The sequence below is a fragment of the Cetorhinus maximus genome, unplaced genomic scaffold (assembly GCF_964194155.1).
Source record: "Cetorhinus maximus unplaced genomic scaffold, sCetMax3.hap1.1 HAP1_SCAFFOLD_1146, whole genome shotgun sequence".
In the NCBI taxonomy this organism is placed as follows: Eukaryota; Metazoa; Chordata; class Chondrichthyes; order Lamniformes; family Cetorhinidae; genus Cetorhinus; species Cetorhinus maximus.
The window spans coordinates 6,093-77,618 of record NW_027597088.1 but is presented as its reverse complement, the minus strand read 5'-3'; the positions used below and the strand labels follow the sequence as shown (position 1 = coordinate 77,618).

Below are 71,526 nucleotides of genomic sequence, written 5' to 3'. Positions count from 1 at the left end.
AGAATTTACAATTGATAGGAAGGTGGTGTTGGAAAGGCTATCTTTACTTAAAACAGATAAGGTACCAGGACCGGATGAGATGCATCCGAGTCTTCCAGTCTTCCTTAGACACCGGCGAGGTGCCAGAGGACTGGAGAATTGTGAATGTTACACCCTTGTTCAAAAAGGGTTGCAAGGATAAAGCTGGCAACTACAGACCAGTCAGTTTGACCTCAGTGGTAGGGAAACTTCTGGAAACTATAGTACCGGATAAAATCAATAATCACCTAGACAAGTGCAGGATAATTAAGGAAAGTCAGCATGGCTTCATCAAGGGAAAATCATGTTGAACTAACTTGGAGTTTTGCGGAGGTAACAGAGAAGGCTGATGAAGGAAATGCTGTTGATGTGGTGTATATGGATTTTCAAAAGGCATTTGAGACAGTGCCACACAACAGACTTGTGAGCAAAATTCTAGCTCCTGGAATAAAAGGGAAAGTAGGCACTTGGATAAGAAATTGGTTGAGTGACAGGAAACAGTAGTGATAAATGGTTGTTTTCCAGATTGGAGGAAGGTTTGTAGTGGGGTTCCTCAGGGGTCAGTTGTGGGGCCCTTGCTCTTTCTGATATATATTAATGCTCTAGACTGTGGTTTGCAGGGCACGACTTCAACATTTGCAGTTGATACAAAGATTCAAAATGTTGTCAACTGTGATGAGCATAGTCTTGAACTTCAAAAGGACATCGACGTTGAAGATGCAGAAAATTTGGATTTATTTTAAAGTACTAGCCAGGACCAGCAGCTAAGGCACCAAAGCATACACAAACAGTCGCAGCCTTACATGAAAGCTATAAACTTGTACAAAGGGCTCAGCTGTAAATTTGCAGTTAGGAAATGGGAGACACACGGGCGGGGACACGGGATAACTCAATCAAGAGATGGGGAAGCCCATTTCGCACCGTCTGATAGCAATCTTCAAAAGGACAATGCCCAGTCCCTGCACTGCAATTACTGTACAAGAACACAATTATCAGCCCACCGGGGGGGGTCATTGTGCTGTGGCCTTTGTCTAACGAATACCATTAAGTTGTAACTGATAGTAAAAGATATATAAACTGTGCTCATTTCAACCTCGGTGGAGAAGCGCCCGAATTTCCCAGCATTTTCTCCCTGCATGTGTAATAAAGGAACCACTTGAATATTGCATCTGGACTCCGAGTGTTGAAATTTTGTCCCAGAGTATTCCTCGGACCTTTCAATTGGTGCTGCGAGCAGGGCCCGAAGGATGCAGGACACCGACGGGGAAATGGGATGAGTCAGTGTGAATTCATTTTTATTCATACTAAATCCGACTCCGTCCCGATCCAGGAACCGTCAGGCGCCCCACGTATCAGAAACCTGGGCTCCAGGCAATAGTTCAAGGGGTGGTAAGGGTGGGGTACTTCGCTTGTCTTATAGATTGTTATAATTACATCCGGTATTAGCCGCAAGTAACGAGTTCGGTCAGAAAGGACCCAGGGTAAGAACCGTACCGCTGACAACAACTATACCCCGACCGTCTTACCCAGAGATGGCCAGTGGTGACAAACTCGAGTGGGGACCAGAGGGATCCTTGACACAGCATTGAGCTGACAAAAATAAGAAATCGATAGGCAAAATGATAAAGAACAATTGGAACCCATTTGACTCACCCGCTGATCAGAGAAAATGGTGGGATAATCAGAAAAAAGACAAAGATGATGAAGCCTGGATCCTAATGTTAAGACAACACGTAGAGTTAAGTAAGAAAGTAAATCGAATGTTGGCCAACAAATCCCAAAATGAAGAGCTGGTCCAGGCAAAAAATCTCATGTCAGTTTCGGCAGCTTTACCACAGCCACCAGTAGCTGCACAATACGCAGATAATGTAGATTGGAACGGGCTGGTGGAACAAGCAGCAGGATATGAGGAACAACGGGAAGCGGGTTGGGAATCACCACCCCCGTAACCCGTGGCCCCAATTAAGATAGAGCATGTGCCCCTGGTGCCCGGACAACCAGGCAGACCAGGCACAGCAGCAAGCTGATTTCCGAGCCTTTAGAGCAGAAATGGCACAAGACTTAGGGCAAGCCCCAGTTAATTGGAATACAGTGACTGGAGTAAAACAAGAAAAGGGCGAGAGTGCCCATGAATATGGCAATCGGAGGTTTGAGGCATATTGTAACTACAGGGTTGTAGGTGCTGCGCTGAACCGAGACGATGTACAGATTATGCAATTGTACAAGGATGGCCTTAGCCTGGCCCACCAGGCAATCCTAAACACCAGGCCTGGGCCCACCAGGCGATCCTAAACACCGGGCCCACCAGGCGATCCTAGACACCGGGCCCACCAGGCGATCCTAGACACCGGGCCCGGGCTAGTAGACAAGAACACATATGATCGAGGAAGATGGGCCACCGGGGTAGATAACCACATAGGGAAAACTAAGATAAAGGTGTCGGCAGTGAGGTTACAGACCCCACTGAAATGGTGGCCACTGCAGCAGCCGTTCCTAAACCCGAGGTGTGCTTTAATTGTAAAAACCCGAACATAAAATATTTACAGTGTTAGATGTAGCCAATGGATTTTGGTCGATACCACTGGACCAGGAATCCCAAGATAAATTCGCTTTCACAGTGGGAGGGAGACGGTGAACATGGGCGAGGCTCCCACAGGGATTCCACAACAGCCCCAACATCTTCCATCGGGTCACGAGTGAGAAGCTGAGTCCGTGCGACGTAGAGTCTAACAACAGTACAATCTTATAATATGCAGATGATATCCTAATAGCGTCAGAATCGGAAAGGGGCCACATCGGAGCTCTCCTCTGATAGTCATAAGGACACTGAAAAATGCTGGATTTAAGATAAACCCCTTTATGAGTTGCTGACCGGGAGGGCGATGCGCTTGCCAGAGGGCAGAGCCACCGGAAGTGAGGATATGGGACCCATCAGAGATAAAATTAAAAACGATATTAAGCAATTGGATGGACAGCTAAAGGAATTACAACAGGAAGTGAAGGACCAACAGGCTATCAGGGATTTAGAAGAGAGGACAAAAGGGGGACCCCCGTCACCACCGGCTGAGGTCGGAGACATGGTGTTTGTTCAAATCACCCCTAGCCAACCAGGTTTTGCCCCAAAATGGACTGGACCGTACGGAATTATTCACGTGCCTGCGCCGATATGAAGGGAAAAGCTAGGTGGAAACACTGGTCGCAACTGAAAAGGTATGATGTAAGTAAGAAAGACTAAATTACCAGGCAGCGGGGGGAAAACGGGCAACGAGCAGTCCGTACTGTGTAGGCCAAGTGGTTTAGGATTCATTCCCGATCTGGAGGACCGGCCATCTGAAAGACAAAAGGGGGAATCCTCAACTACGGGGAGGGTCACCGTGGGCTGTGCACAAGGAGGGACGTAAAGGAGAAAGCTACAGTGTGTGAGAGATTTTTCGCAATTTACCTTCACACCCCAGGAGAACAACAACTGGGGTCACTGTCCCGGGGAGGAAGACTTGGGAATGACAGATACCTGGCATTGGATCTTGAGGGCCAAACACGGAGAGTTGACTGCAACGGCGGACCCCCGGACCGACACCACCCTGCTATCACAGGACACGACGACACCACAGAGACTATCTTGCCCAGACATGACCCCTGGGCCACAGAATGGACTGGTACTGTATACGGACGGTGAACTCTTGTATGATAATGTTAAACATGAAATTGTACAGGTAATTGTGAACCTGGCAGGTATGCGACTGCCAGAGTATTGCAGAAACCAAGCGCCCCTACGAAAACTGTACAAATTACTGAGTAAGGCTGTGATTAATCAGGCGGCCGACGCCACGGGAGCCACTAGATTCAGGGCACCACCAGAAGAGAGAGTTAGTTAACAATGTACTGACAAGGGTGAACACAGGGACTTCCCTGGTAAACTCTCTCGACATTCAAGGAATCAACTCCGAGGTCACGAATCTTAAAGGGATCATGAGGCAGCTTGCTCATAAGAGTAGCGAGGGGTGGTGAAACGGCAGCGGCCCTAGGGGGCAAGAGTGTGGCATCTGTATTGGAAAGCGTACACGTTATAGAGACCCATGCTAAAGCCACCAGCCAATTAACAGAAAGGGAGGAACGACAAGAGGACAGCACCCAAAAAAGCCAGCTTACGGCCGGTGGATGATCGGGCAATTAAGACACAATCTGGGCCAGATCCAAAGTGGGGAGGTACCGGGCTGGATCAACAGTGCCCGGTTGTGGGGGATGGACAAGAACCCAGGCGTCATCGACGCATGTACATTGAAAGGAGTGACCAGGGTGTATGCGGTGATTCAGAAGTGCACCTCAAACCAAATGAACGTGATAGGTATGGGCAATCCCCTCAGTCACAGCAGACACGGGCCCACACCCTCAGTACCAAGTGGAGAACATTGGGTTAATCTGAGACAATGACTCCCTCCGGTACTACCCCATAGATATGCATGCCATATGCAAGAATGAGGGCATACACGGGGAATCACTGAGCGGGTGCAGGAGGAAAGGTAGCCTCACAATTAGCTCCCATCCAGTTGGAACGGGGGGGGGTGCTGGACAAATGCGGGTACAACCGAACGGAGGGTTGTATATTAGAAATTACCCACAGAGAAAACCATCACACCCGCTCAGGATACAAGGGAACCCCGGCTCCCAGTTACTATCAGACACGCGTGAATGATGTACGTCCAACAAAGGGGTCAGGTCTCAGTCAACCCCTCCGACACACTCCACCATGCCCTGGAACACTATGACGAACCTAAGCAGGCCCCAATTCCCAACCTTCCCGAAAGTCTGACAAAGTTGAAAGGTGTCTTACGAAAGGTGAGGAATCAGCATTACGTGTTACAGGCGGTGTTTAAAAGGCTAATCAATGATATGGAAGAGCACTTGAGAGATCCGACATGGTGGGAGCAAGTGTGGGAATGGGGGCTGAATGCGGACATACACCCCTGGATAAGAATAAGCTCTCATATACTCGTCGCAGTGCAGCTAGTGTTAGCATTGTTTAACTCTAATTCTTTCAATGTCTTCTCCAGACAATCCAAAAAGTACCAGGAGACCATGAGTGGCGTACTGAGAGGCTGCGAGGAGACATTTGCGTTACATTATGGGACCAGCAACACTCACACACACACAGATTACACAATCCACACTGACATCACTAAAAATCACAGACGGAATCTCAGTAACAATCCACATGCTTTGCACAGTCTTGTGTTGGGGGTTTAGTGTTTGATATTTCGAACTGCAGTGACATTCCCGACAAGATGAGTTAAAGTTTTAACCTTAACCAGAAAATGGCTGAAACATTGTTTTCCTGGGATGAACACGTCAAAGGACAGGAAGAATCAGAAAGTTGTCCTGCCCTGGGATTAACATATCAATGGACAGGCCTCCTGGGGAGCAGATTGAGAGACATCCCAACATGCCAGGGGTGGAGTCTGCAAACTGCTCATTCAGGATATACCTGGCTAGGAACCCAATCCGAAAACCGCCTCCAGAGTGCGGAGCTAGTCCCCACTCTGGTTTAATGTGCGTGTGTGTTCCCTCTGTCTCAATCTGCTTTATAACTCTTTGACTTGTTTGTATTTGGATGTTGCTGAGTTGTAACTGAGAGTGAATCATTGGCTCTTGCGTTATTTTGTTTGAAAATGTTCTTTGCTCTCTGTTTTAATGGAATTAATTTTCTCCCCCACCCCTCAAAGAATTTTTATTTTGAAACCTGCAATCTGAAGATCCAGACTGGGACAAGGACTCTTCTTCTTCAGGAGTTTCCTGAGACCTTCTCCAAGGCCGTGCCCCATGGGCCCACGTGAGTTTGTGTCCGTTTCTTACCCTGAGATTTAATTTCCTCTCCGGGACCCTGGTTTTCGGTGGCTCCGGTTAACCAGTTCCTGTTGGACTGCGGGCCTGGAGTTTCAAAAAGAAAATCCTGGGGTTAAAGTAGCCCAGCCTTGCAATCCAAAACTTACATGTTAGCCTCCAGTGTGTGAGGAACAGGAGCCCCACAAGAGGAAATGAAAAGTCCTAAAGTGAAGCTGCCTAAAATCTTGTTATAATTCAGGGACAATGCGTGTATTTTGGGCTGTGCGATCATTCTGACGGTTAAACGGGATTCCCGGTGGTCATTTTACTGAGGGTTTAGATTTCTATCTGCCTTTCTCCAGTTTTCTTTCTGTTTATTTCTTCGCTTTGCGCTATTTAAGCCTTCAAGGAATAATCACAGGTGAATTGATGGGCCTACAGCAGGGCAAGTGAGCTGCAGAAGGGGCAGGGAAAGACTTTTACACATGAGGAGAGGGGGCAGGAGTTTCAGAAGGTAGGAGTCACACAGGGGGCTGATTAAGGGGGAGATTATACAGAGGGGGTGGGAGGCTGCTGTTCGTTTCGGAGGGGGATAATTAGAATGAACATGGGGACAGGGTGCTTGTTCATGTTTGAAATAGTGAGGGGTCGCTGCTACATGTTTAAAATGGTGAATGCATATGAGTTAATAGCTGATATGAGTTTGTATTTATACAGACGTCCAGATAGATAGGGGGTGGGGCGGTGCTGGGAGTGCAGGGACTGTTGTGATGGTGGGTTGGGTGTTAGATGGGGGTTGTTTGAGAGAGATTTTTGAGTGGGCAAACGCGGGGTTAAAAATGGCGCGAGTAATTTGGCGGCCACGAAACAAACGGTCTGGCGAAAATGATGCATAGATGGAATAATTGTCGGCTGATAATGACAGGGAGGAAAAGAATGGGGGTTGGATAATATTTGCGAGGAGGAAAGAAAAAGCTAAATAACCAGTCCAGTATAGATTTTGAAGAGCACACATTGGGGGTTATATATTTCTTTTTTCAGAAAAGGTTGCTGACAGGAAATAGAAGAGAAAATGAAAGATATGATGAAATCTATTTTTTGAATTGTGAATCGGGGAGAGCGCAAACGCAGTCCCCCACTACCACAAATTTTACAGTCGAGTATCCCGCATTTGGGGACATCGCAGGCGTCAGCACACCCGAAGTGCAATGGGCTAGCATCGTCCTGGGAGAACCTTTTTTTTTTGCAAAAATATACTTTATTCATAAAATATCTTCAACCACATTCCAAACCATTTCAAAAACACCATTACAAGGGTACAATCCGGTTCAACTTTAACAAAATGTATCACCAGGTGCATCAGTACAAACAATATTACAATCATTTACAGGCTTTCACTTTGAGCTGTACAGCCCGAGGGGCTCTAAACAGTTCCCAGTCTCTCGGTGCGCTGTGGCAGAAAGGTCTTAGACAGCGGCCCTTCCCCATTGCGCTTTTGCAGCAGCTGCCCCAAGCTTTAGTGCGTCCCTCAGCACGTAGTCCTCGGCCTTGGAATGTGCCAGTCCGCAACACTCGGTCGGGGACAACTCTTTGCGCTGGAAGACCAACAAGTTTCGGGCAGACCAAAGCGCGTCTTTCACCGAGTTGATGATCCTCCAGCTGCAGTTGATGTTTGTCTCGGTGTGTGTCGCTGGGAACAGCCCGTAGAGCACAGAGTCCTGTGTCACAGAACTGCTCGGGATGAACCTCGACAGCAACCACTGCATCTCTCTCCAGATCTTCTTTGCAAAGGCACCAACTACAAGGATGTGAACAACGGTCTCATACCGACCACAGCCACCTCGAGGGCAACATGCCAAGGGGGTGAGACTCCTGACTTTGACAGTCTGCTCGGGGAACCATCCCACAGGGTCCACCCTCTCCTTTTCCCTCAGGGCCTCTAAGACGTTACGTGCTGACCACTGCCTGATGGACTTGTGGTCAAAGGTGTTTTTCTGCATAAATTTTTCCACCAGGGTCAGGTGGTAGGGCACGGTCCAACTACTTGGAGCGTTCCGCGGCAGCGTGGCCAGACCCATCCTTCGCAACACCGGGGACAGGTAGAACCTCAGCACGTAGTGACACTTGGTGTTTGCGTACTGAGGGTCTACGCACCGCTTGATGCAGCCACACACAAAGGTGGCCATCAGTATGAGGGCGATGTTGGGCACGTTTTTTTCCCCTTTATCTAGAGGCTTGTACATCGCGTCTCTGCGGACACGATCCATTTTTGACCTCCAGATAAAGCGGAAGATGGCTCGAGTGATCGCCACCACGCAGGAGTGTGGAATGGGCCAGACCTGCGCCACGTACAGCAACAGCGAGAGTGCCTCACACCTGATGACCAGGTTCTTACCCGCAATGGAGAGGGAGCGTCGCTCCCACATGCCCAGTTTCCTTTTCACCATAGACACTCGCTCCTTCCAGTTTCTAACGCATGCCCTGGTCCCTCCGAACCATATCCCCAGCACCTTCAGGCCGTCAGCCCTGACAGTGAAGGGGACAAAGGATCGGTCAGCCCAGTTCCCAAAGAACATGGCCTCGCTCTTCCCACGATTTACCTTGGCTCCCGAGGCCAGTTCGAACTGGTCGCAAATGTGGATCAGTCTGCGCACCGACAGCGGATCCGAGCAGAAGACGACGACATCGTCCATGTACAGGGAGGCTTTTACCTGAGTGCCTCCACTGCCTGGGATCGTCACTCCTCTTATGCCCGGATCCTTCCTGATGGACTCGGCCAAGGGTTCTATGCAACACACGAAAAGAACAGGCGAGAGAGGTCAGCCCTGCCTGACTCCAGATTTAATCGGAAAGCTATCTGTTTCCCACCCATTGATTGAGACTGCGCTACTGATGTTAGTGTAGAGCAGTTGGATCCAATATCGAATTCCCTCCCCAAACCCCATTTTGGAAAGCACATCCACCACGTAGGTGTGCGATATTCTGTCAAAGGCCTTCTCCTGATCCAGGCTGATGAGGCAAATGTCCACACCCCTATCCTGCACATAGGCAATCGTATCCCTGAGCAGCGCCAGGCTGTCAGAGATCTTCCTGCCCGGCACAGTGCAGGTCTGGTCATGGTGTATCACCAATTCCAGAGCGGATTCGACCCGATTGGCGATGACCTTGGACAGAATCTTATAGTCCACATTCAACAGTGAAATGGGTCGCCAAATTCTAATTTCCTCCCTTTCTTCCTTGTGCTTGTAGATGAGGGTGATGATGCCTTTCCTCATGGATTCTGACATGCTGCCGGCCAGGAGCATACTCTCGTACACTTCTAGTAGGTCTGGGCCCTTCCAGTCCCACAGAGCCGAATACAACTCCACCGGCAAGCCGTCGCTTCTGGGGAGATTTACTCTTCTCGAAGGACTCAAGGGCCTAAGTCAGTTCGTCAGGAGTTCGCGGTTTGTCAAGCCTCTCCCGTGTACTGTCGACTAAGACCTCCGTGATAGAGGACAAGGAGGACTGGGAGGCCGTGCTGCCCGTGGGCTTCACGTCATACAATCCGGCATAAAACGATTTGCTGATCCTCAAAATGTCGGACTGCGCTGACTTTACTGAGCCGTCTTCTTCCTTCAGGCTGCTGATCACAGAGCTCTCTCTCTGTACCTTTTCGAAGAAGAAACGTGAGCACGTCTCATCCTGCTCCACGGAGCGCGCTCCGGAATGGAAGATGTTCTTGGAGGCAAAGGGCTAGGCTTGCTGGCTCTTCACCTCTTAGAGTTCCTCCTTGACATCGACCCCCACCGACTGCAGCCGGAGCAGATTCTGCATGTATTTCAGGAGTCGGGACATTTCCCTCTGTTCCTTTCTAGCTTTCTGGGTGCCTTTGACGATGAAAAACCTCTTGATGTTTCCCTTGATCGCTTCCCACCAATGTGTCAGGGACTCAAAGAGGGGTTTCATGGTTCTCCAACCTTTGTAATCCCTCTTGAGCTCCTCAATGTTCTCTGGGGTCAGCAGTTGCACGTTTAGCTTCCATGCCCCCCTGCCCACCCTCTGGTCTTCCTCTAAGTGACAGTCAACCAGTAGGAGGCAGTGGTCAGAGAACACCGGCTTGACATCGGTGGATCTGACTGCGAATGCGCGGGACACAAACAGTTAGTCTATCCTGAAACGGATGGACCCGTCTGGTCGCGACCGGGTGTATCTATGCTGTGCTCAGTCTGCAGGGTTGCTGAAGACGTCGTGCAGCTTGGCATCCTTAACTGTTTCCATCGGGGATCTGGACGTAGCGTCCAACCTTCTGTCGGCCCTGCCGGATCGTCCAGCCGCATCGATGTTGCAGTTGAAGTCACCGCCCACAATGACCGGCCTGGACGTCACCAACAGCAGTGGGAGCTGCTGAAAAACCGCCAGCCGGGCGGTCTTTTGTGCCGGGGCATACACGTTAATTAACCGGAGTGGAGCATTCTTGTACATTACTTTTGCTACGAGGAGGCACCCACCCATGACCTCCTTAACCTCGGAGACAGTGAAGTTGCCTCCCCGCAGCAGAATACCAAGGCCGGAGGAACGAGAGTCGTATCCGTCCGATCAGATCGATGGCCCGTATGACCACCACCGTGACCATTGTCTGTAGTAGCTGAGGTGCGGTATCGCACACTCCTGCAGAAACAACAGGTCAGCTTTGACCTTGGCAAGGTAATCCAAGGTCGCCACACATCGCGTAGTTGATTTAATGCTATGCACATTTATGGATACCATCTTTACACCCATTTTAAAGCATTTAGTCTCTTACCAAACCTGTTGCCTCTGAGAGTCCCAGGCCTTTGGTCTGCTCCTGCATACCCATAGTGTTTACAAATTGCCTCACTTTGGATGGGCTGAGGAAACTGTCCTGAACATCCCCATTGGCAATGTTCTGCTCAGGTGGCATCTGGGGTTCGTGCAGAGAATGGGATTTGAAATGTCCTCTGTTGGAGAAGCTTCTCCAATCCTCTCCCTCTCTGGGGCGTTGCTACTCCCGGCTTCCCGGAGCTGGGGTGCGCTGAGCGCCTCACTGCTCCCAGATTCCTGGGGCTGGGATGCGCTGGCCTCTTCGGGTTGTGGGCAAAGTTGGGGTGCGCTGGTCTCCTCATTGTCTCCAATGTTCTGGAGCTCAGGTGTCTCGTCCTCCAACTCCCTAGAGCTTTGCCGCTTCTTCTGCAGGTGTCGCCCAGGCACTTCTTCGTCCGAAGAGCAGCTGCCCTTGTTATCCGTGTCGGATGGGAGACGCCTCTTGCCTCTTGTCTGGGAAGTGGCTTGGTCCCTTCTTCCTTTTGGCTCTCTTCACCAGCTGCCACTCCCCCTGCTGATTTTCCGCTGCTTCCTCCTCCTCCATTGATTCGCTCTCCTGAGGAGTGGGAGGTTCAGGGGGCAGTGCTGTTGATCGGTTGTCTGCTGCCTCAATCTTTTCCTCCACCTTGTCTCTCCCTGTGTCCTCCTTTGTCCCCTTGTTTTCACTGGGGGCCATGGTGGTTGGAGTGTTGCAAGTGTCCTTGGTAGTGGTGACTCGAAGCATTTCTGCTGCTTCCCCCTCTTTGGCTTTGGCTGCCTGTGCATAATTGAGGCAGCGTTTGGGGCAGGTCCTGTAGAGGTGAGCTGCCTCGCCACACAGGTTGCAGCTCTTAGTCTGTTTGCAATCCTTTGTCTGGTGCCCTTCCTGTTTGCAGTTCTTGCAGAGGGCGCCGATGCAGTTGGCCGCCACATGACCAGACTTGCCGCATGAGCAACAAAGTTTGGGTTGCCCAGCGTAAACAAAGTAGCCATGGCTTCTCCCGATAGCGAAGCTGGAAGGAGGGTGGAAGATGGTTCCCTTACCGTCGGGGTCTTGAGCGTGACCTTAACCTGGCGTTTGCATGTCCAAATCCTGAAGGCGTCTCTATCCTCGCTGGAGCTCCCAACTTTGTTGACGTACCTGGCGAGGAAGGTGAACACGTCGGCGACAGGGTCGTAGGGGTTACAGAGACGCACCGTCACCACATGGTCCCGTTGCAACGGCGGAGCAAAGAGCGGCTCCACCGTCAGGATCTTCATCTCCGGCTGGTCTCTGTTCTCCTCGAACACCTTCAGGAACGTGACGCAAGCTGCCACTCGCTTGAAAGTCACATCGAAATGTCCAGCGCTTGGGAAGTCTTGCAGGGAGTAGATCTCCTCCGCTTCAAATCCACATGCCTTCAACAGGATCCGCTTGATGAAGAAGGCCCGATCCATGGGTGCTCCTCCTTCGCTGCCCTTCACCGTCACCCGAACAGTGTTACGTACCCCATCATATGGGGCTCGACTGGTTATAGCCATCGCTTCACGACTACACTTGATCTTAGCCAAAAGGCCGAGTCAATCGAATGTTGGCCAACAAATCCCAAAATGAAGAGCTGGTACCGGCAAAAAATCTCATGTCAGTTTCGGCAGCTTTACCACAGCCACCAGTAGCTGCACAATACGCAGATAATATAGATTGGAACGGGCTGGTGCAACAGGCAGCAGGATATGAGGAACAACGGGAAGCAGGTTGGGAATCACCACCCCCATAACCCGTGGCCCCAATTAAGATAGAGCATGTGCCCCCGGTGTCCGGACAACCAGGCAGACCAGCTCAAGCGGCCGTACCGGCACAAAATGGGCAGCCGGCCCAGGCGCCAATACACGGACAGAGAGCTATAACGGGGGGTTCCTGGCGCAACTGAGAACCACGTATGTGTCCCTGTCACCTAGCGACACTATGAAGCTATTGGAAATAAATTACCCCAACTAAAACCTAGACACGGAATGAGTCGTTTTGGCAAAAATTGAGGGAAATAAGGCAATGCCACCGTCTCCATAACAGGGACGTTCGCGGGTTAGTCCGGATAAAACTACCTGAGGCGTTTTGGGGACGGCTGCGGCGAGCGTATCAGGACGGAACCTGGTGTAATGATATCGCTGCAGACCAGGCACAGCAGCAAGCTGATTTCCGAGCCTTTAGAGCAGAAATGGCACAAGTCTTAGGGCAAGCCCCAGTTAATTGGAATACAGTGACTGGAGTAAAACAAGAAAAGGGCGAGAGTGCCCATGAATATGGCAATTGGAAGTTTGAGGCATATTGTAACTACGGGGGTGTAGGTGCACTGGAGGTTCACTAGAGCTTTCCCCACCAGGGACTGCAACGCCACCACGGCCACAAAGATCCTCGCTTTTGAAGTAGTACCAAGGTGGGGAATCCCTTTACAGATAGATTCGGATCAAGGAGCGCATTTTACGGACAGTATTATGAAAAGGACGTGTGAGCTGCTCGGAGTAAAACAGAAATTTCACGTACCTTACCATCCACAAAGCTCAGGAATGGAAGAATGTATGAACCGCACGTTAAAAAATGCTATTGCAATGGCAAACACAGCAACTAGTAGGGGATGGGTGGATGTGCTCCCCTGAATATTGATGCGACTGAGGGCTACCCCCAACAGGACAACTGGTTTAACCCCTTATGAGTGGATGACCGGGAGGGCAATGCGCTTGCCAGAGGGCAGAGCCACCGGAAGTGAGGATATGGGACCCATCAGAGATAAAATTAAAAACGATATTAAGCAATTGGATGGACAGCTAAAGGAATTACAACAGGAAGTGAAGGACCAACAGGCTATCAGGGATTTAGAAGAGAGGACAAAAGGGGGACCCCCGTCACCACCGGCTGAGGTCGGAGACATGGTGTTTGTTCAAATCACCCCTAGCCAACCAGTTTTTGCCCCAAAATGGACTGGACCGTACGGAATTATTCACGTGCCTGCGTCGATATGAAGGGAAAAGCTAGGTGGAAACACTGGTCGCAACTGAAAAGGTATGATGTAAGTAAGAAAGACTAAATTACCAGGCAGCGGGGGGAAAACGGGCAACGAGCAGTCCGTACTGTGTTAGCCAAGTGGTTTAGGATTCATTCCCGATCTGGAGGACTGGCCATCTGAAAGACAAAAGGGGGAATCCTCAACTACGGGGAGGGTCACCGTGGGCTGTGCACAAGGAGGGACGTAAAGGAGAAAGCTGCCTCTTATATCCAACCTAAACCCTGGTGATCACCAGCAGTGTGCTTCATTACAGAAATAACAATAACCGGGTAACCTCCACGCCAAGATGGAAAAAAGCTGGGTGTCCATGATCATTACCAGGGTCCTGGCTATCGCAGCCACCGGCATACAGAATGTAAACCGTGAAGCAGTGGCCGGTATGGGCTTATACTACAAGAATGTCAGCGACGGATATTGCGTGCAAGGTGTGAATGTCACAACGGAAAGGTCAATGCTCTTCAAGTGTGGCACCGGGCTTACGCAACTATCCATTGGAACGAGCGATGGTGAGAGCCTAGGGCAGAGCTCGCATTCGGGAACGGAACTCCGATGGAAAAATGAGGGTCCACTATGCTTCCAGATCAGCGATGGTTGGGACGGACCCTGGACATGTGCGAAGGGGGCACAGGTCCAGATACAGTGTGTGAGAGATTTTTCGCAATTTACCTTCACAAGGAGGACTTGGGAATGACAGATACCTGGCATTGGATCTTGAGGGCCAAACACGGAGAGTTGACTGCAACGGCGGATCCCCGGACCGACACCACCCCGCTATCACAGGACGCGACGACACCAAAGAGACTATCTTGCCCAGACATGACCCCTGGGCCACAGAATGGACTGCTACTGTATACGGACGGTGAACTCTTGTATGATAATTTTAAACATGAAATTGTACAAGTAATTGTGAACCTGGCAGGTATGCGACTGCCTGAGTATTGCAGTAACCAAGCACCTCTACGAAAACTATACAAATTACTGAGTAAGGCTGTGATTAATCAGGCGGCCGACGCCACGGGTGCCACTAGATTCAGGGGACATCCTGCTTTCCACCGCCAGAAGAGAGAGTTAGTGTGGAAGAATAAAATACATCTACAGGTCAACTAAGGGTTAAACAGTTAGCACCATCGTGGAATACTACAGCACTGTTCCCTCTCTCGTTAGCACCATCGTGGAATACTACAGCACTGTTCCCTCTCTCGTTAGCACCATCGTGGAATACTACAGCACTGTTCCCTCTCTCGTTAGCACCATCGTGGAATACTACAGCACTGTTCCCTCTCTCGTTAGCACCATCGTGGAATACTACAGCACTGTTCCCTCTTTTGTTCTAGCAGGTACACCTGCAGCTGCCAGCTAATTGAGCAGGAGGGGAGAAAGGGAGTGTCATGGGCAGGCTTCCTGGAGTCATTAAGACGGGGCTGGGATGTCTGCCCCCAACACAAGGAGACAGGATCAAGCAACGGTCATCTGTTCTCTAGAGTGTACACCGCCTAGCACTAAAGATAAGGTCAAGCATGGTTATCTATTCTCTGTCTCACTTTTTATTAGTACGTGAGCTTCCCCTAATATCCTGTATAGTCATAAACTTAGAATAGACTAATTGTGTGACAATGATTCTCAATGTAATTGATCATTGAAAGTTAGACAGTCTTATCACCTTCAAGCTCTTTGATATGTACAACCTCTACTATAAATATGTGTGTGCTCTGATGCTTCCTCAGAGTGTGCTTGTATGCTACTGGGCTCTCCGTGATATCACGATTAATAAAGGCTTCCGAGACAAACCTCCTGGGTCTGAGTGTTCACTCCGATTTCCGCGACAGTTAGTTAACAATGTACTGACAGGGGTGAACACAGGGACTTCCCTGGTAAACTCTCTCGACATTCAAGGAATCAACTCCGAGGTCACGAATCTTAAAGGGATCATGAGGCAGCTTGCTCATAAGAGTAGCGAGGGGTGGTGAAACGGCAGCGGCCCTAGGGGGCAAGAGTGTGGCATCTGTATTGGAAAGCGTACACGTTATAGAGACCCATGCTAAAGCCACCAGCCAATTAACAGAAAGGGAGGAACGACAAGAGGGCAGCACCTAAAAAAGCCAGCTTACGGCCAGTGGCTGATCGGGCAATTAAGACACAATCTGGGCCAGATCCAAAGGGGGGAGGTACCGGGCTGGATCAACAGTGCCCGGTTGTGGGGGATGGCCAAGAACCCAGGCGTCATCGACGCATGTACATTGAAAGGAGTGACCAGGGTGTATGCGGTGATTCAGAAGTGCACCTCAAACCAAATGAACGTGATAGGTATGGGCAATCCCCTCAGTCACAGCAGACACGGGCCCACACCCTCAGTACCAAGTGGAGAACATTGGGTTAATCCAAGACAATGACTCCCTCCGGTACTACCCCATAGATATGCATGCCATACGCAAGAATGAGGGCATACACAGGGTATCACTGAGCGGGTGCAGGAGGAAAGGTAGCCTCAATTTGCTCCCATCCAGTTGGAACGGGGGTGGTGCTGGACAAATGTGGGTACAACCGAACGGAGGGTTGTATATTAGAAATTACCCACAGAGGAAACCATCACACCCGCTCAGGATACAAGGGAACCCCGGCTCCCAGTTACTATCAGACACAGCGTGAATAATGTACGTCCAACAAAGGGGTCAGGTCTCAGTCAACGCCTCCGACACACTCCACCATACCCTGGAACACTATGACGAACCTAAGCAGGCCCCAATTCCCCACCTTCCCAAAAGTCTGACAAAGTTTAAAGGTGACTTACGAAAGGTGAGGAATCAGCATTACGTGTTACAGGCGGTGTTTAAAAGGCTAATCAATGATACGGAAGAGCACTTGAGAGATCAAGGGGAATGTCCCCCCACCCACTCAGGGAATGGCTCAGGGAATCCCCCCCCCCACCACACAGGTAGCTCTCAGCGATTGCGAGCGAGCATCACGCTGCCCGGGCCTTAATTGGCCCACCCACATAAAATGGCAACTCGCCCTCGATTGGGGGCGTCAATTGGGTTCACGCCGGCCCCTGCACAACTCCCCCCCCTGATGGGGGGAAGATTCAACCCATGAATATATTTCAATCTGCGTCACTCGGCAGTGAGAGAAAAGCTGAAAGGATCAATGATATCCTCAGGCTCGGTGTTCATACTTGAATTGTTGGCCTTTGTGTCATCGCATATCACATTTGGACAAAATGCTTTATAGTAAGGTTGATATAAATTGGAACTATTTCTTCCCTTCTATCACTTTACAGATAAACTGCTTTATGCAATGTGCTGCTGACAGTGGAGAATGGCCTTGGCTGACCTCTTTCTCCGGACATGCTTATTCGTACTGTCCACTTTAACAGGCTTCTCGTGGAACCCGCTCAACAGCTACCACCCAGCAAAATAGATGTGGCTGACTTCTTACCTTCCCACTAACTTCCTCATTTTTAAATTAATCCACTGGCCGTCGACATTTTGTTCAAATCGATGGGATTTTACTTTGTCCGAAAGCCTTGCAGATCCGACTAATAATAATGGATCTTTCTGATGGTGATCAGAGAAACAATGAGCGGGACATCCATCGATGTTTGTCCCCCTGTTGGAGCCACTGTCCTGGGTCATGGGAGAAACTCCGTTTCCTGACCACTGTTTCCATCCCTGGCATCTGTCGAAATCTGAGCTCCTTTATTGACAAGAAATCTTGACCCCAAGATGAGCTTCTGAACACTGAGCTGGACCCGGATTTTCCTCCACTCGTTTCTTTCCGCCCACCCAGCCTTTTTCCAGCTCCCACAAACTCTAATTTTCCTAATGACGGTTTTCCTTTCATTCCCCAATAGCTTGTGACTCCAGCCCCCTCCCCGCCGCCGCCGCCCACCAACTTGCTCCCCCCCCTCCCCCACCCCCCAGTCTCCCGCCCCAGAGTTCTCTCTCCCCCCCCACCACACCCCCGTCTTCCCCTCCGAGCTCTCTTCCCCCAACCCCGAGCTCCCCTTCCCAGCCCCCTGCGCTCCCTCTCTCCCTCCACCCCCCAGAGTTCTCCTCCCCCCCCGCGCCGAGCTCTCTCTCCCCCCCGCCAACCACACCCCCCCCGAGCTCCCCTTCCCCCCGCCCCACCCAAGATCCCCTCCCCTCCACCCGAGCTCCCCTCCTCCCACACCCCCCAACAAGCTCCCCTCTTCCCACAACCCCCCGAGCTCTCCACCCCCCCGCCCCCTTCCCCCCGAGCTCACTCTCTCTCCTCCCCCCGCAGAGCTCTCTCTCCCCCTCCGAGCTCCCCTTCCCCCCCCAGCTCTCCTCCTCCCCCTACCCCCTGAGCTCCCCCTCCTCCCCTCCCCCTCTCCCCCGAGCTCTCCCCTCCCCCGCTCCCTCCTCCCCCCCAGCACTTCGCCACGCCCCCCCGAGCTCCCCTCCTCCCTCCCAGCTCCCCTCCTCCCCCTCCAGCTGTACCCCCCACCCGAGCTCCCCTTCTCCCCCACCAGCTCTCCCCACCCCCAGCTCCCCTCCTCTCCAGCTTTCTCCCTCCCCCCCAGCTCTCTCTCCCTCCCAGCTCTCTCTCTCTCCGCTCCCCCCAGCCCTCTCTCACCCCCCCAGCTCTCTTCCCCCCCCCAGCTCTCTTCCCCCCCCACCCCGAGTTCTCTCTCTCTTCCCCCCCTCCCCGAGTTCTCTCTCTCTTCCCCCCCTCCCCCCGAGTTCTCTCACTCTTCCCCCCCCTCCCCCCCGAGTTCTCTCTCTCTTCCCCCCCCTCCCCCCGAGTTCTCTCTCTCTTCCCCCCCCCTCCCCGAGTTCTCTCTCTCTCCCCCCCAACCCCCGAGTTCTCTCTCTCCACCACCCATCCCGAGTTCTCTCTCCCCCCCCCGCCGAGTTCTATCTCCCCCCCCCGCCGAGTTCTATCTCTCTCCCCCACCCCTCCCCCAAGTTCTCTCTCTCTCCCCCTCCCCCCGAATTCTCTCTCCACCCCCCCAGTTCTCTCTCACTCCCCCTCCACCACCACCCCCCGAGTTCTCTCCCCTCCCCCCCCCACCCCCGCCGAGTTCTCTCCCCTCCCCCCCGAGTTCTCTCCCCTCCCCCCCGAGCTCACTCTCTCTCCTCCCCCCTCCCCGAGTTCTCTCCCCTCCCCCCCCACTCCCCCGAGTTCTCTCCCCTCCCCCCCCACCCCCCCGAGTTCTCTCCCCTCCCCCCCCACCCCCCCGAGTTCTCTCCCCTCCCCCCCCACCCCCCCGAGTTCTCTCCCCTCCCCCCCCCCTCTGAGTTCTCTCCCCTCCCCCCCCACCCCCCCGAGTTCTCTCCGCCCCCCAACCCCCCCGAGTTCTCTCCCCTCCCCCCCCACCCCCCCGAGTTCTCTCCGCCCCACACCCCCACCCCCCCGAGTTCTCTCCCCTCCCCCCCCACCCCCCCGAGTTCTCTCCCCTCCCCCCCCACCCCCTCCGAGTTCTCTCCGCTCCCCCCCCCGCCGCCGCCGCCGCTATTTCTATATTTTGCCCTCGGTCCTTTTCTCTCCCGTTTGATTCTCGATCGCCGCGCGCGCCATTCAGTTTACCGCCAAAACCAACCGCCGCCTCCCGATCCCCGGCAACGGCCGCGTGACCCGGCTCAAACCTCGCGAGAGGGCCCCGGAGCGGCATCACGTGACAATGGGTATTTAAGGCGCCGCCGGAGCCCCTGTCTCTCCAGCGGGCAGGGTTTGGGAATTTATGTCTTTGGGAACTCTCATTGGGGGGAAACTCTCAGGGAGGGAAAAACGGGCCGAATGGGCTTTAGTCCGATGAGGCTGTGTGGAGAGCTCGGGCTCGGCCACTGACATTAACACTCGATGTCCGGCTCTCTCCGCTCTTTCCAAAGCTTCTTGTGACATTCAGGCTTTTTCTTCTCTTTCCATCCGGATGAAGCAAATGTGGCTGCAACAAAACAAGGCCAATGCGGTCAGACATTGTGGAGAATGTACTGCCTGGAAAGATGCTGGAAGCCCATGCAATGATTTCCCTAAAGGAATTGGACATCAGCTTGAATAGGAACAATGGCTGGGGTTGGGGGGAGAGCAGAGGAATGGGATCAATTGGATCTTTTAAAGAGCCAGCACAGCCTCAATGGTCGAATAGCTGCCTTTTTTAATGTATGATTTTAGACACTGAAGAATCAATGGGAATCTGCATTGGTGCAAGAATTCATCACATTAATCCTCATTAATTTAGCATTTAATTAGTTCCCTGATTCAAGAAGCTGCTGATCATTTCCAGAGAGTATTTATATTTTCCTGATGCTCTGGACATTGGTGAGAAGTTGTGTAAACATCAACAGCTTGTGTTTTTGTGCAGGCTCTCCCCATAAAAGGATGCCCCAAACTGCTGAATTGTTTAAGTGCTGTCACTTATTGTAAAGAGTCAACACTAAAATGGAGGCCCTTTGGCAAAACTGTTCACTGATTTTAAACTCCTCAGGAGTTCCCTCCCACTCTGAACTGTTTCCACCTGCCTGTATTTCTCTATTCCCCTCAGGCTCCCCTTAAATGTTTGCAATCTGTTCTACTACTCTGTGGTAGTAAGTTTCATCAGAGTATGCAAGTATTTTCTCTTTAAAATCTTGATTTGATTTTAGTGGTTCTTGTATTCATTTAAGCAAATGTGGGACCCCTTTCCCTCAGCAGACTGTCACTGACAGCAATGAGTGTTCATCTGTCCTTGTCGTGTAATTGATCTCCCTATATTTTCTGAACATCAACTTGAATAGGCAAACAAAGCACCCCTCTCAACATCTTTTGCTTTTGGGGGATTTCTGATAGTACAGTGGACACGTGTTGGGGAGTAAGAAGCTGGGGGAAGTCTGGAGGGTATTAAATAATAAAAAGGTACATGTCTTTATTACATCATCTGATTTCTGGATTGTTTAAAAGAATGCAGTCTATTGCATTGAGCTAAAATGAATTGGTGCCAATATTCTACTCTTATTAGGAAGTGAAAACAATTTGGGTACAGTTTCCAGAGATGCTCAACTTGATTTCCAAACCATTAGTATTTTGGCTGTCAACACTGGCAGGGCACCTACAATCATGGCCCTTAAGGGTGTCAAAAATCAATTTCCAGACTTTGTAAACAAACATCCAGCTCTTGGTGCATGAATGGTTTCTTCAGAAGAGCCATTGCAAATCGTTGTAAAGCCTTTTTTATGGTGAAGGAGGGGCAACAAAAGAGAAGGGGCAGCATAGGACGTGAACATGTCCCAACACCGTGCCCTACCCTGCATAGAATGCAATGTACAGGTAACAAAATCACAAGGGCCTTGGTGAGATGTGCATTAGAATTGTATACCTCAACATAGGGGGTATATGTCATCTCTGCCACCTACTGCATGAAGACCAGCAGCTTATCACCTGTCCAGTTTGAAGGTGTTGACCAAAGTACGTTTATAGCACAGACTCTGAAATGGGGGGGCCTCTGGGACATCTCTGTAATGCCTGAGTCTGTGGGACAGGAGAGCAGGGAAACCGGTCACATTTGTCACCTCAGCAAAGTGGTAGCAAGATGTGGCCATTCAGTCTCACGAGGTCACTGGCTTACTTATGGTCCAGGCTACGTAACTAATGCCATCAATGTTGTGTTTCATTCTCAAATAGAAAAGCACCTCCAAAGGACTTTTACACCCAGAATATACATTGTGCGTGACAACACATGAGGTTTCGGTCAATGTGAAGGATGCTGGAAATTATGATGTGTTCCTTCCAAATTTCTCTTGATCTCATCTTCAAAACAAAATCATTTCAATGGATGGCTTGTGGTTGACCTAAGTTTAGCTCCTCTGCCATGGCTCTGACCTCCAGATGAGTGCTCCAAATGTTACCTGAGGTGTGCCAGTGACAAATTGTGTGTGCCTCTACAACAGGATTGGTCATTTACAGATTCTTTGGGATTTTAAAGGGGCCACTTTTGCTGCCTACACTAACCTGTAGAGGCTCTGCAGTATCTTTAGTTTGTGAATATGGGGATATTTGAAACCTACCGCATGCAGTACAAATTCATCATGCCAAAAAAAGGCCTGAGCTGCTTCATTTGAAGTGCTCGGTAGAACGCAGTTTACCTTGTTGTAGAAGGTGTTGAGCTTCTTGTGTTGTTGGAGCTGCACTCGTCCAGCCAAGTGGAGAGCATTTCATCACACTCCTGACTGGTGTCACAGAATTCCCTACACCCATTAGCAATAATGCCGGTAGTTGCAAACGTGTTACAAGAAATTAACAGCGAGTTGTCAACCCCCTGATCTTTCCTTCTAGTAGTTGACCCAGGCTGCTTGGCTAAGCACTTTTATTTTTATTTATTTATTTTTTTGCAACAATTTTTATACCATTGGATGGGCAGGATATTCCATTGACAAGGTCATTTTTTAAAAAATTCATTTATGGGATGTGGGCTTCGCTGGCTGGGCCAGCATTTATTGCCCATCCCTGAAGGAGGAGGAGGAGGAGGTGGTGGTGGTGGTGAGCTACCTTCTTGAACCACTGCAGTCCATGTGGTGAAGGTGTACCCATAGTGCTGTTAGGAAGGGAGTTCCAGGATTTTGACCCAGCTATGGTGAAGGAATAGCAATATATTTCCAAGCCAGGATAGTGAGTGGTTTGGAAGGGAACTTCTACGTGGTGGTTTTCTCATGTATCTGCTGCCCTTGTCCTTCAAGATGGTAGTAGTCGTGGGTTTGGAAGGTGCTGTCGAAGGAGCCTTGGCGAATTCCTGCAATGCATCTTGTAGATGGTACACGTTGCTACTGTGTGTTGATGGTTGAGGGAATGAATGTTTGTGGACAAGTGTAGCTTAAGCTCGATAGGACAACGTGCTCCTTCAGAGATCCAGCACTGATCTGATGGGTAGAATGTCCTCCAGTGCTGTAACCAATGATATTAGATACTCTGTCCATATCCTAGGCTTTCCCTGTCTATCATCCCAGCTGTGTATGATCTGATGGTGTTCCCTTCACAAGCCCCTGTCGAGGTGCTATGTGTTTGCCTTATTTCAATATTAACTGTGTGCAGTCTCTTTGACCTTATACTGTGACTGAGTGCTTGAGAAAGCAGTTCATACATCACCTTCCTCCCTCTTGAGACTTTGGCCTGCTCTGCAGAGCTCTTTCCATATCCAGAGTATTGATCTCAGTCAGACCTCCCACTCATACCATGCTAACTGGCACTAAGTCTCACTTTCTTATGCTGTGCTCAGCACTAAATTTCTTGGCGTTGTGGGTGTGTTTTCCATAGCCTGGCTCTTTCTTTTCCCAGGAAGCCTTCGTAAACGGCCTCAGCATACAATCTGGCAACGTGCTCTCTTTTCCCCAGCTGCTCTACAAAGGTGACAACTTTACACCCCTGGTGGCAGAAATGTTATTCTTGAATCTGCAGCCTTAGCTGAATGCAGCAATTTCTCAGTTGCAGGATGTACCTTTTTTTTTCCTGAGTGAGCTTGAGAATGAATGAAAATTTTTCAGAGCAAATGGATTTGCCATCCTCCTTCAAATTCCTCAGGAAGCGCACCCTTTTGTGAGCAGGGCTAGAAGGGGTGGAATGTACAGAAGAATGGGGAGAGAGCAGTCCCCTCGCGTGACTCAAGGGGTTCACACAGACTCGAGGGTCAAATGGCCTCCCTTTGCATTGTTACATTCCATGATGACTCCAAAGCAGGATGGTGTGTTACTCAGCAAGGCTTGCAGGCAATGCTATTGTGAACTGGGACAATCAAGATTGTCTGTCTGTACAATTTGTTGCAGCATCAACTACAGTTGTCATCTGAAGCTTCATATGGCAATGTTCATTTAGTGAAATGCTTCCTTAGAGTAGATCAGGCAGGCATCAATTTGCCCTAAAATCCTGGAGCTGTGTAAAGTCTGAACAAGTGCATGACCTAGATGTTAAGTGTTCTGAATGGGTGCATCACATTTACAACACTTGCATTTGGCAGGGCAGTGATGAGTTCATTTTTGTTTTAAAGAAAGGAAACATGGGCTAGGGCGAGTCCTGAGCTCTGGTAATTAGGACACAAGTGATGTGGTGGGCAGATGCTGATACTGGTCAGATGGAATATTGGAAGTGGAGATGGAGGTGAAATGGGTGCTGTGCCACCACCAATTTTAACATCATTTTAACTTCCCAGTGTTTAATGCAGTTTGTTCGTGTAATACAGGATTAAGTTTAAAAACAAACACTGGAATATGACCTTGGAAACTCAAAAAAAGCCCAAATTTTTAAAGAGCACTACTCTGGTTTGGTTTTCCCTTTTCTTTAACAGTAAGATATGGAGCTGTAACATGGGCCTTCTAAGCAGTGACTCTTGGCAGAATGTTTAGTGGCCAGTTTCTGCTGTGTGATTTCTAGCATTTCCAGCGACTTTCTGCCCTGGGGTTTCACCTCAGCATACGTATTGTGCACCTCTTGTGCACACTTCACAAGCTTGCTACTGCCAGGATTACTACTTTTGCTTTACTTTGCAAAGTAAGCTACACTTGACTGATCCTCTGCTCAGTGCTAATTTTGCTGTTTGGATGGCGCTGAATATGCTAAAGTTCATCCAGAGGCATCCAAGTCCATGATATTACCCTCGCTGCTTAAGCAACACTTGGCCATAGGCACATACCTGCTGCATAATCCATTTGGTCAGCATCAGCCCTGATAATTTTTGTGTGTTAAATAAACCAATATCATTAGAGGATGATGGTAATACTCAAAAGTATAGCACGCGTGCAATTTCCCTTGTTCTCCAGTCTGAAGTCGCTGGCCATTAGTGACTGATACTGATAAACATTTTGATTATTATCAATGACTCAGAATCCTTGCATTTGAAGAACACTCTTTTTTTCAATTTGTGTGATTACGTCTAATAATGACCCTGGAACAAATTCCAGGCAGATTCTGTGAATCTGCTTTTACAAGCTCCGCTCCTTCTTCCAATCACAGCACCTCTTGCAGATGGAGAGCTTCAAATGCAAAGGGGAATGAGCTGGTTGAGTGGGTGAACCTGCTGAAAGTAATGTCTGGGAAGAGTGGAATCAGATTAAAGCTTAACTGTTTTTATTGTTAATTCAACAATTTACAGACTTTATTATATCCTTTGGGAGGAAGGGACTTGCCTGAAGGTGGCAGCTCCAAGTTTTACTTCGCAGACTTTTTTTGTACAATTATCACATGAGAGATCTGGATTTTGCTCATCGTGTCCAGAGGTGAAATGAGAACTAGCAGAATGTTGACTGAAGCTTTGCACTTTCACACCGATTTTAATTTGGCGGGGAGGTTTTCTTTCCGGGACAGAGATGAGCATTTTAGAAGATGCAGGCAGCAAATCAACTTGCAGATTCACACTGTCGGCATGAAGCTTAAATGACCAAATAGTGTCTATGGGGGAGAATTGTTGATACACGTACCTATAGGTCCTATAGGGTGTAATAGACAGAGATACCTTGATGTCAACTGACCCACAAGTTTCAGTTCCCAGCATGTGCACCTTTTGTATGGAAGCTCAGAGCTGGCAATGTGAATTCATAACTTGCACCTTTTATGGAGCCTGCTATTACATACTGACTCAGCTACAATTAACAATTAATGTTTTCAAAAGCACTTGAAGTTATTAAGCAATTAATTAATTAAGACATTAATTGCGTAAAAAGACAGACAATTAAGCACAGCTTGCTTTTGTGTCTGTCTGGGGGTTGAGTAACTGGAATTTTGATGTTGCTGAAATTGTCTGGAGTTGGATTCCAGACTTTGATTTTTCTTGCATCCCCTCCAAAACTTTCAAGAAAAGGATCATTAAAGGAAATTGCACGATGGTTCAAACCACAATGCAGGTGCTGTAGTGTCCGGACTGTCACATGACCGGCTGCGAGAGAAACACAGCTGGGAAGATGCTGGGTTAACAGCAGTGCAGTAATATTTTAACAGGAGCAATTACAGCACGAAGATATCGGGATTGGGAGGGTCCAAAATAACAGGCAACACTGAATTAACGCAAGAGTTATTTGAATTCATCTCTGAAAACAATACTGTTGTGACTTTCTTAATTCATTGGAGCACTTCTAATGCAGTAACTTTAAACTGGTGCTGAAAACTGACAGGTATGTTGGCTGTATATTTCTGCTCTGTTTCTCTGCAGCATCCTTCCTGCTGCACTAATACTGGTTTCAGGCTAGCTGAGCACTGATCAAACAATCAAACCATTACCAACTGAGGCAGGAGGGGATCTCCTAGAAAAGTTTCAGGTTCTCTTGACATATGAATGATTTCATATTTTGCAATTTACATTAACTAATGACGTGAATGTGTTCAATCCCAAGTACCAATACTTGATAGTAATGCAAAAGGGTTTCACCCTTACAGTAAACAGCTCTTAAACTGCTGTTGGAATTGATTTTTAGTTTCACCCTAGATGAAAGCCAATCCAGTAGATTCCAGATAAATTTTTCCATAAGCCCATTTTCATACTCATAGGTTGCTATATTATTCGATACGTAAACATTGCAAAGAATATGATCGAACCTCTCCAAAATATAGGATTGTGGGAGTGAACAAAGCATTTTGAGAAGCTCTTTGTCAGTATAAAAACTCGTGGTCTTAGATTGACAGGTGGCAATTAAACGGTGGAGTTATAATAGGCCCTGATATCTTGGAATGATTTAATAGTAAAAGACAGCCAAGAGTATAAACCGGTACCCAACACTTTCCCTTTCCATCCTCCTTTTTCACTGTCAGTGGTAAAGTAAGAGCTTTCAGCCCAGAGAGCAATTAGTGCAGCGGGATTACTGTACATTGAAAGACACGGCATGTCTAACCCAAGCAAACACTTTCAATGTTTCCTGTCATCCAGCCAGCAGTGATCTGCAGCTGGATATTATCATCTCCACACAGAATAGAATCATAGAAAGTTTATGGCACAAAGCGGCCACTTGGCCCATTGTGTCTGCTCGGGCTGAAAAACGAGCCACCCAGCCTAATCCCACTTTCCAGCATTTAGTCTGTAACCCTGCAGGTTCCGGCATTTTAAGGTGCATATCCAGACACGCTTTTAAATGAGTGTTTCTGCTTCTACTAATCTTCAAACTTCTTGATCATTCCCCCTACATTTACATCCAAATTATTAGATATACCTCAAAAAGCAGGGGATCTAATACACGTCAACCCACAAATGCAACTATTTATATGGAAGTATTTCTTCTAGAGCGGCTGAGGTGGGATGTGGTCGTGTTTTATGGAGAAGGTGATGGTTGGGACTGAGCACAAAAAGATCAGTTCTATTGATTTGAAATTTTCACTTGAACGGCATTGCAAAATAATAAAGTAATAACGAGCATCACTGCGGTCCTGCAGCTGAACCTTGTAGAGTTTAAAGACTTTCCATTCTGGAACTACCTCACTCATTAAAAATTGGTTCCAGTGTCATTATTAGACCTGCATGTTAAGGACTAGCTGACTACACCTTTTGTAGCCTTCATGTGTACTGTGTATGGAAAAGCCTCAAACCATCCTTGTTCCTGTGAAAGGTCTTTGCATTTTGGTGATGTTTCTTTAACAGGATGTGCACAGCAGCTTGACCAGCTCCAGCTCAAAGGATTTTCCCAGCAGTGGCTGCTCTCACTCCAGGCCTTTATCTGTACCTCAGATCAGCAGGAGCTGAATACAAGATTTGTGCCAGCAGGTACAGGCTAGGTTGGGAGTGGACAAAACTGCAGCATTTCAGGTTCTACTTGGAATTTACTCAGATATAAAGAGTCAAATGTTTCTCCTTTAGCAGCCACTACAAAAAGAGTACAGAGCACTGATCTATTACAGAGCATTGTAAACTGTGAGGAGGACAGTATAGAACTTCAAAAGAACATAGACAAGTTGGTAGAGTGGGCAGATAGGTGGCAGATGAAGCTCAATGCGGAGAAGTGTGAGGGGATGCACTTTGGTACAAAGAACATGGAGAGACAATATAAAATAAGGGGTACAATTCTTAAGGACGTGGCGGAGCAGAGGGATCGGGGTGTTTATGTGCATAGGTCATTGAAGGTGGCAGGACAGTGGTGCGAGCAGTTAGTAAAGCATGCAGTATCCTGGGCTTTATTAAGAGGAGCATAGAGTACAAGAGTGGAGAGGTTATGCTGAGCTCATATAAGATGCTATTTAGCCCTCAGCTGGAGTATTGTGTCCAGCTCTGGGCACCACACTATAGAACGGATGTGAACACATTGGAGAGAGTGCAGAAGAGGTTTACAAATATGTCTCCGGGGTAAGAAACTTCAGTTACGAAGATAGATTGGAAACGTTGGGACTGTTCTCCTTGGAGAAGAGAAGGCTAAGAGGAGATTTGATAGAGGTGTTCAAAATCATGAGGGGGCTGGATAGAGTAGATAGGAAGAATCTGTTCCCGCTCTGAAAAGGATCGAGACCGAGAGAGCACAGGTTTAAAGTGATTTACAAAAGAAGCAAACGTGATGTGAGAAAAATCTTTTTCACACAGCGAGTGGTTCGAGTATGGAATGCACTGCCTGGAAGTGTGGTGGAGGCAGGTTCAATCGAGGCATTCAAGAGGATTATCACTAGATGATTATTTGAATAGAAACAATGTGCAAGGGTAAGGGGAAAAGGGAGGAGAATGGTGCTAAGTCATAATGCTCATTCGGAGAGCTGGTGTAAATATGATGGGCCAAATGGTCTCCTTCTGAACCCTAACAATTCTGTGATTCTGTGACATTATCTGATTGGTTTTCCTTGTGGGAACTTTTATGTTTTTCATTCTAATGGTTCAGTTTCTGCTGTGTTTCTCAACCAAGAGGCAATCATTTCTATTCCTGCTCGCTACTGGATGGTGCAAAATACTTCAATCAATTAAATATTTTTGAAGTGCTGATATCTGTTGTGATGCTGGAAATGTGTCAGTTAATTTACTCACAGCAAAGTCCCACATACAGAAATGACATCATGACAAATAATGTTTTCAGTAATGTTGGTTGAAGGAGAAATATTGGCCAGGAGACCAGGGAGAATTCGGCCACTCTTTCTTGAATAGTGCCATGGAATATTTTGCATCCAGTTATGATGTTAGCTGGAATATCTGCTCAATTCTCTGGGGTGATACTAGATCTCACACAACCCTCTTCCCACAGAAAAACAGCAGTTTAGAGGTCTACTAATGGAAGTCAAATTACTTTTGGTTATTTTAATGGACTATCTCTTTAAATCTATGAGCAGTGGGCAGCCCAGCTCCACAAGCTTTTCACACACAATCTGGAAACAGGCTTTTTATTGGGGTGTGGGGAGCTGTGTAGCTGTTGGGATGAGGCTCTTTGTCAGAACACAGTACTCTCCAAACAAAGGGTCAAAGGGACTCGAAATGTTAGCTGTGTTTCTCTCTCCACAGATGCTGCTGGACCTGCTGAGCTTTTCCAGCATTTTTTGTTCTTGTTTCAGATTTCTATCTGCATCCAGCATCCATCAGCAGTATTTTGCATTTACTCTCTGATCAAATCATGAGTTGTCTGCAATTTTCCGTTTGAATGTCAGACCTGATCTGCAGGGTGTCTTTGTTTTCAATGTGTCTCACTTCTCACTTCCTTGCATGTCTGACCTATCCACATGTTCTTTGTTTTGCTAATGTCTTTAATTTCTTCAATGCTTCTTTCCATTGTTTCCATCTCACTCAACAATGCAGCAGTTTACATCACAGAAACGAGCTGAGATAATTTCACTTTGGGTACAATCGGGAAATTGCACGGGAAGAACACTTGAAATTGTGCAGGTTAGGTTAGGCTTCTGGCCACCAATTCATTTGGAAAATCATGAATGCAAAATCTCCCTGAACCAACGCAACAAGGCAGAATAATAAAAAGTAACTTTATTTTCTCTGTATTCCTTGATGCATTTGAATGGTAGGTGACAGATAATGTTTCAGTGATATATCTGAAACTGGTTTATTGTAATAAAATGAGAATTTGTAATCTGGGTGACCAGTTGTCCCTGAGTAAGCTGATTTAAAATGGCAGAAAAAAAATTATACTGAACCACTTAATTGTTTCATTGGGACACATCAGTAAGTTTCTTATTAAATTAAACAATTCTGATGCGACAAAAACTTTTAAAACATGCCGATGTCCACTACATGCTTTAACCTGGTCTTGCAGGGTATAGCAGAATGGTGCAACTCCCCTGTTTACGATGAGCAGATGTAACAGTCAACAGAACAATGTTTTTACAGCTGCCTGACCATGCTTTACATTTCTTCTGAAACTGCTCCTCATTAAGAGTTGCTTTTCTCACCTTCAATGTGCCATTTACATGTGGGTATTTGCGCTGAAGTTCAGCTCAGGGCCTTGCAATTTTTCTCCTGTGCAGCTAGGCCAGACACTGCCCCCTGTTGGATTTCTGTGCAACTGCAGGCACAACCACACTAAGGCAGTTGTCCACGTTAGAAAATAGGGTGACAGCACCTGTACCCCGCTTCACCCTGTTGGCTGCAGTTTCTTTTGCCTGTGCCAGCCTTCCTATCCTTTGTGCTGTACTCGCCTTCCCTCCACTTTCCTCAGCACAGCCTTAGCGAACCCAAGACCACGGCTCATTCTTCTAAACTCCAGAAAATATTGGCCACTCCATTCAATCTTTACTGAACCATTGTTGCATCCCTACTATGGAAAATATATCCTTCATTTGGTGAGGAGACCAAAACAATGGTACACAATACTCTGGGTATGATCTCGCCAAAGCTCCGTTTGTTGCAGCAAGAATTCATGTAAACACAAATAAGGATCCTCGGCTTTATAAATTGAGGCGTGGAGTCCAAAGGGAAGGAAGTTATGCCAAACCGTTATGATACACTGGTTAGGCTACAGCTGAAGGAACAGGAAGTGACGGAAGGTAAGAAATGCTTTATCTGATTGTGCTGTGCAGCAACACAAAGGTTGACAATTCTTCAGGTGTGAACCCTGGTGAGCACCACTGATCTTTTCCAACTATTAAACCACTGTCCAATAGCACAGAGTGAAATGTGCTCCTGTTACATTTTCCTGAAACTGAAGTCGGTTAAACACAGCAGCCCATGTTGAGCAATGTACATTGAGTTTGGCTGCTGGGTAGTGATGCAGCAATGATGTCATTAGCACAGTGACCTAAGACGCCCCAATGCTCAGGCCCAAGAATCCAGGCCCAAGTGTCACTCCGTGCTGAGATTCTACCTCTTCCCGGTGTTGGGAAGAATGGATATGGCTATGTTACCAGAGAACGCTCCATTCAGTTGGAACCTGCTGTATCACCTATCCCTTGTGGAACAGTTTATGCAGAAAAACCTGTTGACCACAAGTCCATCAGGCAGTGGGCTGCACGTATTGTAATGTGGTCCTGCGGGAAAAGGAGATAGTGAATGCTGTCGGGTGGTTTCCTGAGCTGACTGTCAAAGTAATTTGGAAGAATGCCTCATCACCAAAACTTTCAAATTAGCATTAGGATGTAGCTTGGCTGATAGTGACAAAGGCCCTCCCCATCATGTGCATGACGGGTGTGGACACCTGCCTCATCAGCTTGGATCAGGAGAAGGCCTTTGACAGAATATCGCACACCTACATGGGGGATGTGCTCTCCAAAATGGGCTTTGGGGAGGGAATTCGAAATTGGATCCAACTGCTCTACACTAACATCAGTAGCGCAGTATCAATCAATGGGTGGGAAACAGATAGCTTTCCGATTAAATCTGGAGTCAGGCAGGGCTGTCCTCTCTCGCCTGTCCTTTTCGTGTGTTGCATAGAACCCTTTGCCGAGTCCATCAGGAAGGATCCGGGCATAAGAGGAGTGACGATCCCAGGCAGTGGAGGCACTCAGGTAAAAGCCTCCCTGTACATGGACGACGTCGCCGTCTTCTGCTCGGATCCGCTGTCGGTGCGCAGACTGATGCACATCTGCGACCAGTTCGAACTGGCCTCGGGAGCCAAGGTAAATCGTGGGAAGAGCGAGGCCATGTTCTTTGGGAACTGGGCTGACCGATCCTTTGTCCCCTTCACTGTCAGGGCTGACGGCCTGAAGGTGCTGGGGATATGGTTCGGAGGGACCGGGGCATGCGTTAGAAACTGGAAGGAGCGAGTGGCTATGGTGAAGAGGAAACTGGGCATGTGGGAGCGACGCTCCCTCTCCATTGCGGGTAAGAACCTGGTCATCAGGTGTGAGGTACTCTCGCTGTTGCTGTACGTGGCGCAGGTCTGGCCCATTCCAGACTCCTGCGCGACGGCGATCACTCGAGCCATCTTCCGCTTTATCTGGAGGTCGAAAATGGATCGTGTCCGCAGGGACGCGATGTACAAGCCTCTAGATAAAGGGGGAAAAAACGTGCCCAACATCGCCCTCATACTGATGGCCACCTTTGTGTGCGGCTGCATCAAGCGGTGCGTAGACCCTCAGTACGCAAACACCAAGTGTCACTACGTGCTGAGGTTCTACCTGTCCCCGGTGTTGCGAAGGATGGGTCTGGCCACGCTGCCGCGGAACGCTCCAAGTAGTTGGACCGTGCCGTACCACCTGTCCCTGGTGGAAAAATTTATGCAGAAAAACACCTTTGACCACAAGTCCATCAGGCAGTGGTCAGCACGTAACGTCCTAGAGGCCCTGAGGGATAAGGAGAGGGTGGACCCTGTGGGATGGTTCCCCGAGCAGACTGTCAAAGTCATTTGGCAGAATGCCTCATCGCCAGAACTTTCCAACAAGCACCAAGACGTAGCTTGGCTGGTGGTGAGAAAGGCCCTCCCCGTCAGATCCTTCCTACACGCCAGGAAGCTCACCCCCTCTGCACGTTGCCTTCGAGGTGGCTGTGGTGGGGAAGAGACCGTTGTCTACCTCCTTGTGGATTGTGCCTTTGCAAAGAAAGTCTGGAGAGAGATGCAGTGGTTGCTGTCGAGGTTCATCCCGAGCAGTTCTGTGACACAGGACTCTGTGCTCTACGGGCTGTTCCCAGGGACACACACCGAGACAAACATCAACTGCAGCTCGAGGATCATCAACACGGTGAAAGAGGCGCTTTGGTCCGCCCGAAACTTGTTGGTCTTCCAGCACAAAGAGTTGTCCCCGACCGATTGTTGCGGACTGGCACAATCCAAAGTCCAGGACTACGTGCTGAGGGACGCACTAAAGCTTGGGGCAGCTGCCGCAAAGGCGCAATGGGGAAGGGTCGCTGTCTAAGACCTTTCTGCCACAGCGCACCGAGAGACTGGGAACTGTTTAGAGCCCCTCGGGCTGTACAGATCAAAATGAAAGGCTGTAAATGATTGTAATATTGTTTGTACTGACGCACCTGGTGATACATTTTGTAAAAGTTTAACCTGGATTGTACCCTTGTAATGTTGTTTTTGAAATGGTTTTGAATGCGATTGAAGATATTTTATGAATAAAGTATATTTTTACAAAAAAAAAAAATCTGTTCTTATCAGTTTAGGCAGCTGCCGCAAAGGCGCAATGGGGAAGGGTCGCTGTCTAAGACCTTTCTACCACAGCGCACCGAGAGACTGGGAACTGTTTAGAGCCCCTCGGGCTGTACAGATCAAAATGAAAGGCTGTAAATGATTGTAATATTGTTTGTACTGATGCACCCGGTGATACATTTTGTAAAAGTTTAACCTGGATTGTACCCTTGTAATGTTGTTTTTGAAATGGTTTTGAATGTGATTGAAGATTTTTTATGAATAAAGTATATTTTTACAAAAAAAAAAAAAAAAAATCTGTTCTTATCAGTTTAATATCTGATACGTCCCTTATCTGGGGACCATATATTAAATTGATTTTTGGAGCAGGGAGATGGAATAGGGGCTTGCTCCGTCCACTCCACGCATCGACCCGGTATTGCAGTATCTCTGGGAATGGTGCACCACCCCTTTCCAGGGGATTTTCAATGCTAAAAATAGTTTTCTTACAAACATCTGCTTTCTTTACTTTTCAACATGCACATGTTTCAAAACCCAACTTTCTTTCTTTCTCACTCACCCGCACCATCTACACACAAAAAACACGCACGCTCACCCAACGCTCACAGACACCACTCTCATCTCACAAACACTCTACCTCACTCATACAAAAACATCTTTCACTTGCAAATACACCTCTCAAACACTCTCTCAGCTGCACCTTTCGCCTCACAACATTTTCAACCAGCTCTCTGCTGCCGCTCCCGCCCGCTGCTGCTGCTGCTGCTGATACAGCAACAGTCAAAACTCACACCTCAAAGCTCACACACTTTACACAGCTACTCGGAAACGTCTACATCCACGTTCACACAATCCTTACACTGCACAAGGAGCCCATTCCGCCCGTCGTGACTGCACCAGCTCTCCCAATGAACATTTCACTTCGTGCCATTCTCCTGCCTTCTCCACGTAACCCAGCACATGCTTTCTTTTCAAATAATCATCTCATTCCCTCTTCAATTGAACCTGCCTCCGCCACGCTATCAGGCGGTGCATTCTAGACCCTGACCACTCGCTGCTCCTATCACTTTTGCTTCTTCTGCTAGTTACTTTAAACCTGTGCCCGCTCCTTCTCGATCCTTTCATCGGTGCAAGCAGTTTCTCCCTATCTACTCTCTCCAGATACCTCATGATTTTCAATACCTCTATCAAGTCTCCTCTCAGACTTCTTTTCCCCAAGGAATACAGTCCCAACTTCTCCAATCTTACTTCATAACTCAACTTCCTCGCCCCTGGAACCAAACTCGTAAACCTCTTCTGCACTCTCTCCAATGCCTTCACTACCTTCCTAAAATGCAAGTCAAAATGCAATCCATCAGAGTCAGCATGGCTTTATGAAGACTAAATCGTGTTTGACTAAATTGCTAGAGTTCTTTGAAGATGTGACAAGCAAAGTGGATAATGGCGATCCTGTAGATGTAGTATGTCTGGACTTCCAGAAGGCATTTGATAAGGTGCCGCACAAAAGATTAATACACAAGATAAGATCACACGCAGCTAAGGGTAATATATTTGCTTGGATAGAGCTTTGGCTAACCAACAGAAAGCAGAGAGTCAGGATAAATGGGTCTTTTGTGGATGGCAAGCTGTAACTAGTGGGGTGCCACAGGGTTCGGTCCTTGGGCCCCAACTATTTACTTGGATTCAGGAGTAGAAGGTACCATAGCTAAATTTGCAGATGACACCAAAATAGGTGGGAAAGTAAGTTGCAGTGAAGAAATGAGAAATTTACAAATGGATATGGACAGGTTAGGTGAATGGGCCAAAATTTGGCAGATGGAGTTTAACGTGGATAAGTGAGGTTATCCAGTTCAGCTCCTACAGGCAATGGTCACGGTGGTGGTCCCACGGGCCATCGATCTGGTCGGGCGGAAACGACTCTCGTTCCTCCGGCCTGGGTATTCTGCTGCGGGGAGGCAACTTCACCGTCTCCGAGGTCAAGGAGGTGGTGGGCGGGCGACTCCTGGTAGCAGACGTAATGTACAAGAACGCTCCACTCCGGTTAATTAACGTGTATGGCCCGTCACAAGGAGCTGAGCGGCTGGAGGTTTTTCAGCAGCTCCCACTGCTGCTGGCGACCTCCAGGCCGGTCATTCTGGGCGGTGACTTCAACTGCATCATCGATGCGGCTGGACGATCCGGCAGGGCCGGAAGCAGATTGGACGCTACGTCCAGATCCCTGATGGAAACAGTTAAGGATGCCAAGCTGCACGACGTCTTCAGCAACCCTGCAGACGGAGCGCAGCGTAGATACACCTGGTCGCGGCCAGACGGGTCCATTCGTTCCAGGATAGACTTCCTCTTTGTGTCCCGTGCATTCACAGTCAGATCCACCGAGGTCAAGCCGGTGTTCTTCTCTGACCACTGCATCCTACTGGCGGACTGCCACTTGGAGAAGGACCTGAGGGTGGGCAGGGGGGCATGGAAGCTATTCGTGCAACTGCTGACCCCAGAGAACATTGAGGAGCTCAAGAGGGCTTATGAAGGTTGGAGAACCATGAAACCCCTCTTTGAGTCCCTGACACACTGGTGGGAAGCGATCAAGGGAAACACCAAGAGGTTTTTCATCCTCAAAAGCATCCAGAAAGCTAGAAAGGAAGAGAGGGAAATGTCCCGACTCCAGAAAAACATGCAGAATCTGCTCCGGCTGCAGTCGGTGGGGGTCGATGTCAAGGAAGAACTCCAAGAGGTGAAGAGCCAGCAAGCCTCGCACTTTGCCTCCAAGAACATCTTCCGTTCCAGAGTCCGCTCCGTGGAGCAGGATGAGACGTGCTCACGTTTCTTCTTCCAAAAGGAACAGAGAGAGAGCTCTGTGTTCAGCAGCCTGAATGAAGAAGACAGATCAGTAAAGTCAGCGCAGTCCGACATTTTGAGGATCAGCAAATCCTTTTATGCCGGATTTTATGACGTGAAGCCGACGGACAGCACGGCCTCCCAGTCCTCCTTGTCCTCTATCACGGAGGTCTTAGGCGACAGTACACGGGAGAGGCTGGACAAACCGCGAACTCCTGACGAACTGACTTAGGCCCTTGAGTCCTTCGAGAAGAGTAAATCTCCCCAGAAGCGACGGCTTGCCTGCGGAGTTGTATTGGGCTCTGTGGGACTGGATGGGCCCAGACCTGCTAGGGGTGTACGAGAGTATGCTCCTGGCCGGCAGTATGTCAGAATCCATGAGGAAAGGCATCATCACCCTCATGTACAAGCACAAGGAAGAAAGGGAGGAAATTAGAAATTGGCGACCCATTTCACTGTTGAATGTGGACTATAAGATTCTGTCCAAGGTCATCGCCAATCGGGTCAAATCCGCTCTGGAATTGGTGATACACCCTGACCAGACCTGCACTGTGCCGGGCAGGAAGATCTCTGACAGCCTGGCGCTGCTCAGGGATACGATTGCCTATGTGCAGGACAGGGGTGTGGACACCTGCCTCATCAGCCTGGATTAGGAGAAAGCCTTTGACAGAATATCGCACACCTACATGGTGGATGTGCTCTCAAAATGGGGTTTGGGGAGGGAATTCGCAATTGGATCCAGTTGGATCCTACTCTACACTAACATCAGTAGCGCAGTCTCAATCAATGGGTGGGAATCAGATAGCTTTCCAATTAAATCTGGAGTCAGGCAGGGCTGTCCTCTCTCGCCTGTTCTTTGCTGAGTCCATCAGGAAGGATCCGGGCATTAGAGGAGTTACGATCCCAGGCAGTGGAGGCACTCAGATCAAAGCCTCCCTGTACATGGACGATGTCGCCGTCTTCTGTTCTGATCCACTGTCGGTGTGCAGACTGATCCACATCTGCGACCAGTTCGAACTGGACTCGGGAGCCAAGGTAAATCGTGGGAAGAGCGAGGCCGTGTTCTTTGGGAACTGGGCTGACCGATCCTTTGTCCCCTTCACCGTCAGTGCTGACGGCCTGAAGGTGCTGGGGATATGGTTCAGAGGGACCGGGGTATGCGTTAGAAACTGGAAGGATCCAGTGTCTATGGTGAAAAGGAAACTGGGAATCTGGGAGCGACGCTTCCTCTCCGTTGCGGGTAAGAACCTGGTCATCAGGTGTGAGGCACTCTCGCTGTTGCTGTACATGGCGCAGGTCTGGCCCATTCCAGACTGCTGCGCGACGGCGATCACCCGAGCCATCTTCCGCTTTATCTGGAGGTCGAAAATGGATCGTGTCCGCAGGGACGCGCTGTATAAGCCTCTAGATAAAGGGGGAATAAACGTGCCCAACATCGCCCTCACACTGATGGCCACCTTTGTGTGCGGCTGTATCAAGCTGTGCGTAGACCCTCGGTACGCAAACACCAGGTGTCACTACGTGCTGAGGTTCTACCTGTCCCCGGTTTAGCGAAGGATGGGTCTGGCCACGCTGCCGCGGAACGCTCCAAGTAGTTGGACCGTGCCGTACCACCTGTCCCTGGTGGAAAACTTTATGCAGAAAAACACCTTTGACCCCAAGTCCATCAGGCAGTGGTCGGCACGTAACGTCCTATAGGCCCTGCGGGGAAAGGAGATGGTGGATCCTGTGCGATGTTTCCCCGAGCAGACTGTCAAAGTCGTTTGGCAGAATGCCTCGTCTCCAGAACTTTCCAACAAGCACCAAGACGTAGCTTGGCTGGTGGTGAGAAATGCCCTCCCCGTCAGATCCTTCCTGAAGTCTCACCCTCTCTGCATGTTGACCTCGAGGTGGCTGTCGTGGGGACGAGACCGTTGTTCACCTCTTTGTGGAATGTGCGTTTGCAAAGAAGGTCTGCAGAGAGTTGCCGTGGTTTTTGTCGCGGTTCATCCCAAGCAGTTCTGTGACACAGGTCTCTGTGCTCTACGTGTTGATCCCAGGGACAGGGACGCACATCGAGACAAGCAGGTGGAGGATCATCTACTCGGTGAAAGACGCTCTTTGGTCTGCCCGAAACTTGTTGGTCTTCCAGTGCAATGAGTTGTCCCCAGCAGAGTGTTGCAGACTGGCTGGCACATTCCAAGGCCGAGGACTACGTGCTGAGGGACGCACTAAAGCTTGGGGCAGCCGCCACAAATGCGCAGTGGGGAACGGTCGCTGTCTAAGACCTTTCAGCCATAGTGCACCGAGGGACTGGGAAAGGTATGGACCCCTCGGCCTGAAAGACTCACATTGAATGTATGCGGTGAATATTACATTTATCACAATTGTATTGAAGCACCTCAGAGTGCAACATGATCTATGTAGATAACTTGAATACTATTGCACTGTCTGACTGCCTGTAATGAGCATGTTGAAATGTCTGTAATGTTCATTGATCGTATTGAAGCGTCGCAGGGTGCGACATGATCTATTTGAAAAACTGGAATATGATTGCACTTTTTGCGATGGCCATTTTGAAATGTTTTGTAATGTTCTTTCAGATATTTTATGGATAAGGTATATTTTTCCACAAAAAAACGACAACAGTTACAAAGAAAACCAACAGCAGCAACAACAGCTCTTCTCCACAGTCTGAATTAGAATTTCAGAGTCAGAAAACAGAGCAAAAAAACACGCAGCGTCCTGAAATGACAAACCTGAAATGAAAGTGTACTTAGTGTATCAAGCCTTTAAACTGCATTGCTGAAAACTCCTTCCTGCCTGCTAGTGCAACAAGATGCTGCAAAGTATATTACACAGCGAATCAGGCCTTCAGTCGTCTTGACTTGTGCAGCTCCAGTGACTTCAGGCCTCCAAAAGCAGGCCAGTATTTGAAAGGGCTCCTCTTGACAAGTGTAAGACCCTGATCAAACTAAATATTTTAATTTTCTTAACCAGTGAGATTGAACGAACCGTGATGCATGTCCAAGACAAAATAGAATATAAAGCAATGTAAAGTAAATTAATAACAAATTGAGAAAGTAAATATGGAACACAAAATATTTTAAAACTAGGGCACAGGTTAAAAACATGATCCTAATTTCTGTTGAACTGAATGAGGCGAGTCATTACAGTGCGTGACCGATTTGTTTAAGTGTGCGGGCCCATTAAACTTTTTGCACAGCCGCGCAAATTTAAAGGGGCTTATGTGGCGGTGTGTCTGTGAGGAAACCTTACTGAGGTAAAAGGTGATTGAAAAAGTCAAGCCTTTCTCCCCTAGCAGTTACCACTGAGGACAGAAATAATACCGAGCGCTGATCTATCACCGAGCACTGAGGCCGGCCAAGGGGAGGCATCTGAAAGCTGCAGAGAGAGCAAGAAGCCAGGATGGACGACTGAGAATACTGGCTGAGATAGACAGCAAAAACTGTGACACAAGCTCAGGTAAGCGTGGTGTTTTGCAGTTCAAGTTCATCACTTTGTGACAGTATAGGTATTTTTCACTTTCCTAGGATAAGGCTGTTCCCTTTCTAGAAGTTAGAAACAGCCGTGCAGATGTATTTTCTGCGCTCCTTTGCTTGCCTGCTGAATAGGACTGATGGGAGGGGAAAAGGTGATTAAAAGAGAGCCGACATCATTGCAGGCTGGCAGATGGTGTGCTGTGCTGTGCACGCAGGTGGTTTTGTTGTTTGGCTTGTGTGTGACTTCTGGTTGAAGCTGAAAGATTTCTAAAATTTTGAAGGAAATAATCTTCGAGAAGGGGAGAAACATTTTCAACATTTTAACAGGATCTAAGGCTGTTCGCTGTGTCGTACCTGTACTTATCCTTGCTGCCACCTGCCTTCTCACTGCTGATCATCATCTTGTGTTATTATAATGACATAATGCATTGGACTTATTTACTGTGACTTCATAACATGACACATTTCCCTTCTGGTGATGTCATGCTGACATCCCGTAAAGGAAATAGACCAACAGTCAGCCCAAAAGAAGGCCCAATGCCAAGCAAAGGAAGCCCATAAACGAGGATGCTAGACAGCTCGTACAAAAGAAAGCAGGGCATCAGGAAACAACTCAACAGCAGCTGACGTAGTACTCTCCAGGTTCAGTGCAGGAGAAGCACTGGAATCAGTAAAAAGTAATGCCCCTACATGTCTGAACATACAACTTAGGAGCAGGAGTAGGCCACTGGGCCCCAAGAGCCTGCTCCACTACTCAGAAGATCATGGCTGATCCGATTGTAACCTCAACCCCACATTCCTGCCTACCAGCGATAACCTTCCAACCCCGCCTTGTTAATCTATCCAGCTCTGTCTTGAAAATATTCAAAGACTCTGTTTCCACCACCTTTCGAGGAAGAGAGTTCCAAGGACTCTCTACACTCTGGGAGAAACGCTGCTGACTTTGCCTTCCCTGTAGATGTGGAAGGACTTTAGCTGCATACCTGGTCAGCTGGCAAGCTCCACAGACCGATCGGCGCAGGCTTGGAGGGCCGAAGGGCCTGTTCCTGTGCTGTACTTTTTTTTCTTCTTTGTTCTTTGACTGCTCAAGCTGAAAGCAAAGACAAAAATACAGCAGGCCTCGATCGAAGAACTCCTCTGCGCTGTGAGCTAGTTGCTCACACGGAAACTCAGCTACAAAGACTCATGGATTGTCTCTCATGCCTGTCACGTGTTCTCCCTTGTGACTGAGTGTTTCTCGAAATTTTCCATTACCTGCCAGTTACACGACACATCTAGCGCAACCGTAGACAGCGACCTTTCTCCATTACGCCTTTGCCCCAAACTTTAGTGCGTCCCTCAGCACGTAGTCCTGGACCTTGGAATGTGCCAACTCTTTGCAATGGAAGACCAACAAGTTTCGGACAGCCAAAGAGTGTCTTTCACCGAGTGGATCCTCCGGCGGTAGTTGATGTTTGTCTCGGCGTGTGTCCCTGGGAACAGCCCCTGGAGCACAGAGTCCATACCTGTGTCACGGAACTGCTCGGGATGCACCTCGACAAGAACCACGGCCACTCTCTTCAGAGTTCTGGTGATGAGGCATTCTGCCAAATGACCCTGACGGTCTGTTCGGCGAACCGTCCGCCGGAATCCACCATCTCCTTTTCCCGCAGGGCCTCTAGGGTGATACGTGCTAACCACTGCCTGATGGACTTGCGGACAAAGGTGTTTCTCTGCATAAGTTTTTCCACACGGGGCAGGTGATACGGCACTTGGAGCGTTCCGCGGCAGGGTGGCCAGACCCATCCTTCGCAACACCAGGGACAGGTAGAACCTTAGCACGTAGTGACGCTTGGTGTTTGGGTCTACACACAGCTTGATACTGCCATACACAAAGGTGGCCATCAGGATGAGGGTGATGTTGGGCATGTTTTTTCCCCCTTCATCCAGAGTTTTTTTACATCATGTCCCTGCAAACAGGATCCACTTTTGACCTCCAGATAAAGCGGAAGATGGCTGGCGTGATCGCCACAGCGCAGGAGTGAGGAATGGGCCAGACCCGCGCCACGTACAGCAACACCGAGAGTGCCTCACACCTGATGAGCAGGTTCTTACCCGCAACGGAGAGGGAGCTTTGCTCCCACATGCCCAGTTCTTTTCTCACCATAGCTACTCGCTCCTTCCGGTTTCTAACGCATGCCCTGGTCCCTCCGAACCATATCCCCAGTAGCTTCAGGCAGTCTGACCTGCTGGTGAAAGGGACAAAGCTTAGTTCAGTTCCCAGAGGACACGGCCTCGCTCTTGCCACGATTTACCCTTGGCACCTGAGGCCGGTTCGAAGTGGTCGCAGGTGTCGATCAGTCTGCGCACCGATGTGTGAAAAGTGGGGAGTTGACCGTACTACCGCATCACCACACTGTCCCAGGTCCAATAGCATGGCGGAATGTATATACTGTAAAGTCCTTACTTATGAAATGTCAGCAAAGTAAACAAGGCTTGTGACGGCCTGTCACAATGCTACACCTTAGAGCGACAGCGCTCAGTGCAACCACTCCTTCACCAGCAGAATTACAGTGCGAACAACCCTTCCCAGTCATCATTTGTCGATGCATCCAGGAGTAAGTGATGCATTCGCTGAAGGTGAAGGTGAAGGACGCACATGAGCAAAGAATCACCCAACTTAAACATTGGACAAAAGGTATGACTACAACACCCAACCGATGGAACATGAAATCCGGCCGAAATCAGCAGCATGTCCAGAACCATGATCATATCAAATACGAGCACCCATTGTGAAGAAACCGATGGCGAATCAGGGAAGTACCAGAACAAGAAACACCAAGTAACCCCATCGCAAGCAGAACGCGATCTAAGACACAATCCCAGCGCAACACTCCTACAGACAACCAGAATTGTGAGAACGTACAGCAATCTCAAACCAACTTCACAGTATCAACGAAGCACCATTCCGTTCCAGAGACTCATAAGGTGATCACTTTGTACAATTGTAGGTTCAAAGACAGAAGAGCAATTTGTGGTAATGTAAATAGTTCTTATTATTTAATGGTACAGCCTGGAGTTGTTGTGGTATACCTTTAAGGAGCGTATCTAAAATTGCTGTGCAGCACCAGGCAGGGTGTGACGTATATGCTCATGTATAATTCTCGGGCCGATGATAGGAGCTGTCCTAGAGACCCAGATATTGTTGTATATATTTCATCTCTTCAAATCAAAGAATTGAGTTCGCAATCCTCTTTGTGTCGTCGGTGTGTTTGTGTCAGGTGGAAAACACAACATGGAGGACCCCCATTTAAGGTGAATGGCAAAAGAACCAAGGCGACATGAGGAGAAACCTTCTTGCGCAGCGAGTGGTTAGAATCTGCAATGCACTGCCTGAGAGTGTGCTGGGGGCACTTTCAAGAGTGGCTTTCAAAAGAGAATCGGATAATTGATTATCTGAAGAGAAAATATTTGCAGGGCTACGGGGAAAAGGCAGGTGAGTGGCACTAGGGGAGTTGCTCTTGCAGAGAGCTAGCACAGACACGACAGGCCGAATGGCCTCCTTTTGTGCTCTAACCAATCTAGGATTCGATGTTCTCCCTCCACTTGGACCCCTCCCTCTGGATTTTTGCCTTCTCTTGATCTTTTCATTGAGAACTGTCGGCGTGACATTAGCCGTCTCAATTTCTCTGCTCCTCTCACCCATTCTAATCTGTCTCTCTCTGAACTCACTGCACTCCGTTCTCTCAGGTCCAACCCCAACATTGTCATCAAACCCGCTGACAAGGGTGGTACTGTTGTTGTCTGGCGCATTGACCTCTACCTCGCGGAGGCTGAGCGTCAACTCGCAGACGTTTCCTCCTACCTCTCCCTGGACCATGACCCCACCACAGAACATCAAGCCATTGTTTCCAGGACTGTCACTGACCTCATCTCCTCAGGAGATCTTCCTCCCACAGCTTCCAACTTGATAGTCGCCCAACCTCGGACGGCCCGCTTCTACCTCCTACCCAAAATCCACAAACAGAACTGTCCTGGCAGACCGATCGTGTCAGCCTGTTCCTGCCCCACGGAACTCATTTCTCGTTATCTTGACTCCCTTCTCTCTCCCCTTGTCCAGTCCCTTCCCACCTACATCCGTGATTCCTCTGACACCTTACGTCACATCAACAATTTCCAGTTCCCTGGCCCCAACCGCTTCCTCTTCACCATGGATGTCCAATCCCTCTACACCTCCATCCCCCACCAGGATGGTCTGAGGGCCCTTAGCTTCTTCCTTGAACAGAGGCCCCAACAATCCCCATCCACCACTACTCTCCTCCGTCTGGCTGAACTTGTTCTCACACTGAACAATTTCTCCTTTAACTCCTCTCACTTCCTCCAAATAAAAGGCGTGGCTATGGGTACCCGCATGGGCCCCAGCTATGCCTGTCTCTTTATGGGGTATGTGGAACATTCCTTGTTCCAGTCCTACTCCGGCCCCCTCCCACAACTCTTTCTCCGGTACATCGATGATTACTTCGGTGCTGCTTCATGCTCTCGTCGGGACCTGGAAAAATGTATTAATTTTGCTTCCAATCTCCACCCCTCCATCATCTTCACATGGTCCATCTCTGACACTTCTCTTCCCTTCCTTGACCTCTCTGTCTCAATTTCTGATGATAGACTGTCCACCAATATCCATTACAAGCCTACCGACTCCCACAGCTACCTCGACTACAGCTCCTCACACCCCGCTTCCTGTAAAGACTCCATCCCATTCTCTCAGTTCCTTCGCCTCCGTCGCATCTGTTCTGATGACGCTACCTTCAAAAACAGCTCCTCTGACATGTCCTCCTTCTTCCTTAACCGAGGTTTTCCATCCACGGTCGTTGACAGGGCCCTCAACCGTGTCCGGCCCATATCCCGCGCATCCTCCCTCACGCCTTCTCCTCCTTCCCAGAAACATGATAGGGTCCCCCTTGTCCTCACTTATCACCCCACCAGCCTCCGCATTCAAAGGATCATCCTCCGCCATTTCCGCCAACTCCAGCATGATGCCACCACCAAACACATCTTCCCTTCACCCCCCTTGACGGCATTCCGTAGGGATCGTTCCCTCCGGGACACCCTGGTCCACTCCTCCATCACCCCCTACTCCTCAACCCCCACTTATGGCACCTCCCCATGCCCACGCAGAAGATGCAACACCTGCCCCTTCACTTCCTCTCTCCTCACCGTCCAAGGGCCCAAACACTCCTTTCAAGTGAAGCAGCATTTCACTTGCATTTCCCCTAACTTAGTCTACTGCATTCGTTGCTCCCAATGCGGTCTCCTCTACATTGGAGAGACCAAACGCAAACTGGGCGACCGTTCTGCGGAACACCTGCGGTCTGTCCGCAAGAAAGACCCAAACCTCCCTGTCGCTTGCCATTTTAACACTCCACCCTGTTCTCTTGCCAACATGTCTGTCCTTGGCTTGCTGCATTGTTCCAGTGAAGCCCAACGCAAACTGGAGGAGCAGCACCTCATCTTCCGACTAGGCACTTTACAGCCCTCTGGGCTGAATATTGAATTCAACAACTTTAGATCTTAAACTCCCCCTCCCCCCATCCCCACCCCGTTTCTTTTCCCCCCCCACCCGTTTTTTTTCAATAATTTATATAGATTCTTCTTTCCCCACCTATTTCCATTATTTTTAAATCTAAAACTAAAACCTTTAGTCTTTCCACCCCACCCCCACTAGAGCTGTACTTTAAATATCCTGTTTTCCATTCTTAATTAGCACTTTTCTCAGACAAAGACCACCACCTTCAACACCTCTTTGACCCTTTTGTCTCTGACATCTTTGGATTATCTGCTCACACCACACCCTCAATGTGTCTCTTCCCCCCCCACCCCACCCACCTTAAACCAATTTATATTTCTCCCTTGTTGAAACTATGCTGCAGTTCTGCCGAAGGGCCATGAGGGCTCGAAACGTTGACTGATTTCTTCTCCACCGATGCTGCCAGACTTGCTGAGTTTTTCCAGGTAATTCTGTTTTTATTTTGTTTAGGATTCGATGTGTGCAGCTCTGCACAGTTGGTTGCTGCATTGTCACTCACTCGCTGCAAGACACGCAACTGCTTTCAAAAGCTTCTCCCACAGCAGCCTCTGACAGTGACGTCCATGTGGATAGGCACAACCCTCTCCCACCTGATTGGTGGAATACTGGCGATCTACATAACTCTGATGCAGTCTCACTGAAAAAGACAGAACAAAGGCAACTTCTGTAAATTAACCTTCTGTTCCAATTGGAAATCCCAGGAGAAATATGCCAACAGTAAAAGCATCAGTACTTATATATATATAAGCCTTTGAACGCTGTCAGTCTGCTTTAAAGGAGGGAAGGCATATGGCACGAGGGTAAGTCCAGGGTATTTGTGGCATCGCTTCTCGGCCTTTTGGCTAAGATCAAGTGTTGCATGGGCGACACCATGGTCCTGCCATGGCAAGGTCGGGATGGAAGGGCGAAAACCAATCGCAATCCGAATTCATACCGTGGGTTACCTATCACCGTCCGAGTCACGGTGAACCACAGCGACGAAGGAGGATCACCTATGGATCGGGGCTTCTTCACCAGGAGGATCCTGTTGAAGGCGTGCGGCTTCCAAGCTACGGAGATCTTCACCCTGCACGACTCCCGCAAAGGTGGTTATTTCGACGTCACGTTCAAGCAAGTGGCAGACTGCGTCCGGCTCCTGAGGGTGTTCGAGGAGAAGAGAGACCTGCCGGAGATGAAGATCCTGACGGCGGAGCCGCACTTTTCTCTGCCGTTGCAACGGGAACGTGAGGTGATGGTGCATGTGTACAACCCCTTCGTCCCTGTCGCCGACGTGGTCACCTTCCTCACCAGGTACTTCGATAAGGTGGGGAGCGGCACTGAGATTCGAGACGACTTGGGGATCTGGACAGGCAAACGCCTGTTTAAGGTCACGCTAAAGACCGATGGTAAGGGAGCCATTTTCCACCCTCCTTCCAGCTTCGCAATCGGGGGAAACCGTGGCTACCTGGTCTACGCTGGGCAACCCAAGCATTGCCGCTCATGCGGCAAGGCTGGTCATGTGGCGGCCAACTGCAGCGCCTCCCTCTGCAAGATCTGCAAACAGGAAGGGCACCAGACAAAAGACTGCAAACAGGCCAAGTGCTGCAACCTGTGTGGCGAGGCAAGTCACCTCTACAGGACCTGCCCCAAACGCTGCCGTACTTACGCACAGGCAGCCAAAGCCGACCACGGGGAAGCAGAAGAAATGTTCCGTGTCACTCCAACCACCAAGGCCCCCAGGGAGCTCAACGGGACAAAGGAGGACACAGAGAGAGACAAGGTGGAGAAAGAGATTGAGGCAACAGAGAGCCAATCAACAGCACCACCCCCTGAACCTTCCAGTCCTCAGGACAGCGAATCAATGGAGGAGGAGGCAGCAGTGGAAAAGCAGCAGGGGGAGTGGCGGACGGTGAAGAACAAGAAAAGTAAGAGGGAGCGAAGAAGAAGCAAAGGCGTTTCCCAGAGAAGCGGCAAGAGGCGTCTCCCATCCGACACGGATGACAAGGGCAGCAGCTCTTCGGATGAGGAAGTGCCAGAGCGGCACCGACAGAAGAGGCGGCAAAGCTCCAGGGCGTTGGAGGACGAGACACCCGAGCTCCAGAAAATTGGAGACAACAAGGAGACCAACGCACCCCAACTTTGCCTGCAACCTGAGGAGGCCAGTGCACCACAGCCCCTGGAATCTGGGAGCAGTGAGGCAATCATCGCACCCCAGCTCCAGGAAGCCGGGAACAGCAACCCCCCAGAGGGGGTGAGTTTTGGAGAAGCTTCTCCAGCAAAGGTCATCTCAAAATCCGCTCACTACGTGAACCTCCAGATGCCACTGGAGCAGAACACGGCCAAGGAGATCTACCTCAGCCCATCCAAAGTGAAGGAATTTGAGCTCACTACGGGTATGAAGGAGCAGACTAAAGGTCTGGGACTCTCAGAGACAGTGGTTTTGGTAGGAGAATAAATGCTTTAATATGGGTTTAAAGATTGTATCCATAAATGTGCGTAGCATTAAATCTACTACGCGATGTGTTGCGACCTTGGACTACCTTGCCAAGGTCAAAGCTGACCTGTTGTTTCTGCAGGAGTGTGCGATACCGCACCTCAGCTCCTACAGGCAATGGTCACGATGGTGGTCCCACGGGCCATCGATCTGGTCGGGCGGAAACGACTCTCGTTCCTCCGGCCTGGGTATTCTGCTGCGGGGAGGCAACTTCACCGTCTCCGAGGTCAAGGAGGTGGTGGGCGGGCGACTCCTGGTAGCAGACGTAATGTACAAGAACGCTCCACTCCGGTTAATTAACGTGTACGGCCCGGCACAAGGGGCTGAGCGGCTGGAGGTTTTTCAGCAGCTCCCACTGCTGCTGGCGACCTCCAGGCCGGTCATTCTGGGCGGGGACTTCAACTGCATCATCGATGCGGCTGGACGATCCGGCAGGGCCGGAAGCAGATTGGACGCTACGTCCAGATCCCTGATGGAAACAGTTAAGGATGCCAAGCTGCACGACGTCTTCAGCAACCCTGCAGACGGAGCGCAGCGTAGATACACCTGGTCGCGGCCAGACGGGTCCATTCGTTCCAGGATAGACTTCCTGTTTGTGTCCCGTGCATTCACAGTCAGATCCACCGACGTCAAGCCGGTGTTCTTCTCTGACCACTGCCTCCTACTGGCGGACTGCCACTTGGAGGAAGACCTGAGGGTGGGCAGGGGGGCATGGAAGCTAAATGTGCAACTGCTGACCCCAGAGAACATTGAGGAGCTCAAGAGGGATTACAAAGGTTGGAGAACCGTGAAACCCCTCTTTGAGTCCCTGACACACTGGTGGGAAGTGATCAAGGGAAGCATCAAGAGGTTTTTCATCCTCAAAGGCACCCAGAAAGCTAGAAAGGAACAGAGGGAAATGTCCCGACTCCAGGAAAAGATGCAGAATCTGCTCCGGCTGCGGTCGATGGGGGTCGATGTCAAGGAGGAGCTCCAAGAGGTGAAGGGCCAGCAAGCCTCGCACTTTGCCTCGGAGGCCTCCAAGATCATCTTCCGTTCCAGAGTCCGCTCCGTGGAGCAGGAGGAGACGTGCTCACGTTTCTTCTTCCAAAAGGTACACAGAGAGCGCTCTGTGATCAGCAGCCTGAAGGAAGAAGACGGCTCAGTAAAGTCATCACGGTCCGACATTCTGAGGATCAGCAAATCCTTTTATGCCGGACTGTATGACGTGAAGCCCACGGACAGCACGGCCTCCCAGTCCTTCCTGTCCTCTATCACGGAGGTCCTAGACCACAGTACTCGGGAGAGCCTAGACAAACCGCTAACCCCTGACGAACTGACTAAGGCCCTCGAGTCCTTCGAGAAGAGTAAAACCCCCGGAAGCGACGGCCTGCCGGCGGAGTTATATTCGGCTCTGTGGGACTTGATCGGCCCAGACCTGCTAGAAGTGTACGAGAGTATGCTCCTGGCCGGCAGCATGTCAGAATCCATGAGGAAAGGCATCATCACCCTCATCTACAAGCACAAGGGGGAAAGGGAGGAAATTAGAAATTGGCGACCCATTTCACTGTTGAATATGGACTATAAGATTCTGTCCAAGGTCATCGCCAACCGGGTCAAATCCACTCTGGAATTGGTGATTCACCCTGACCAGACCTGCTCTGTGCCAGGCAGGAAGATCTCTGACAGCCTGGCGCTGCTCAGGGATACGATTGCCTATGTACAGGACAGGGGTGTGGATACCTGCCTCATCAGCTTGGATCAGGAGAAGGCCTTTGACAGAATATCGCACACCTACATGGGGGATGTGCTCTCCAAAATGGGGTTTGGGGAGGGAATTCGAAATTGGATCCAACTGCTCTACACTAACATCAGTAGCGCAGTCTCAATCAATGGGTGGGAAACAGATAGCTTTCCGATTAAATCTGGAGTCAGGCAGGGCTGCCCTCTCTCGCCTGTCCTTTTTGTGTGCTGCATAGAACCCTTTGCCGAGTCCATCAGGAAGGATCCGGGCATAAGAGGAGTGACGATCCCAGGCAGTGGAGGCACTCAGGTAAAAGCCTCCCTGTACATGGACGACGTCGCCGTCTTCTGCTCGGATCCGCTGTCGGTGCGCAGACTGATGCACGTCTGCGACCAGTTCGAACTGGCCTCGGGAGCCAAGGTAAATCGTGGGAAGAGCGAGGCCATGTTCTTTGGGAAGTGGGCTGACCGATCCTTTGTCCCCTTCACTGTCAGGGCTGACGGCCTGAAGGTGCTGGGGATATGGTTCGGAGGGACCGGGGCATGCGTTAGAAACTGGAAGGAGCGAGTGGCTATGGTGAAAAGGAAACTGGGCATGTGGGAGCGACGCTCCCTCTCCATTGCGGGTAAGAACCTGGTCATCAGGTGTGAGGTACTCTCGCTGTTGCTGTACGTGGCGCAGGTCTGGCCCATTCCACACTCCTGCGCGATGGCGATCACTCGAGCCATCTTCCGCTTTATCTGGAGGTCGAAAATGGATCGTGTCTGCAGGGACGCGATGTACAAGCCTCTAGATAAAGGGGGAAAAAACGTGCCCAACATCGCCCTCATACTGATGGCCACCTTTGTGTGCGGCTGCATCAAGCGGTGCGTAGACCCTCAGTACGCAAACACCAAGTGTCACTACGTGCTGAGGTTCTACCTGTCCCCGGTGTTGCGAAGGATGGGTCTGGCCACGCTGCCGCGGAACGCTCCAAGTAGTTGGACCGTGCCGTACCACCTGTCCCTGGTGGAAAAATTTATGCAGAAAAACACCTTTGACCACAAGTCCATCAGGCAGTGGTCAGCACGTAACGTCCTAGAGGCCCTGAGGGATAAGGAGAGGGTGGACCCTGTGGGATGGTTCCCCGAGCAGACTGTCAAAGTCATTTGGCAGAATGCCTCATCGCCAGAACTTTCCAACAAGCACCAAGACGTAGCTTGGCTGGTGGTGAGAAAGGCCCTCCCCGTCAGATCCTTCCTACACGCCAGGAGTCTCACCCCCTCTGCACGTTGCCCTCGAGGTGGCTGTGGTGGGGAAGAGACCGTTGTTCACCTCCTTGTGGATTGTGCCTTTGCAAAGAAAGTCTGGAGAGAGATGCAGTGGTTGCTGTCGAGGTTCATCCCGAGCAGTTCTGTGACACAGGACTCTGTGCTCTACGGGCTGTTCCCAGGGACACACACCGAGACAAACATCAACTGCAGCTGGAGGATCATCAACTCGGTGAAAGACGCGCTTTGGTCTGCCCGAAACTTGTTGGTCTTCCAGCACAAAGAGTTGTCCCCGACCGATTGTTGCGGACTGGCACAATCCAAAGTCCAGGACTACGTGCTGAGGGACGCACTAAAGCTTGGGGCAGCTGCCGCAAAGGCGCAATGGGGAAGGGTCGCTGTCTAAGACCTTTCTACCACAGCGCACCGAGAGACTGGGAACTGTTTAGAGCCCCTCGGGCTGTACAGATCAAAATGAAAGGCTGTAAATGATTGTAATATTGTTTGTACTGATGCACCTGGTGATACATTTGTAAAAGTTTAACCTGGATTGTACCCTTGTAATGTTGTTTTTGAATTGGTTTTGAATGTGATTGAAGATTTTTTATGAATAAAGTATATTTTTACAATAAAAAAAAAAAAAATCTGTTCTTATCAGTTTAATATCTGATATGCAGGGGGAGTGGCGGACGGTGAAGAACAAGAAAAGTAAGAGGGAGCGAAGAAGAAGCAAAGGCGTCTCCCAGAGAAGCGGCAAGAGGCGTCTCCCATCCGACACGGATGACAAGGGCAGCAGCTCTTCGGATGAGGAAGTGCCAGAGCGGCACCGACAGAAGAGGCGGCAAAGCTCCAGGGCGTTGGAGGACGAGACACCCGAGCTCCAGAAAATTGGAGACAACAAGGAGACCAACGCACCCCAACTTTGCCTGCAACCTGAGGAGGCCAGTGCACCACAGCCCCTGGAATCTGGGAGCAGTGAGGCAATCATCGCACCCCAGCTCCAGGAAGCCGGGAACAGCAACCCCCCAGAGGGGGTGAGTTTTGGAGAAGCTTCTCCAGCAAAGGTCATCTCAAAATCCGCTCACTACGTGAACCTCCAGATGCCACTGGAGCAGAACACGGCCAAGGAGATCTACCTCAGCCCATCCAAAGTGAAGGAATTTGAGCTCACTACGGGTATGAAGGAGCAGACTAAAGGTCTGGGACTCTCAGAGACAGTGGGTTTGGTAGGAGAATAAATGCTTTAATATGGGTTTAAAGATTGTATCCATAAATGTGCGTAGCATTAAATCTACTACGCGATGTGTTGCGACCTTGGACTACCTAGCCAAGGTCAAAGCTGACCTGTTGTTTCTGCAGGAGTGTGCGATACCGCACCTCAGCTCCTACAGGCAATGGTCACGATGGTGGTCCCACGGGCCATCGATCTGGTCGGGCGGAAACGACTCTCGTTCCTCCGGCCTGGGTATTCTGCTGCGGGGAGGCAACTTCACCGTCTCCGAGGTCAAGGAGGTGGTGGGCGGGCGACTCCTGGTAGCAGACGTAATGTACAAGAACGCTCCACTCCGGTTAATTAACGTGTACGGCCCGGCACAAGGGGCTGAGCGGCTGGAGGTTTTTCAGCAGCTCCCACTGCTGCTGGCGACCTCCAGGCCGGTCATTCTGGGCGGGGACTTCAACTGCATCATCGATGCGGCTGGACGATCCGGCAGGGCCGGAAGCAGACTGGACGCTACGTCCAGATCCCTGATGGAAACAGTTAAGGATGCCAAGCTGCACGACGTCTTCAGCAACCCTGCAGACGGAGCGCAGCGTAGATACACCTGGTCGCGGCCAGACGGGTCCATTCGTTCCAGGATAGACTTCCTGTTTGTGTCCCGTGCATTCACAGTCAGATCCACCGAGGTCAAGCCGGTGTTCTTCTCTGACCACTGCCTCCTACTGGCGGACTGCCACTTGGAGGAAGACCTGAGGGTGGGCAGGGGGGCATGGAAGCTAAATGTGCAACTGCTGACCCCAGAGAACATTGAGGAGCTCAAGAGGGATTACAAAGGTTGGAGAACCGTGAAACCCCTCTTTGAGTCCCTGACACACTGGTGGGAAGTGATCAAGGGAAGCATCAAGAGGTTTTTCATCCTCAAAGGCACCCAGAAAGCTAGAAAGGAACAGAGGGAAATGTCCCGACTCCAGGAAAAGATGCAGAATCTGCTCCGGCTGCAGTCGATGGGGGTCGATGTCAAGGAGGAGCTCCAAGAGGTGAAGGGCCAGCAAGCCTCGCACTTTGCCTCGGAGGCCTCCAAGATCATCTTCCGTTCCAGAGTCCGCTCCGTGGAGCAGGATGAGACGTGCTCACGTTTCTTCTTCCAAAAGGTACACAGAGAGCGCTCTGTGATCAGCAGCCTGAAGGAAGAAGACGGCTCAGTAAAGTCATCACGGTCCGACATTCTGAGGATCAGCAAATCCTTTTATGCCGGACTGTATGACGTGAAGCCCACGGACAGCACGGCCTCCCAGTCCTTCCTGTCCTCTATCACGGAGGTCCTAGACCACAGTACGCGGGAGAGCCTAGACAAACCGCTAACTCCTGACGAACTGACTAAGGCCCTCGAGTCCTTCGAGAAGAGTAAAACCCCCGGAAGCGACGGCCTGCCGGCGGAGTTGTATTCGGCTCTGTGGGACTTGATCGGCCCAGACCTGCTAGAAGTGTACGAGAGTATGCTCCTGGCCGGCAGCATGTCAGAATCCATGAGGAAAGGCATCATCACCCTCATCTACAAGCACAAGGGGGAAAGGGAGGAAATTAGAAATTGGCGACCCATTTCACTGTTGAATATGGACTATAAGATTCTGTCCAAGGTCATCGCCAACCGGGTCAAATCCGCTCTGGAATTGGTGATTCACCCTGACCAGACCTGCTCTGTGCCAGGCAGGAAGATCTCTGACAGCCTGGCGCTGCTCAGGGATACGATTGCCTATGTACAGGACAGGGGTGTGGATACCTGCCTCATCAGCTTGGATCAGGAGAAGGCCTTTGACAGAATATCGCACACCTACATGGGGGATGTGCTCTCCAAAATGGGCTTTGGGGAGGGAATTCGAAATTGGATCCAACTGCTCTACACTAACATCAGTAGCGCAGTCTCAATCAATGGGTGGGAAACAGATAGCTTTCCGATTAAATCTGGAGTCAGGCAGGGCTGCCCTCTCTCGCCTGTCCTTTTCGTGTGCTGCATAGAACCCTTTGCCGAGTCCATCAGGAAGGATCCGGGCATAAGAGGAGTGACGATCCCAGGCAGTGGAGGCACTCAGGTAAAAGCCTCCCTGTACATGGACGACGTCGCCGTCTTCTGCTCGGATCCGCTGTCGGTGCGCAGACTGATGCACGTCTGCGACCAGTTCGAACTGGCCTCGGGAGCCAAGGTAAATCGTGGGAAGAGCGAGGCCATGTTCTTTGGGAAGTGGGCTGACCGATCCTTTGTCCCCTTCACTGTCAGGGCTGACGGCCTAAAGGTGCTGGGGATATGGTTCGGAGGGACCGGGGCATGCGTTAGAAACTGGAAGGAGCGAGTGGCTATGGTGAAAAGGAAACTGGGCATGTGGGAGCGACGCTCCCTCTCCATTGCGGGTAAGAACCTGGTCATCAGGTGTGAGGTACTCTCGCTGTTGCTGTACGTGGCGCAGGTCTGGCCCATTCCACACTCCTGCGCGATGGCGATCACTCGAGCCATCTTCCGCTTTATCTGGAGGTCGAAAATGGATCGTGTCTGCAGGGACGCGATGTACAAGCCTCTAGATAAAGGGGGAAAAAACGTGCCCAACATCGCCCTCATACTGATGGCCACCTTTGTGTGCGGCTGCATCAAGCGGTGCGTAGACCCTCAGTACGCAAACACCAAGTGTCACTACGTGCTGAGGTTCTACCTGTCCCCGGTGTTGCGAAGGATGGGTCTGGCCACGCTGCCGCGGAACGCTCCAAGTAGTTGGACCGTGCCGTACCACCTGTCCCTGGTGGAAAAATTTATGCAGAAAAACACCTTTGACCACAAGTCCATCAGGCAGTGGTCAGCACGTAACGTCCTAGAGGCCCTGAGGGATAAGGAGAGGGTGGACCCTGTGGGATGGTTCCCCGAGCAGACTGTCAAAGTCATTTGGCAGAATGCCTCATCGCCAGAACTTTCCAACAAGCACCAAGACGTAGCTTGGCTGGTGGTGAGAAAGGCCCTCCCCGTCAGATCCTTCCTACACGCCAGGAGTCTCACCCCCTCTGCACGATGCCCTCGAGGTGGCTGTGGTGGGGAAGAGACCGTTGTTCACCTCCTTGTGGATTGTGCCTTTGCAAAGAAAGTCTGGAGAGAGATGCAGTGGTTGCTGTCGAGGTTCATCCCGAGCAGTTCTGTGACACAGGACTCTGTGCTCTACGGGCTGTTCCCAGGGACACACACCGAGACAAACATCAACTGCAGCTGGAGGATCATCAACTCGGTGAAAGACGCGCTTTGGTCTGCCCGAAACTTGTTGGTCTTCCAGCACAAAGATTTGTCCCCGACCGATTGTTGCGGACTGGCACAATCCAAAGTCCAGGACTACGTGCTGAGGGACGCACTAAAGCTTGGGGCAGCTGCCGCAAAGGCGCAATGGGGAAGGGTCGCTGTCTAAGACCTTTCTACCACAGCGCACCGAGAGACTGGGAACTGTTTAGAGCCCCTCGGGCTGTACAGATCAAAATGAAAGGCTGTAAATGACTGTAATATTGTTTGTACTGATGCACCTGGTGATACATTTTGTAAAAGTTTAACCTGGATTGTACCCTTGTAATGTTGTTTTTGAAATGGTTTTGAATGTGATTGAAGATTTTTATGAATAAAGTATATTTTTACAAAAAAAAAAAAATCTGATACGTCCCTTATCTGGGGACCATATATTAAATTGATTTTTGGAGCAGGGAGATGGAATAGGGGCTTGCTCCGCCCACTCCACGCATCGACCCGGTATTGCAGTATCTCTGGGAATGGTGCACCACCCCTTTCCAGGGGATTTTCAATGCTAAAAATAGATTTCTTACAAACATCTGCTTTCTTTACTTTTCAACATGCACATCTTTCAAAACACAACTTTCTTTCTTTCTCATCGCTTCTCGGCCTTTTGGCTAACATCAAGTGTTGCAGGAGCGACACCATGGTCCTGCCATGGCAAGGTCGGGATGGAAGGGCGAAAACCAATCGCAATCCGAATTCATACCGTGGGTTACCTATCACCGTCCGAGTCACGGTGAACCACAGCGACGAAGGAGGATCACCTATGGATCGGGGCTTCTTCACCAGGAGGATCCTGTTGAAGGCGTGCGGCTTCCAAGCTACGGAGATCTTCACCCTGCACGACTCCCGCAAAGGTGGTTATTTCGACGTCACGTTCAAGCAAGTGGCAGACTGCGTCCGGCTCCTGAGGGTGTTCGAGGAGAAGAGAGACCTGCCGGAGATGAAGATCCTGACGGCGGAGCCGCACTTTTCTCTGCCGTTGCAACGGGAACGTGAGGTGATGGTGCATGTGTACAACCCCTTCGTCCCTGTCGCCGACGTGGTCACCTTCCTCACCAGGTACTTCGATAAGGTGGGGAGCGGCACCGAGATTCGAGACGACTTGGGGATCTGGACAGGCAAACGCCTGTTTAAGGTCACGCTAAAGACCGATGGTAAGGGAGCCATTTTCCACCCTCCTTCCAGTTTCGCAATCGGGGGAAACCGTGGCTACCTGGTCTACGCTGGGCAACCCAAGCATTGTCGCTCATGCGGCAAGGCTGGTCATGTGGCGGCCAACTGCAGCGCCTCCCTCTGCAAGATCTGCAAACAGGAAGGGCACCAGACAAAAGACTGCAAACAGGCCAAGTGCTGCAACCTGTGTGGCGAGGCAAGTCACCTCTACAGGACCTGCCCCAAACGCTGCCGTACTTACGCACAGGCAGCCAAAGCCGACCACGGGGAAGCAGAAGAAATTTTCCGTGTCACTCCAACCACCAAGGCCCCCAGGGAGCTCAACGGGACAAAGGAGGACACAGAGAGAGACAAGGTGGAGAAAGAGATTGAGGCAACAGAGAGCCAATCAACAGCACCACCCCCTGAACCTTCCAGTCCTCAGGACAGCGAATCAATGGAGGAGGAGGCAGCAGTGGAAAAGCAGCAGGGGGAGTGGCGGACGGTGAAGAACAAGAAAAGTAAGAGGGAGCGAAGAAGAAGCAAAGGCGTTTCCCAGAGAAGCGGCAAGAGGCGTCTCCCATCCGACACGGATGACAAGGGCAGCAGCTCTTCGGATGAGGAAGTGCCAGAGCGGCACCGACAGAAGAGGCGGCAAAGCTCCAGGGCGTTGGAGGACGAGACACCCGAGCTCCAGAAAATTGGAGACAACAAGGAGACCAACGCACCCCAACTTTGCCTGCAACCTGAGGAGGCCAGTGCACCACAGCCCCTGGAATCTGGGAGCAGTGAGGCAATCATCGCACCCCAGCTCCAGGAAGCCGGGAACAGCAACCCCCCAGAGGGGGTGAGTTTTGGAGAAGCTTCTCCAGCAAAGGTCATCTCAAAATCCGCTCACTACGTGAACCTCCAGATGCCACTGGAGCAGAACACGGCCAAGGAGATCTACCTCAGCCCATCCAAAGTGAAGGAATTTGAGCTCACTACGGGTATGAAGGAGCAGACTAAAGGTCTGGGACTCTCAGAGACAGTGGGTTTGGTAGGAGAATAAATGCTTTAATATGGGTTTAAAGATTGTATCCATAAATGTGCGTAGCATTAAATCTACTACGCGATGTGTTGCGACCTTGGACTACCTAGCCAAGGTCAAAGCTGACCTGTTGTTTCTGCAGGAGTGTGCGATACCGCACCTCAGCTCCTACAGGCAATGGTCACGATGGTGGTCCCACGGGCCATCGATCTGGTCGGGCGGAAACGACTCTCGTTCCTCCGGCCTGGGTATTCTGCTGCGGGGAGGCAACTTCACCGTCTCCGAGGTCAAGGAGGTGGTGGGCGGGCGACTCCTGGTAGCAGACGTAATGTACAAGAACGCTCCACTCCGGTTAATTAACGTGTACGGCCCGGCACAAGGGGCTGAGCGGCTGGAGGTTTTTCAGCAGCTCCCACTGCTGCTGGCGACCTCCAGGCCGGTCATTCTGGGCGGGGACTTCAACTGCATCATCGATGCGGCTGGACGATCCGGCAGGGCCGGAAGCAGATTGGACGCTACGTCCAGATCCCTGATGGAAACAGTTAAGGATGCCAAGCTGCACGACGTCTTCAGCAACCCTGCAGACGGAGCGCAGCGTAGATACACCTGGTCGCGGCCAGACGGGTCCATTCGTTCCAGGATAGACTTCCTGTTTGTGTCCCGTGCATTCACAGTCAGATCCACCGACGTCAAGCCGGTGTTCTTCTCTGACCACTGCCTCCTACTGGCGGACTGCCACTTGGAGGAAGACCTGAGGGTGGGCAGGGGGGCATGGAAGCTAAATGTGCAACTGCTGACCCCAGAGAACATTGAGGAGCTCAAGAGGGATTACAAAGGTTGGAGAACCGTGAAACCCCTCTTTGAGTCCCTGACACACTGGTGGGAAGTGATCAAGGGAAGCATCAAGAGGTTTTTCATCCTCAAAGGCACCCAGAAAGCTAGAAAGGAACAGAGGGAAATGTCCCGACTCCAGGAAAAGATGCAGAATCTGCTCCGGCTGCGGTCGATGGGGGTCGATGTCAAGGAGGAGCTCCAAGAGGTGAAGGGCCAGCAAGCCTCGCACTTTGCCTCGGAGGCCTCCAAGATCATCTTCCGTTCCAGAGTCCGCTCCGTGGAGCAGGATGAGACGTGCTCACGTTTCTTCTTCCAAAAGGTACACAGAGAGCGCTCTGTGATCAGCAGCCTGAAGGAAGAAGACGGCTCAGTAAAGTCATCACGGTCCGACATTCTGAGGATCAGCAAATCCTTTTATGCCGGACTGTATGACGTGAAGCCCACGGACAGCACGGCCTCCCAGTCCTTCCTGTCCTCTATCACGGAGGTCCTAGACCACAGTACGCGGGAGAGCCTAGACAAACCGCTAACTCCTGACGAACTGACTAAGGCCCTCGAGTCCTTCGAGAAGAGTAAAACCCCCGGAAGCGACGGCCTGCCGGCGGAGTTGTATTCGGCTCTGTGGGACTTGATCGGCCCAGACCTGCTAGAAGTGTACGAGAGTATGCTCCTGGCCGGCAGCATGTCAGAATCCATGAGGAAAGGCATCATCACCCTCATCTACAAGCACAAGGGGGAAAGGGAGGAAATTAGAAATTGGCGACCCATTTCACTGTTGAATATGGACTATAAGATTCTGTCCAAGGTCATCGCCAACCGGGTCAAATCCGCTCTGGAATTGGTGATTCACCCTGACCAGACCTGCTCTGTGCCAGGCAGGAAGATCTCTGACAGCCTGGCGCTGCTCAGGGATACGATTGCCTATGTACAGGACAGGGGTGTGGATACCTGCCTCATCAGCTTGGATCAGGAGAAGGCCTTTGACAGAATATCGCACACCTACATGGGGGATGTGCTCTCCAAAATGGGCTTTGGGGAGGGAATTCGAAATTGGATCCAACTGCTCTACACTAACATCAGTAGCGCAGTCTCAATCAATGGGTGGGAAACAGATAGCTTTCCGATTAAATCTGGAGTCAGGCAGGGCTGCCCTCTCTCGCCTGTCCTTTTTGTGTGCTGCATAGAACCCTTTGCCGAGTCCATCAGGAAGGATCCGGGCATAAGAGGAGTGACGATCCCAGGCAGTGGAGGCACTCAGGTAAAAGCCTCCCTGTACATGGACGACGTCGTCGTCTTCTGCTCGGATCCGCTGTCGGTGCGCAGACTGATGCACGTCTGCGACCAGTTCGAACTGGCCTCGGGAGCCAAGGTAAATCGTGGGAAGAGCGAGGCCATGTTCTTTGGGAAGTGGGCTGACCGATCCTTTGTCCCCTTCACTGTCAGGGCTGACGGCCTGAAGGTGCTGGGGATATGGTTCGGAGGGACCGGGGCATGCGTTAGAAACTGGAAGGAGCGAGTGGCTATGGTGAAAAGGAAACTGGGCATGTGGGAGCGACGCTCCCTCTCCATTGCGGGTAAGAACCTGGTCATCAGGTGTGAGGTACTCTCGCTGTTGCTGTACGTGGCGCAGGTCTGGCCCATTCCACACTCCTGCGCGATGGCGATCACTCGAGCCATCTTCCGCTTTATCTGGAGGTCGAAAATGGATCGTGTCTGCAGGGACGCGATGTACAAGCCTCTAGATAAAGGGGGAAAAAACGTGCCCAACATCACCCTCATACTGATGGCCACCTTTGTGTGCGGCTGCATCAAGCGGTGCGTAGACCCTCAGTACGCAAACACCAAGTGTCACTACGTGCTGAGGTTCTACCTGTCCCCGGTGTTGCGAAGGATGGGTCTGGCCACGCTGCCGCGGAACGCTCCAAGTAGTTGGACCGTGCCGTACCACCTGTCCCTGGTGGAAAAATTTATGCAGAAAAACACCTTTGACCACAAGTCCATCAGGCAGTGGTCAGCACGTAACGTCCTAGAGGCCCTGAGGGATAAGGAGAGGGTGGACCCTGTGGGATGGTTCCCCGAGCAGACTGTCAAAGTCATTTGGCAGAATGCCTCATCGCCAGAACTTTCCAACAAGCACCAAGACGTAGCTTGGCTGGTGGTGAGAAAGGCCCTCCCCGTCAGATCCTTCCTACACGCCAGGAGTCTCACCCCCTCTGCACGATGCCCTCGAGGTGGCTGTGGTGGGGAAGAGACCGTTGTTCACCTCCTTGTGGATTGTGCCTTTGCAAAGAAAGTCTGGAGAGAGATGCAGTGGTTGCTGTCGAGGTTCATCCCGAGCAGTTCTGTGACACAGGACTCTGTGCTCTACGGGCTGTTCCCAGGGACACACACCGAGACAAACATCAACTGCAGCTGGAGGATCATCAACTCGGTGAAAGACGCGCTTTGGTCTGCCCGAAACTTGTTGGTCTTCCAGCACAAAGAGTTGTCCCCGACCGATTGTTGCGGACTGGCACAATCCAAAGTCCAGGACTACGTGCTGAGGGACGCACTAAAGCTTGGGGCAGCTGCCGCAAAGGCGCAATGGGGAAGGGTCGCTGTCTAAGACCTTTCTACCACAGCGCACCGAGAGACTGGGAACTGTTTAGAGCCCCTCGGGCTGTACAGATCAAAATGAAAGGCGGTAAATGACTGTAATATTGTTTGTACTGATGCACCTGGTGATACATTTTGTAAAAGTTTAACCTGGATTGTACCCTTGTAATGTTGTTTTTGAAATGGTTTTGAATGTGATTGAAGATTTTTATGAATAAAGTATATTTTTACAAAAAAAAAAAAAAAAAATCTGTTCTTATCAGTTTAATATCTGATACGTCCCTTATCTGGGGACCATATATTAAATTGATTTTTGGAGCAGGGAGATGGAATAGGGGCTTGCTCCGCCCACTCCACGCATCGACCCGGTATTGCAGTATCTCTGGGAATGGTGCACCACCCCTTTCCAGGGGATTTTCAATGCTAAAAATAGATTTCTTACAAACATCTGCTTTCTTTACTTTTCAACATGCACATCTTTCAAAACACAACTTTCTTTCTTTCTCATCGCTTCTCGGCCTCTTGGCTAAGATCAAGTGTTGCAGGAGCGACACCATGGTCCTGCCATGGCAAGGTCGGGATGGAAGGGCGAAAACCAATCGCAATCCGAATTCATACCGTGGGTTACCTATCACCGTCCGAGTCACGGTGAACCACAGCGACGAAGGAGGATCACCTATGGATCGGGGCTTCTTCACCAGGAGGATCCTGTTGAAGGCGTGCGGCTTCCAAGCTACGGAGATCTTCACCCTGCACGACTCCCGCAAAGGTGGTTATTTCGACGTCACGTTCAAGCGAGTGGCAGACTGCGTCCGGCTCCTGAGGGTGTTCGAGGAGAAGAGAGACCTGCCGGAGATGAAGATCCTGACGGCGGAGCCGCACTTTTCTCTGCCGTTGCAACGGGAACGTGAGGTGATGGTGCATGTGTACAACCCCTTCGTCCCTGTCGCCGACGTGGTCACCTTCCTCACCAGGTACTTCGATAAGGTGGGGAGCGGCACCGAGATTCGAGACGACTTGGGGATCTGGACAGGCAAATGCCTGTTTAAGGTCACGCTAAAGACCGATGGTAAGGGAGCCATTTTCCACCCTCCTTCCAGTTTCGCAATCGGGGGAAACCGTGGCTACCTGGTCTACGCTGGGCAACCCAAGCATTGTCGCTCATGCGGCAAGGCTGGTCATGTGGCGGCCAACTGCAGCGCCTCCCTCTGCAAGATCTGCAAACAGGAAGGGCACCAGACAAAAGACTGCAAACAGGCCAAGTGCTGCAACCTGTGTGGCGAGGCAAGTCACCTCTACAGGACCTGCCCCAAACGCTGCCGTACTTACGCACAGGCAGCCAAAGCCGACCACGGGGAAGCAGAAGAAATGTTCCGTGTCACTCCAACCACCAAGGCCCCCAGGGAGCTCAACGGGACAAAGGAGGACACAGAGAGAGACAAGGTGGAGAAAGAGATTGAGGCAACAGAGAGCCAATCAACAGCACCACCCCCTGAACCTTCCAGTCCTCAGGACAGCGAATCAATGGAGGAGGAGGCAGCAGTGGAAAAGCAGCAGGGGGAGTGGCGGACGGTGAAGAACAAGAAAAGTAAGAGGGAGCGAAGAAGAAGCAAAGGCGTTTCCCAGAGAAGCGGCAAGAGGCGTCTCCCATCCGACACGGATGACAAGGGCAGCAGCTCTTCGGATGAGGAAGTGCCAGAGCGGCACCGACAGAAGAGGCGGCAAAGCTCCAGGGCGTTGGAGGACGAGACACCCGAGCTCCAGAAATTTGGAGACAACAAGGAGACCAACGCACCCCAACTTTGCCTGCAACCTGAGGAGGCCAGTGCACCACAGCCCCTGGAATCTGGGAGCAGTGAGGCAATCATCGCACCCCAGCTCCAGGAAGCCGGGAACAGCAACCCCCCAGAGGGGGTGAGTTTTGGAGAAGCTTCTCCAGCAAAGGTCATCTCAAAATCCGCTCACTACGTGAACCTCCAGATGCCACTGGAGCAGAACACGGCCAAGGAGATCTACCTCAGCCCATCCAAAGTGAAGGAATTTGAGCTCACTACGGGTATGAAGGAGCAGACTAAAGGTCTGGGACTCTCAGAGACAGTGGGTTTGGTAGGAGAATAAATGCTTTAATATGGGTTTAAAGATTGTATCCATAAATGTGCGTAGCATTAAATCTACTACGCGATGTGTTGCGACCTTGGACTACCTAGCCAAGGTCAAAGCTGACCTGTTGTTTCTGCAGGAGTGTGCGATACCGCACCTCAGCTCCTACAGGCAATGGTCACGATGGTGGTCCCACGGGCCATCGATCTGGTCGGGCGGAAACGACTCTCGTTCCTCCGGCCTGGGTATTCTGCTGCGGGGAGGCAACTTCACCGTCTCCGAGGTCAAGGAGGTGGTGGGCGGGCGACTCCTGGTAGCAGACGTAATGTACAAGAATGCTCCACTCCGGTTAATTAACGTGTACGGCCCGGCACAAAGGGCTGAGCGGCTGGAGGTTTTTCAGCAGCTCCCACTGCTGCTGGCGACCTCCAGGCCGGTCATTCTGGGCGGGGACTTCAACTGCATCATCGATGCGGCTGGACGATCCGGCAGGGCCGGAAGCAGATTGGACGCTACGTCCAGATCCCTGATGGAAACAGTTAAGGATGCCAAGCTGCACGACGTCTTCAGCAACCCTGCAGACGGAGCGCAGCGTAGATACACCTGGTCGCGGCCAGACGGGTCCATTCGTTCCAGGATAGACTTCCTGTTTGTGTCCCGTGCATTCACAGTCAGATCCACCGAGGTCAAGCCGGTGTTCTTCTCTGACCACTGCCTCCTACTGGCGGACTGCCACTTGGAGGAAGACCTGAGGGTGGGCAGGGGGGCATGGAAGCTAAATGTGCAACTGCTGACCCCAGAGAACATTGAGGAGCTCAAGAGGGATTACAAAGGTTGGAGAACCGTGAAACCCCTCTTTGAGTCCCTGACACACTGGTGGGAAGTGATCAAGGGAAGCATCAAGAGGTTTTTCATCCTCAAAGGCACCCAGAAAGCTAGAAAGGAACAGAGGGAAATGTCCCGACTCCAGGAAAAGATGCAGAATCTGCTCCGGCTGCGGTCGATGGGGGTCGATGTCAAGGAGGAGCTCCAAGAGGTGAAGGGCCAGCAAGCCTCGCACTTTGCCTCGGAGGCCTCCAAGATCATCTTCCGTTCCAGAGTCCGCTCCGTGGAGCAGGATGAGACGTGCTCACGTTTCTTCTTCCAAAAGGTACACAGAGAGCGCTCTGTGATCAGCAGCCTGAAGGAAGAAGACGGCTCAGTAAAGTCATCACGGTCCGACATTCTGAGGATCAGCAAATCCTTTTATGCCGGACTGTATGACGTGAAGCCCACGGACAGCACGGCCTCCCAGTCCTTCCTGTCCTCTATCACGGAGGTCCTAGACCACAGTACGCGGGAGAGCCTAGACAAACCGCTAACTCCTGACGAACTGACTAAGGCCCTCGAGTCCTTCGAGAAGAGTAAAACCCCCGGAAGCGACGGCCTGCCGGCGGAGTTGTATTCGGCTCTGTGGGACTTGATCGGCCCAGACCTGCTAGAAGTGTACGAGAGTATGCTCCTGGCCGGCAGCATGTCAGAATCCATGAGGAAAGGCATCATCACCCTCATCTACAAGCACAAGGGGGAAAGGGAGGAAATTAGAAATTGGCGACCCATTTCACTGTTGAATATGGACTATAAGATTCTGTCCAAGGTCATCGCCAACCGGGTCAAATCCGCTCTGGAATTGGTGATTCACCCTGACCAGACCTGCTCTGTGCCAGGCAGGAAGATCTCTGACAGCCTGGCGCTGCTCAGGGATACGATTGCCTATGTACAGGACAGGGGTGTGGATACCTGCCTCATCAGCTTGGATCAGGAGAAGGCCTTTGACAGAATATCGCACACCTACATGGGGGATGTGCTCTCCAAAATGGGCTTTGGGGAGGGAATTCGAAATTGGATCCAACTGCTCTACACTAACATCAGTAGCGCAGTCTCAATCAATGGGTGGGAAACAGATAGCTTTCCGATTAAATCTGGAGTCAGGCAGGGCTGCCCTCTCTCGCCTGTCCTTTTTGTGTGCTGCATAGAACCCTTTGCCGAGTCCATCAGGAAGGATCCGGGCATAAGAGGAGTGACGATCCCAGGCAGTGGAGGCACTCAGGTAAAAGCCTCCCTGTACATGGACGACGTCGCCGTCTTCTGCTCGGATCCGCTGTCGGTGCGCAGACTGATGCACGTCTGCGACCAGTTCGAACTGGCCTCGGGAGCCAAGGTAAATCGTGGGAAGAGCGAGGCCATGTTCTTTGGGAACTGGGCTGACCGATCCTTTGTCCCCTTCACTGTCAGGGCTGACGGCCTGAAGGTGCTGGGGATATGGTTCGGAGGGACCGGGGCATGCGTTAGAAACTGGAAGGAGCGAGTGGCTATGGTGAAAAGGAAACTGGGCATGTGGGAGCGACGCTCCCTCTCCATTGCGGGTAAGAACCTGGTCATCAGGTGTGAGGTACTCTCGCTGTTGCTGTACGTGGCGCAGGTCTGGCCCATTCCACACTCCTGCGCGATGGCGATCACTCGAGCCATCTTCCGCTTTATCTGGAGGTCGAAAATGGATCGTGTCTGCAGGGACGCGATGTACAAGCCTCTAGATAAAGGGGGAAAAAACGTGCCCAACATCGCCCTCATACTGATGGCCACCTTTGTGTGCGGCTGCATCAAGCGGTGCGTAGACCCTCAGTACGCAAACACCAAGTGTCACTACGTGCTGAGGTTCTACCTGTCCCCGGTGTTGCGAAGGATGGGTCTGGCCACGCTGCCGCGGAACGCTCCAAGTAGTTGGACCGTGCCGTACCACCTGTCCCTGGTGGAAAAATTTATGCAGAAAAACACCTTTGACCACAAGTCCATCAGGCAGTGGTCAGCACGTAACGTCCTAGAGGCCCTGAGGGATAAGGAGAGGGTGGACCCTGTGGGATGGTTCCCCGAGCAGACTGTCAAAGTCATTTGGCAGAATGCCTCATCGCCAGAACTTTCCAACAAGCACCAAGACGTAGCTTGGCTGGTGGTGAGAAAGGCCCTCCCCGTCAGATCCTTCCTACACGCCAGGAGTCTCACCCCCTCTGCACGATGCCCTCGAGGTGGCTGTGGTGGGGAAGAGACCGTTGTTCACCTCCTTGTGGATTGTGCCTTTGCAAAGAAAGTCTGGAGAGAGATGCAGTGGTTGCTGTCGAGGTTCATCCCGAGCAGTTCTGTGACACAGGACTCTGTGCTCTACGGTCTGTTCCCAGGGACACACACCGAGACAAACATCAACTGCAGCTGGAGGATCATCAACTCGGTGAAAGACGCGCTTTGGTCTGCCCGAAACTTGTTGGTCTTCCAGCACAAAGAGTTGTCCCCGACCGATTGTTGCGGACTGGCACAATCCAAAGTCCAGGACTACGTGCTGAGGGACGCACTAAAGCTTGGGGCAGCTGCCGCAAAGGCGCAATGGGGAAGGGTCGCTGTCTAAGACCTTTCTACCACAGCGCACCGAGAGACTGGGAACTGTTTAGAGCCCCTCGGGCTGTACAGATCAAAATGAAAGGCTGTAAATGACTGTAATATTGTTTGTACTGATGCACCTGGTGATACATTTTGTAAAAGTTTAACCTGGATTGTACCCTTGTAATGTTGTTTTTGAAATGGTTTTGAATGTGATTGAAGATTTTTATGAATAAAGTATATTTTTACAAAAAAAAATCTGTTCTTATCAGTTTAATATCTGATACGTCCCTTATCTGGGGACCATATATTAAATTGATTTTTGGAGCAGGGAGATGGAGTAGGGGCTTGCTCTGTCCACTCCACGCATCGACCCGGTATTGCAGTATCTCTGGGAATGGTGCACCACCCCTTTCCAGGGGATTTTCAATGCTAAAAATAGATTTCTTACAAACATCTGCTTTCTTTACTTTTCAACATGTGCATCTTTCAAAACACAACTTTCTTTCTTTCTCATCGCTTCTCGGCCTCTTGGCTAAGATCAAGTGTTGCAGGAGCGACACCATGGTCCTGCCATGGCAAGGTCGGGATGGAAGGGCGAAAACCAATCGCAATCCGAATTCATACCGTGGGTTACCTATCACCGTCCGAGTCACGGTGAACCACAGCGACGAAGGAGGATCACCTATGGATCGGGGCTTCTTCACCAGGAGGATCCTGTTGAAGGCGTGCGGCTTCCAAGCTACGGAGATCTTCACCCTGCACGACTCCCGCAAAGGTGGTTATTTCGACGTGACGTTCAAGCAAGTGGCAGACTGCGTCCGGCTCCTGAGGGTGTTCGAGGAGAAGAGAGACCTGCCGGAGATGAAGATCCTGACGGCGGAGCCGCACTTCTCTCTGCCGTTGCAACGGGAACGTGAGGTGATGGTGCATGTGTACAACCCCTTCGTCCCTGTCGCCGACGTGGTCACCTTCCTCACCAGGTACTTCGATAAGGTGGGGAGCGGCACCGAGATTCGAGACGACTTGGGGATCTGGACAGGCAAACGCCTGTTTAAGGTCACGCTAAAGACCGATGGTAAGGGAGCCATTTTCCACCCTCCTTCCAGTTTCGCTATCGGGGGAAACCGTGGCTACCTGGTCTACGCTGGGCAACCCAAGCATTGTCGCTCATGCGGCAAGGCTGGTCATGTGGCGGCCAACTGCAGCGCCTCCCTCTGCAAGATCTGCAAACAGGAAGGGCACCACACAAAAGACTGCAAACAGGCCAAGTGCTGCAACCTGTGTGGCGAGGCAAGTCACCTCTACAGGACCTGCCCCAAACGCTGCCGTACTTACGCACAGGCAGCCAAAGCCGACCACGGGGAAGCAGAAGAAATGTTCCGTGTCACTCCAACCACCAAGGCCCCCAGGGAGCTCAACGGGACAAAGGAGGACACAGAGAGAGACAAGGTGGAGAAAGAGATTGAGGCAACAGAGAGCCAATCAACAGCACCACCCCCTGAACCTTCCAGTCCTCAGGACAGCGAATCAATGGAGGAGGAGGCAGCAGTGGAAAAGCAGCAGGGGGAGTGGCGGACGGTGAAGAACAAGAAAAGTAAGAGGGAGCGAAGAAGAAGCAAAGGCGTTTCCCAGAGAAGCGGCAAGAGGCGTCTCCCATCCGACACGGATGACAAGGGCAGCAGCTCTTCGGATGAGGAAGTGCCAGAGCGGCACCGACAGAAGAGGCGGCAAAGCTCCAGGGCGTTGGAGGACGAGACACCCGAGCTCCAGAAAATTGGAGACAACAAGGAGACCAACGCACCCCAACTTTGCCTGCAACCTGAGGAGGCCAGTGCACCACAGCCCCTGGAATCTGGGAGCAGTGAGGCAATCATCGCACCCCAGCTCCAGGAAGCCGGGAACAGCAACCCCCCAGAGGGGGTGAGTTTTGGAGAAGCTTCTCCAGCAAAGGTCATCTCAAAATCCGCTCACTACGTGAACCTCCAGATGCCACTGGAGCAGAACACGGCCAAGGAGATCTACCTCAGCCCATCCAAAGTGAAGGAATTTGAGCTCACTACGGGTATGAAGGAGCAGACTAAAGGTCTGGGACTCTCAGAGACAGTGGGTTTGGTAGGAGAATAAATGCTTTAATATGGGTTTAAAGATTGTATCCATAAATGTGCGTAGCATTAAATCTACTACGCGATGTGTTGCGACCTTGGACTACCTAGCCAAGGTCAAAGCTGACCTGTTGTTTCTGCAGGAGTGTGCGATACCGCACCTCAGCTCCTACAGGCAATGGTCACGATGGTGGTCCCACGGGCCATCGATCTGGTCGGGCGGAAACGACTCTCGTTCCTCCGGCCTGGGTATTCTGCTGCGGGGAGGCAACTTCACCGTCTCCGAGGTCAAGGAGGTGGTGGGCGGGCGACTCCTGGTAGCAGACGTAATGTACAAGAACGCTCCACTCCGGTTAATTAACGTGTACGGCCCGGCACAAGGGGCTGAGCGGCTGGAGGTTTTTCAGCAGCTCCCACTGCTGCTGGCGACCTCCAGGCCGGTCATTCTGGGCGGGGACTTCAACTGCATCATCGATGCGGCTGGACGATCCGGCAGGGCCGGAAGCAGATTGGACGCTACGTCCAGATCCCTGATGGAAACAGTTAAGGATGCCAAGCTGCACGACGTCTTCAGCAACCCTGCAGACGGAGCGCAGCGTAGATACACCTGGTCGCGGCCAGACGGGTCCATTCGTTCCAGGATAGACTTCCTGTTTGTGTCCCGTGCATTCACAGTCAGATCCACCGAGGTCAAGCCGGTGTTCTTCTCTGACCACTGCCTCCTACTGGCGGACTGCCACTTGGAGGAAGACCTGAGGGTGGGCAGGGGGGCATGGAAGCTAAATGTGCAACTGCTGACCCCAGAGAACATTGAGGAGCTCAAGAGGGATTACAAAGGTTGGAGAACCGTGAAACCCCTCTTTGAGTCCCTGACACACTGGTGGGAAGTGATCAAGGGAAGCATCAAGAGGTTTTTCATCCTCAAAGGCACCCAGAAAGCTAGAAAGGAACAGAGGGAAATGTCCCGACTCCAGGAAAAGATGCAGAATCTGCTCCGGCTGCAGTCGATGGGGGTCGATGTCAAGGAGGAGCTCCAAGAGGTGAAGGGCCAGCAAGCCTCGCACTTTGCCTCGGAGGCCTCCAAGATCATCTTCCGTTCCAGAGTCCGCTCCGTGGAGCAGGATGAGACGTGCTCACGTTTCTTCTTCCAAAAGGTACACAGAGAGCGCTCTGTGATCAGCAGCCTGAAGGAAGAAGACGGCTCAGTAAAGTCATCACGGTCCGACATTCTGAGGATCAGCAAATCCTTTTATGCCGGACTGTATGACGTGAAGCCCACGGACAGCACGGCCTCCCAGTCCTTCCTGTCCTCTATCACGGAGGTCCTAGACCACAGTACGCGGGAGAGCCTAGACAAACCGCTAACTCCTGACGAACTGACTAAGGCCCTCGAGTCCTTCGAGAAGAGTAAAACCCCCGGAAGCGACGGCCTGCCGGCGGAGTTGTATTCGGCTCTGTGGGACTTGATCGGCCCAGACCTGCTAGAAGTGTACGAGAGTATGCTCCTGGCCGGCAGCATGTCAGAATCCATGAGGAAAGGCATCATCACCCTCATCTACAAGCACAAGGGGGAAAGGGAGGAAATTAGAAATTGGCGACCCATTTCACTGTTGAATATGGACTATAAGATTCTGTCCAAGGTCATCGCCAACCGGGTCAAATCCGCTCTGGAATTGGTGATTCACCCTGACCAGACCTGCTCTGTGCCAGGCAGGAAGATCTCTGACAGCCTGGCGCTGCTCAGGGATACGATTGCCTATGTACAGGACAGGGGTGTGGATACCTGCCTCATCAGCTTGGATCAGGAGAAGGCCTTTGACAGAATATCGCACACCTACATGGGGGATGTGCTCTCCAAAATGGGCTTTGGGGAGGGAATTCGAAATTGGATCCAACTGCTCTACACTAACATCAGTAGCGCAGTCTCAATCAATGGGTGGGAAACAGATAGCTTTCCGATTAAATCTGGAGTCAGGCAGGGCTGCCCTCTCTCGCCTGTCCTTTTTGTGTGCTGCATAGAACCCTTTGCCGAGTCCATCAGGAAGGATCCGGGCATAAGAGGAGTGACGATCCCAGGCAGTGGAGGCACTCAGGTAAAAGCCTCCCTGTACATGGACGACGTCGTCGTCTTCTGCTCGGATCCGCTGTCGGTGCGCAGACTGATGCACGTCTGCGACCAGTTCGAACTGGCCTCGGGAGCCAAGGTAAATCGTGGGAAGAGCGAGGCCATGTTCTTTGGGAACTGGGCTGACCGATCCTTTGTCCCCTTCACTGTCAGGGCTGACGGCCTGAAGGTGCTGGGGATATGGTTCGGAGGGACCGGGGCATGCGTTAGAAACTGGAAGGAGCGAGTGGCTATGGTGAAAAGGAAACTGGGCATGTGGGAGCGACGCTCCCTCTCCATTGCGGGTAAGAACCTGGTCATCAGGTGTGAGGTACTCTCGCTGTTGCTGTACGTGGCGCAGGTCTGGCCCATTCCACACTCCTGCGCGATGGCGATCACTCGAGCCATCTTCCGCTTTATCTGGAGGTCGAAAATGGATCGTGTCTGCAGGGACGCGATGTACAAGCCTCTAGATAAAGGGGGAAAAAACGTGCCCAACATCGCCCTCATACTGATGGCCACCTTTGTGTGCGGCTGCATCAAGCGGTGCGTAGACCCTCAGTACGCAAACACCAAGTGTCACTACGTGCTGAGGTTCTACCTGTCCCCGGTGTTGCGAAGGATGGGTCTGGCCACGCTGCCGCGGAACGCTCCAAGTAGTTGGACCGTGCCGTACCACCTGTCCCTGGTGGAAAAATTTATGCAGAAAAACACCTTTGACCACAAGTCCATCAGGCAGTGGTCAGCACGTAACGTCCTAGAGGCCCTGAGGGATAAGGAGAGGGTGGACCCTGTGGGATGGTTCCCCGAGCAGACTGTCAAAGTCATTTGGCAGAATGCCTCATCGCCAGAACTTTCCAACAAGCACCAAGACGTAGCTTGGCTGGTGGTGAGAAAGGCCCTCCCCGTCAGATCCTTCCTACACGCCAGGAGTCTCACCCCCTCTGCACGATGCCCTCGAGGTGGCTGTGGTGGGGAAGAGACCGTTGTTCACCTCCTTGTGGATTGTGCCTTTGCAAAGAAAGTCTGGAGAGAGATGCAGTGGTTGCTGTCGAGGTTCATCCCGAGCAGTTCTGTGACACAGGACTCTGTGCTCTACGGGCTGTTCCCAGGGACACACACCGAGACAAACATCAACTGCAGCTGGAGGATCATCAACTCGGTGAAAGACGCGCTTTGGTCTGCCCGAAACTTGTTGGTCTTCCAGCACAAAGAGTTGTCCCCGACCGATTGTTGCGGACTGGCACAATCCAAA

At 51.0% G+C, this 71,526-nt stretch overlaps 1 protein-coding gene, 2 non-coding genes and 3 pseudogenes across 3 annotated transcripts; 5 read left to right on the top strand and 1 right to left on the bottom strand.

Annotated features, from left to right (window-relative positions):
• Window positions 1-6,948: 6,948 nt before the first annotated feature.
• Window positions 6,949-7,111, bottom strand: LOC144675758 (U1 spliceosomal RNA). The gene has a single exon (XR_013575149.1). It is a non-coding gene; the product is annotated as a U1 spliceosomal RNA (small nuclear RNA).
• A 26,239-nt stretch (window positions 7,112-33,350) lies between these two features.
• On the top strand, window positions 33,351-33,531 carry LOC144675762 (U2 spliceosomal RNA; annotated as a pseudogene).
• Window positions 33,532-46,193: 12,662 nt separating this feature from the next.
• LOC144675757 (uncharacterized) lies at window positions 46,194-51,116 on the top strand (the record flags this gene model as incomplete). Its single annotated transcript, XM_078536361.1, has 2 exons — window positions 46,194-47,384; window positions 51,086-51,116. Coding segments are annotated over exons 1-2 (1,222 nt in total), but the record flags the coding sequence as incomplete, so codon positions are not given.
• Window positions 51,117-55,246: 4,130 nt separating this feature from the next.
• On the top strand, window positions 55,247-55,430 carry LOC144675760 (U2 spliceosomal RNA). Its single transcript, XR_013575150.1, has one exon. It is a non-coding gene; the product is annotated as a U2 spliceosomal RNA (small nuclear RNA).
• Window positions 55,431-60,775: 5,345 nt separating this feature from the next.
• On the top strand, window positions 60,776-60,956 carry LOC144675761 (U2 spliceosomal RNA; annotated as a pseudogene).
• Window positions 60,957-66,301: 5,345 nt separating this feature from the next.
• Window positions 66,302-66,473, top strand: LOC144675759 (U2 spliceosomal RNA; annotated as a pseudogene).
• The last annotated feature ends 5,053 nt before the right edge of the window (window positions 66,474-71,526 follow it).